The sequence below is a fragment of the Cryptomeria japonica genome, chromosome 7, assembly GCF_030272615.1.
Source record: "Cryptomeria japonica chromosome 7, Sugi_1.0, whole genome shotgun sequence".
Taxonomy (NCBI): Eukaryota; Viridiplantae; Streptophyta; class Pinopsida; order Cupressales; family Cupressaceae; genus Cryptomeria; species Cryptomeria japonica.
Genome location: NC_081411.1, coordinates 4,616,353 through 4,688,441, shown reverse-complemented (window position 1 = coordinate 4,688,441; position 72,089 = coordinate 4,616,353). Strand labels below are relative to the sequence as shown.

General features: G+C 33.6%; 2 protein-coding genes across 2 annotated transcripts; both read right to left on the bottom strand.

The window, feature by feature from the left end:
- Positions 1-56,879: 56,879 nt before the first annotated feature.
- LOC131856308 (uncharacterized) lies at positions 56,880-58,642 on the bottom strand. The gene is made up of 3 exons (XM_059207922.1): positions 58,300-58,642; positions 57,463-58,176; positions 56,880-57,335 (listed from the first exon to the last, which is right to left on the bottom strand). The coding sequence occupies exons 1-3, from the start codon at positions 58,579-58,581 to the stop codon at positions 56,880-56,882; spliced, it is 1,452 nt and encodes a 483-aa protein (XP_059063905.1). The 5' UTR covers positions 58,582-58,642.
- A 43-nt stretch (positions 58,643-58,685) lies between these two features.
- LOC131856307 (disease resistance protein Roq1-like) lies at positions 58,686-60,428 on the bottom strand. The gene is made up of 2 exons (XM_059207921.1): positions 59,902-60,428; positions 58,686-59,811 (listed from the first exon to the last, which is right to left on the bottom strand). Exons 1-2 carry the CDS (start codon positions 60,426-60,428, stop codon positions 58,686-58,688), a joined length of 1,653 nt encoding a protein of 550 aa, XP_059063904.1.
- Positions 60,429-72,089: the final 11,661 nt, after the last annotated feature.

Here is a 72,089-nt window from a genome sequence, read left to right as displayed (position 1 = left end):
TGAGGCTTGGATGGGCCGGAAGCGCGGATTAGGGTGCCAGGGTGACCCAGTGTATGGGACCAAGACCTATGAAGACTTGCCATGGTAACCATACCAGGTTGTGTGATGACACTTGTCCCTACGTTCGCTAGTGTGTTGTCGTTTTGTCCTGTTAAGAGTACCTTTGTGGGTCGTCCTTTTATCTCTGCCCTTGTAAGTATCGGTTTCATGTTAGACCTTGGGTGGTGATGGCTCAGTCTTGTGGATGCTCTTTTAGACCTTTGTATTAGCTTTGATTATGTTCAGCTGGATCCTGTTCTTTTCAGGGATCGTTTATGTATTTATTGACCGATGTGGTCGTTTGTATATTTTTTATGTATTGCCTTGATGGCTGGATTGTAATGGTGTAACCTCTTGTATTCTTAACTTTATTAATTATCAGAGGGGTCTTGCAGTTGAGCAGACCCGGAGATGTAGCCCTTTAGGGGTGAACTTCGAGATCATTATGGTGTTATGTGATGTATTCTCTCATGTTTCCTTTATTCAGCTTTATCATGTATGATTAGCTTATGTTAGAATGGTTAAGTGGATAATTGGAATTAACTATAAATGCTTATATTCAGTTCTTTCTTGAATGCCACGTTGATCGAATGCGTAAGTGGTTTAGATGAGATTTATCGTAGATATATGTATGCAATCGTCTCTTTAATGCAATAAGTTGGAATATGGAAGAATGTAACTTAGAGTAATGGATATACTCATTTGTTGTTAAGGAAATTAAGTATGCTTGAATAGATCTCTTATGTCTATGATGAAATCCTAGTGTGTTAAGATATTAGATGTATGACTTGTTAATTTAAATGAAAAGTTTGAATGAGGATTATGAATAGATCTTAATGGATGAATCTTTGCTTGTGGTTTATATTTCCATCTTTTGAAAGAAATTATCTCGTGATTAAATAATCAACTTATTGGATTAATTGTGTGAGTTAAGTGAATTGTGAAATTTAAGTAATCTCGTTGGGAAACTCTTTAGGTGTTAGTTGAAGTCTTCCGCTATGTAATCTGAATCCTTGTTATCTTGTTGTATCTTATGTGGTGTAACTTAAAAAAAATAAAATTGTTGCACTTTATTCTTGTGTTATGGCTTAATCCCTTCGGGGTTTCCTGGCGGGGCATTACAGGTTATAGTAGCATCTTGAGGTTACATCACTAAAATGTCATTACTTTGGAATTGGAGATGCCCTTAAAGCCTCAATGAAGCCTAGCCTTAATCACAAAACAAATGATGTCAGAAAGTCGGAAGATCAGACAAGTTCTCAACCATCAAACTCCTCCAAAGGCAACCACAAATCTGAATTCCTAATGTTACTGACTTCATGCAAACTTCCCTAAGCATGTCAGGTAATCACACAATTCTATAAGTTGGGAACTTCGCAATAGAAGTTAGGAAATTCATAAAGACAATGACAAGAGAGAATGGAAAAAAGTTGAGGGAAACAACATTTAAAGTTCAAAAAAATTTAGGTAACATATAGGCTCTGAATGGGGACTAGGACTAATAGAACATAGAGAACTCTAGAACTCAGACCAATGCATGGAAATAAATAAAAATTGAACAACAGAGTCGGAGTGTAATAGAAGGAAAGGGCGCTTCTTAGAAATAGGTGTAGGGCAACAGGGCAAAAACTCAAGATTAACAAGACAAAACTTGAAAGAAAAATAAATTACACCTATGGCAAGCCAAAATCGGAACCTAAATATATACACGACCATAAGGTCCGTATAGTAAAAGAGCACAATATTATTTAAGAGAAACCATTTACGAATCGAGAGATATATATACCTATGTGAAACAAAGGGCTTCAGACATATGACATGACATGAGATGAACCATGTCTAATGATGACTCTGGGACCAGGCTTCTGATTAGAGCTACACAAAAGTTTGTAGATGCATTCATATCCAAACAACCACTCTCGATGATACACTTCTAAGACTAGGCCCTTTACCTCTTCATGACCTGCTTGGGGTAAATGATAATGATCTTTCAAAAATGATTTAACTAGTGCCTTCGGTTGTAGGTCATGTACCTCCCAACTCCATTTCAAGTTATCAACATGGCTATCATGGTCCTTTATGTAGACTTCACATGGTGATGACTTAAGACTTTCAACAGTTGAGGATTTATCAGTGATTTCATTAATAGACAAATAATCATTGACAAGGGCCTTGGGATTTGGACTCGGGAACTGAACATCTTTGCTTCCCATCACTACATGATAGCATAAAGAAAGGAATTCATCACCATTAGAGCTATTCTCAAGGACACATCTCTCAAGCTCCTCGAAATTATGGAGGGATGATAGCAATTTTATCGGGTGAGGGTTTATCATTTCAAAAAGAGGGTTATCTCTAATCTTGACATCCTCATAGGATTATATAAGGTAATATAGGGGATTTAAAGGGTTACATTCAATCCCTATCCCCTAGGTAGGAGACTATTCTTTGAAAAAGGAGAGAAAATCTTCTTCAAGTACTACGTCCCGCACAAAGCCAACCGAGTCGATAAGACAGTCTTGAGAAAGAGAATCTTTTCCTAGCTTGCCCAAAGTCATTAATGGACTCATGCAAGTGGTACATGATGACATTTGACTGTCATATTCCAAAACCATGGGATCAAACCTCAAGAATACTTCATCTTCCCTCACATATAGGATCCCATAATGGAGAGTGACTTGAGGTGGTGTTTCCTTCTTCCTCAAAGGTACCTGATCTAGGTGGATCTAGCAGCATGCTGATGTGGCAGCCTATAGTCACGAGTTTTGTTTTGAGTTTGTTTGTTGGTTAAAAAAAAGTTTGTAGGGGTTGAACCCATTACCCCCCCTCTCCTATTTATCTGCTCCACCAACAAACCATGGAAACCATTTGCTAATAATATCCCGTGTGCTGTATTTAACCTTAAAAAAATGTTCAAGGCAAAATGCAAGTTGTGGGGGTTGAACTCCCGAACCCCCAATAACTCCCATGTTGCCTCACCACTATGTCACCCAGATATTTTGAGATATAAGTGGTAGATAAAAATATTGTTATTATTCTAATTTGGTGAATGTTTGTTTTAAACCTTATTTAAGTCAAGTTTCCCTCCATACATTAAAAACAAACTTAGTTATTTGTTAAACCTTTGAGCCCGAAATTGAATAAGGGTGAAGGGGTAGCTTAGTTTTTTTTAAGAGGGTTAATTTCATTAAATATGGTTGTTAACCCCATTATAGAAAAAAATATGTATAAAAGGGGGGTATAGGTTTTGAAAATTCATCCAAGTGATGTGAAGGAGAGAAATCTCTTGGTGAGGGTTTTTGAAAAACTCTTGTGTGTTCTGATTCTCTGTAAAAGCTCTTCGAGAGTTTATTTTCTATTAGAAAAGGGTTTGGAGTGAGAGTTATTGGATAGTTGGAGTTTCATTGCTTAGAATTGTAAGGTTAATTGAAGGATTGAGCAGGATGCTAGTAAGTTCTTGTCATTGCAGTGTAGAAGCAGGAAGAGTTTGAAGCACAAAATGTTCCTTGAAAACATATTGTAACTTGATGAAGGACCATGGTGATGTAAGAATATTTACTTCATAGGAATGGCATCGATCATGCATGTTTTCAAATTTGAAGACATAGCAAGAGTCTGGTGAACTCCATTGTCAAATGTCCTTTCTCTCTTTTCCTTATGCACATCCTTATCAACTTCTTTACTTTCTTGCATTTTATCTATTTATTTGCTCAATTTACAAGAAATGTCAATTTCGATCTTCAATTAAATCTACATCCTGGTGAATCTAACAATTACTAAGTGATTCATACTAAGGAGTTTTTTAGATCAATTTTTGTATTAGATATGGTTTGACAAGTTGTAGGTTGTGGGATACTTGGAGCAAATTCAAGGAAAGTGAGGTGAGATGTTTTCACATAAGGAAAATCAGTTTCCTCTTACCTTCGATGTAGAATTTTGTAAGGCCTTCATGGTAATGAAAGCCAAGGTTGATGAGATGTATGAGGAATAGAAATCTAAAAAGGAAGGCTTGTCGAAGAAAGCTAAAGATGCAGACTCAGTGAAAGCTCCTCATTCTTCTCATTCTCCTCCTTGTTCTCTTGGTGATTCTAAGAAACAATCTTAAATTGTTAGATTGAGGTTGCTAACTAAGATGGGCTATAAAGGAAAGGGCCTTGGAATTAACGGACAAGGTATGATTTGATGCAGGAGCATACCCGGTTCTTGGCAATCTTGCATCAACAAAAAAAAACCATTTCTTTCTCTTTTCTTTTCTGTTTGCAGTTTCAGCATTTTTTTCTGAATTTTCCCAGATTTGGCTCAACAGAACCTATGAAATTGGATTTTTCTTGCAGACTTGATCATATTCCTTATTCCCAAACTATGAAACATTTGGATCATTTTTCAACAAGTTATTGCTACCAGTTTTTGAGACAATTTTCTATTATCGATTGCCCAGACCTATTTGCATTGGTAATCTACCAAATCCTTTCTGTAGCTTGTGGATCCTTGAGCATTGATTCCATTGTTCCTTGGCGTGTATCTGAACTTCCCTTTAATCCTCACTTTGTCCTTTGGATTTTTCAGAGGAATCCTTTGGCAGAGGCCGACCTTGTTGGTTTTACATGTTAGGTCTTGTTCTTTGGGTTTTGATCCCTTTTTGGATCAACTGGATCCCCTTGGATTGTATAAATCATTGTAATCAAGCATTAGAATGTGATGGAAGGTGGTAGATGGAACATAGAAGCGAAATCTTAAGTTTGAGCACCTGATTGTTACCTATTTTGTATTTTGAGCATGTTATAGGAAACCTATGAGCCAGTTTCTATAACCTAGATGTTACTGGTTGGTTGTAATCAATTCTCATGATATAATTCAACCAGTTCCGCAGTTGCATTTAAAATAAAATGTTGTTTTGTGTTGCTAATATTTCTAATAATTGTTTGATGTTGGCTCACTTTGCATTGATGTTTTAAATGGTTCAGAGGTTGCCGATAGAGTATACTTTTTTAATAGGGAAGACAATGCCTAAAGCGATAAGCAATTTGAATATAAACTTATTTTTGCAAGTGATCGATGCCCAAACAGTCGCTGAGGTAAAGAGAGGAGAGCATGTGGTGGAGATGGGAAGCTCATCGAGTGCAATCACTATATATACTTTTCTTATAACTCCTTTAATGAATATGAAGCTCACCCATAAAAGTCACACCAGTGTGCATCTCTTTCAAAAGAGAGGAGAATGGATGATTGTAGGTTTACTGATGCTGGGTGATAGTATTGTTAGCCTCAGTGATGTCAAAATAAAGAAAGGATTAATGGTCACCATTAACAAAATTGAAGAAGGGAAAACCTTAATTTTATTGCAAAGAATTGTTGACAGATTATACAGAGAAAGTATGCGACCAAAGCTGGCAGCATATGAGGTGTTAAAGCGAAAGAGATAAAATTGAGGACTGATATAAACTAAATTTTTTGTTCACTTTGGTTGTTAAAAAAGTCTTCGAGATCTTTGTTTTATAATATTCTTGGATTTTTTATGTTTGATGTATGGAATTCAATATTAAGAAAGTAGTGTATGGTTTCTTATCAATATTATAGGTTTTTAAAAATTGATGTTAGTTTATAGGTTTTATGTATTTTAATTTAATTTTTATTGTGCTTGTATTTCTGATTAATAAAAAGTAGGATAGGTCCGAACCATTACATAGCTGCTAAAAAGCATCACTTAGGGTGCATGAGGAATCCACATCTAGCTATAGACAAAAAACACCAAAAATAGATAGGAAATACCCAAAAACCAAACCAAGACTAGAGACAAAACTAGAAAACAAAAAATTGAAAAACTAACTAGCCACTTGCCAAAGATGCAAAGGGATGGTCTCCTAGGTGGAGGCGTTACACTCTTGCCAATCTTTACACAAACCTATAACTTTATTAGATAAATTTGTTTTTGTTAGAGTCCTTAATAAGAATCAGAGTACCAGAATCTGGAGTTTCTTTGACCACAAAGATAGGAGGCTCCATTATAGTAGAGAAAGACAATGCATGACTCTTATGCTTCACTTTCTTGTGATCAATTTCCTTGCAAATAGCCTACAAGGAAGTTGAATCTTTCAAGGTTGTATGCCTCTTATACATCACTTTCTTGTGATCAATTTCCTCCTAAATAGCCTACAAGAAAGCCACATTCTTCAAGGCCATCTCCTAGCTCAGCATGGACATATCATCAACTTTTCACTTTAGGATCTCTTGGCTTTTCTTTAGCTCCATTATTGCCTTTCTCTTATTTCTCTGAGACACCTTTTCTTAAAGGTCATTCAACATCCCATCAAATTTGTCCCATTTCTCTAATTTTCCATCCATATTACTAGCAACTTCTTAGACCCATTCATCCTTTTCATCCATAGTCCATTTATCAACCCTAGCTCTCACCTCAGCCATACCCTCAAGTCTGTTAGTCTTTCTCATAGCCATATCAAACTATGTGAAGAGCCATTTAGTACTTTCTTCCAGCTTCAACACTTTTGTATCCAAAGTAGGAAGGCTAATTTTTTATTGAACTTGTAGTTTAAAAGTAATTGTCAATTTCATATATGCAAAGGAAGTAAAAATTTCTTTAGTTTTATCTACTTTATGTCATATGTTGCATAATTTATAAATGATCAAATAGCTGATCAAATGGTTTATGATAATGATAAAAGGAATTATTGATTTAACATATGAAACATTGGTAATAATAATGCAAAAAAAAACTCAAAAAATAAGAATATTATACAACTTAAAAAAATCCACATGTGAATCCAAAAAGACCTATGTTTTTCACTAGCTCTATTAGAAATGATTGCGACACTTGAAAAAATCAACCCTTTTACATTTGAAAGTGTTTCTTTTATACCTTTCAAGCCCATAACTAACTCCTAATTGCATAGTAATTACTTTTTAGACTTCATAAGTTATTTGAAAAAATATTACATAGCCTTTCTAATGAGCATGCACTTCCAACTAATTAAAAAAGATATTTTAAAATATTAATTAAATTAAATTTATGATAAAAATGTATTTATTATTAATTTGACTAGCATATGGCTTTCAAGACTTTCATCAAATGGTTTTCTTGTACTAGTTATAGGAGTGCGACTTTAATCATTTCTTTATAAATTTCCAAGCCACAAAGATAGATGTACAAATAGTTGGTGTAAATAGTTGAGATTATTATCAATGCCTACATCTATCCCATTAATTATATCTCCAATGGATGCTTCATTACTCAATCTAGACATTTTCATGGTTTTCTCCAATGCATTTTCATAATATACCCACTATTATATTTATCAATTAAAAGGTAGAAAAAATTTGATCTTCATTGTCTATTAAATGTTCATATACACTATAGCTATAGTAATTTGAAGGTAATCAATGTTCCATTCCCATCTAGGTCTGTAGCATCCATCAGTTATGTGGCACACGTAAGCTATAATGTATATAGAAGATCATTAGTTTATACTTCCAATCCTCTTGATTTAATTAATGTATGTATCTTCCTCCTTTGTCAAGTCTTATCCTTCAAAAATAATTGTCCCCATCCTTTTAATTGTATTACTAGTGACAATACCTTAATAGTTTGAAGGTATCAATCTGGCTAAGTTTGAATTCCTTGAAGTAGATTAAGCATTCCTCTATCAAAGTTAATTTAATCTACCACATAGAAAAGAAGCTAACAAAGGTTGATCTGAAATTTTATAAATATTTTTGACAAGTCTAATCTATATATATCTTTGAGGCATTTTATATATTTATGCACTAATCTCTCCTATATTTGGATTCCTACAATAGTTATTTATTGATTTTGTAGATAATATAGGGTTTGAATGGTATAGATTTTTCTGTTGTCATTCCAATAAACACTATTGTAAAGATGAAGTAATTACTTTTACAACCATCTAAACTCCATTAGAAATGCACTAATCACCCACATCAAATAAATACATGACAAATAACACAATGGCTTCAAAGATTATTTTGCATATATTTCCACAAGCGAATGCCACAAGTAGCATCTATGATAATATTGTACCGATAGCATGGGAGATAGGAATTCCTAGAAGAACCAAATAAAGCATTCTTATTGTAGACACCAAAAATTATCCATTAAAATTAAATACATATTTTAATCTATTTAATTAATTCACTAACCCTCTTCTATCTAATTTAAATAAATATTTATTATTTATTTAATCTCAACTCTTTCCTAAATTAAATAATTTTTTATTTATTTAATTTACATAGCCCTTTCCGCTATTAATTAGATAAATACTTTTATTTATCTAATTAATTCACTTACCTTTTTTCCTGTTTAATCCCAACCCTCCAACTTGTTTGCATGGATCATAATCTAAATTTGTAGGCATGTGAGAAGTGTCAATTGTCTCTTCATTCACTTTGTTTTTTCTCTAAAGTCAACCCATCTCATAGTCTAAACGCTCCATTTTAAGGATGATCTCTATAAAAGAGGATTTCTTCTCTCATTCTACATCACATCTATAAAAAATAAACCTATATTCTCCCAAAATAATTCTAGCCTACAACATGACAACCACATCCATGTTTCCTTGTACTCTTGTGCAAGTGCATACAAATCCGAGTATAAACACCATCAATACAAGATCATGGATGATAGGAGAACAATGGAGATAACCATCTCTTGCATGCGAAAGTATATTTTATTTATTTCACATTATTTGCATGAATTTTTAGTTTCTATATTTAGATTTTGTTGAATTAGTTTGTAGATCTAGGTTTAGTGGTTGTCTTAGTTAGCATTTACAAATAGGCTCAAGTTCAGCTAAACAATTATGATTCTAACAACAACTCCATTGATGAGTCTATGTGTTTTTTAAATTGTTAATTTAAATTCATTAATAGACTGCAAAAGTGATTTATTTTCTATTAATAATTTCATCACCCTATTCGTAAGACATGATTCAATGACCCTTCTCATATACGAGGTTCCTTCAGTTTGAAGAAAGACTCTATTCACTTATTTTTTCTTTGTTAAATTGAGTAGCACATATCACATATTTCTCAATCTAGTTTGTTCTTGCCTTAACAAATCTTTAAATATACCATTGGACTTATCAAGAACACTCTAAGTTTTGACATCTTAGGTGGAAAGTGTGGACCCATTCCTTTTGGTGTCTATTCTTCTTGAAAGGGTTGTCACCATTAACCTTCCTTCTCAAACTATCTCTCTCAATACAATATACTTGTAGTCACAATTTTAAGGATATCATTTCTCCTTCAAGAAAACAATCTCATATGTTCCACTATTAATGGATCTTGAACAATAAGAATAAAATTATGTATTCCATATACAATTTAATTTTTAAGGACCAATAATCGATTTTACTTTATAATAATAAGAAACAACAGTTTTCCTATAATCCTACATAGAAGCAGCCCCACCATAAAAGGTCATGGCTATGAACTAGTCAATGGTTGATCTAGAAGAGCTTGGAAGCTTTATAAAACCTATATAGTATAAGAGGTTGCAATGCTCTTTTTTGATAACATCACCCATTAGGCATGCTCAATCAATAGGCATGCGGTAGAGGACCCATTAAAGATGATATTTAATATTATCAACTAATAAAAGATTGCTCTTTTGACATGCTTTATAGAGGCTCATATAAGTACACAACATTCAAATTATTGGCGCATTAATTGAAGAAAAAATTCAGAAATATTCTTGTGCATTTCAAGAGTATAAAGTGTGGTAATTTGATGAAATCATTGTTAACATTTACATACTCGAGAAAACAAAAGTGGGGATCATCCAATTAGGCACTAGGGTCCTAAGGAATTTCATTTGGTTGGTTAGCAGTTTTGTGAACTATAGGATCAAGTGAATAGCAGAGTAATGATTCTAAGACAATTAATTTGTTTTTATAATGACTACAAATATGCAAACCATTAAATCAAAGCAAAATCAATAAAAGATAAAATTTCATCATAGGGACATAACATCTTCCAACATGAAACCCCACAAGAAAACAAAATAATATTAGTTGATACTTAATTAGTATTAGGGTCTCAATAAACATTTTTTGAAGGGACAAATATTTTTTTAAAATTGTTAGATTGTATGACAGATGACACAACTCTAACCAAATTTTAAATTCTTGTATAACATAAATGTCAAATTAAAATTTAATCCAAATTCATTAGTTTCAGATCATAAATAAAATTTGTGATTCTTTCTGATCAATTTTATGACTAAACGTATTATTTTAAAATTTAACTATACATTAACATATATTTTAATCTAAATTCATTGATTTGAAATATTAGTAATAATTTCTATATAAACCTAAACATTAACTTCAAATTTAATCTAAATTCATTATCGTGTGATGGATGTCCACCGCCCTGTGGCTCTAGTTATATGAGTACAACAACATGCCGGATAAATTCAAAAGGAGGGCATCAAACAAAGTTTGCACTGAGTTTCCCGTCATGTTTGTTTTTATGCTTAATTTCTACATCGAATAAAGCTCTACTCGCGGTAGAGTCAAGGAGGAATGAGCTGGCAATGTTGAAGAAGGCAGAACAAAATCTCATTACTTCAAGAGATTTGAAGAAAACAAGAGAAACAAACAGACACGGCCAGCCGGTCAAATCAGCATAACAGCCCTGCATTGCGAGTCATTTATATAATTAGGGGGCATCAATCACCAAGTTTGATAGGATTAGGATAATAGTGTCGGTTTGGAAAATACTTTTAGGTGATTGGAAGGAGCCTTGTTAATCATTTTTTTTAAAGGATCTAATGAGGGATTTTTTAATCATGCATAAAAAATGAAACAACACACAATTAATAATAGAGTTTCAATAAAATTATAAAATAAACTTTATTGACGTGCATATCAAAATATAGATAAAAATAATAGGCAATAATGCACAAAACAAGTTTCCTAGTCTATACCTAGCCACAACATCACTAGAGAAAAGAAATGAAAACAAACAATAAAAGGAACAATCTTATTATCAAATAGATGTTGACAAAGTCAGGCTCAAATAATTGATTGATTAATTATTGAATCTAGTAGCATAACATTACCTTGAATCCAAATATTTTTCTCTAAAATGGCTTTTGGAAGAGTGGATTTATAGATTTTACATGAGAGCGATGAATGGATGAGATGAGATTTTTGTAATTGAATAATGTTGTTTATCAATATGCAAGGGGCAATTAAAAGTTTACAAGTGACATTATGTTATTTGTTCACATGATTAGGTCAAAGATTGAGAACAACTAGATGATAATGATTAATAAGGGTCTTTTTGAGCCTTGTGCAAGATTGACATTATTTATTTTAAAGAAAGTGGTTAAAGAATGTGCAAATGATTAGCTAGTTCCTTCAAGCTAATTTATTTATATTAATATGGCCCCCCAACCCTTCTTCAAACTAATTTATTTAGTAAACAAAAAATGAGGGAAATTTTACGAAATTTAAATGAATATTATATATTTATTTAACATATGACTGAATGTTGGAGGAACAATTGATTTTATTAGACAATTACAATTTATTCAATTAAAAGATTAAAAATTTAAAAGGATTATATTGGTTAAACTAATTCAATAAATAAAAATAATTTATTTAATAAATGTTGGAGGAAAAGCTAGATTGATTATTTAAAAGAGATTAAAGTTAGAGAAATAATTAAACTACTAAATTAAAAAATAAATATTTATTTAAATAATCTTGAAAGTAGGGTATCCTTATGAGTAGAACCAAGTTGAGGAGAGGGAGAGGCTTTATTTTTAGAGGGAGAATGGTTGAGATTCATGGACGGTGAGATGCTATCAAGGGAGTTATCAATCATGACTTCATCCTCTTTGGCTAGGGTTCTCTCATGGCAATGGCTATGCAGCGGATAGAATGGCACGCCCCATACCATGCATCCCACCATCCTCGTACAGTGACTTGTGCAAAAAGGACGGATCTCCATGCCATTATTTCCTTCAATCTTACGGGAATTGTGCCCAAATTTCCTTCCCCACTCCCATGACATTTTTTCACTTTTTTACTAAGTCTATGGGGGTGGAGGAAAGTTTTTTTTTTTAAATGTATGATTATATTTTTAAATTGAAATAATTTATTTTAATATTTATTTATTATTTATTATTTTTTTTGGTTATATTTGTAAAATAATAAATTAATAATTAATAATGTATTTAAATTTTTTAATTTATTATATTGTTTTTATTTTTTAAGTTATATTTGTAAAATAATAAATATAATAAATTTATATTTAATAACTTATTATTTAAATATTTAAGTTATATTTGTTTTAATATTTTTTCTATTTTAATTTATTAATTTGTTTGAAATAATAAGTTATAATAAATTAATAATTAATAATGTATTTAAAGTTTTTAAATAAAATCTATTATTTTAATATTTAATCTATATTTATTTTAATTTTTTTTCTATTTTTAATTTATTAATTTGTTTGAAATAATGTTATAATAAATTAATAATTAATAATGTATTTAATTTTTCTAAATAAAATCAAACATAAAAGAAAATACATAAAAACTTAAATTCAAACTATACCATTTTTGTTCAAATTTGCTAAATAAATAATAAAATTAGAATAATAATAAATATAATAAGTTAATAGTTAATTATATATCTAATTTTTTAAAATAATAAACTATATGTTTTAATTTGTTTTAAATAATAAGTTATAATAAATTAATAATTAATAATGTATTTAGAGTTTTTATTTATTATATTTTATCTATTTTTTAAGCTATATTTGTAAAATAATAAATATAATAAATTAATAGTTAATTATATATCTAGTTTTTTTAAATTAAAATAATTTATTTTAATATTTTTTAAAATTTTTTATTTACTAATTTGTTTGAAATAATAAGTTATAATAAATTAATAATTAATAATGTATTTAAAGTTTTTAAATAAAATCAAACATAAAATAAAACACATAAAAACTTAAATTCAAACTATAACATAAATTCAAACTATAACATTTTTGTTCAAATTTGCTAAATAAGTAATAAAAGTAGAATGCATTAATAAGTAAATATATAATTAAATATAAATTTATTATATTTATTATTTTACAAATATAATAAATAAATAATTATAAATAAATATTAAAATAAATGATTTCAATTTAAAAACATAATCATACATTTAAAAAAAAAACTTTCCTCCACCCCCACAGACTTGGTCCAAAAAAGACTTAGTAAAAAAAGAGAGTCAAAAAAATGAAAAATGTCACGAGAGTGGGGAAGGGCACAGTTATCATAGGATTGAAGGAAATAATGCATGGGGATCCATCCTTTTCATAGAAGTCACCGTATGAGTGATGGTGGGATGCATGGCATGGGGCAGTCCATTTGGTCCGCTGCATAGCCATTGCCTTCTGTCATGGGGTAGAGAATAAGAAAAACCTTCTTCTAATGGTTCATCCCAAATAGTGAGGTCATTGAAAAAAGTAATAGAAATATATTGCACAAAGATGTCCTTATTGTTATTGCCAATTTTGGGAGAAGGGATAACATTGTTTATTATTTATTCATCCTAAGGAGGGAGAGAATCACTACATGTATTTAAACCATCCTCTTGCATCAAAATGTCTTCAATAGAATCTTTAGGGGAGAGAGAATTAAGGAAATTAATTATGATTCCATCTTCTTTTTCTAAGGCATCTTTATGGGTAAGACAAGCTTTAGGAGAAGAGTAAGAATTTCTCATTAATGCATCATCTCTAGTGGGAATTTTATTGGAATCAAAAGAGGAAATGCCATCACTAGGAAAATTAGGGAAAATACCATATTTTTGCACAAAATGATCCTTATGAGGGGATTAATCTATAGGAGGGATATGAACATATTTCTCCAAAGATTCATGCTTAGGAAGGAGACCTTTGAAAGAAGTACACATAACCTCTTGTTGCACTAACATGCCCCCATTGGTAAGACATAATTTAGGAGAAGATAAGTCAATGTCCATCAATACCTTTTCATTTAGAGAGGCATAATGTAAAGAAGGTAAAGTAACATTAAGAAAGGTGTTTATGATAGCATCATCTTCCTCTAAGATAGCTAGATGGCAAGGGCACATTTTAGGAGAATTGTTAAGATCCCTCTTCAAATCTTCATCCTTAGAGCATGGGAGAGTTTTGAAGGGGTTGGTAACTACTCTTTTAGGCACTAAAATGTTGTCATATATAGGAGGAGTTTCTTTAAGAGAGGGAAAATTTGAAAAAAGGGAAGCTAACCCATTATCACATCTATGAAATGAATGCATCATGACAATAATTTTCCTCTATTAAATGATAACATATGTAAAATAGAAGGAAATGTTCAATTTTAACCAATGCACGAACTCTAAATGTTGATTTAGAAAATGAAATTTATGAGTGAAATGTGTTCCTAAATCAGATATGAAATTAATGGTCCAAATTAAACTATCCACAAGTTCAATTTTGAATTGAATAATTGCGGTTTTAGCAAAATTGACCTCTAACTTTTTGAAATTTACAAGGAATTGAAACCTTGTAAATATAAATTTGAATTTGAAATAGAAAAAATACTCAGATCTGAGAAAATAAATTAGGATTAAAGAAGATTGGATTGATTTAGGGTTCACCAAAATATGTAGGGGGAAAAGAGCGAGATCAGGTGACTAGGAACTAATCCCACTTTTGCCAACACATTGGGAATACGAAAGAGCCTATGGAGATAGCTCACTTTGGCTACTTATTGTGAGAAAGAGAGAGACAAGGATTATCTCTTAGGGTTTCTATTCCTCTTATTTTCTATGATGAGAAAAATAGGGTTTGATTGATCAACTCAATTAGGAGATAAACAATGAAGCACATATGAACTGAAATTGCACAAATTTGCACATCTGAAACTGAGAAACTGAAAGCAGAGAAGGGGGGGGGGATTTGGATGTGTACATAATACTGGAAAATGAGCTAAACTGACCAGGACCAAGGTGCCACGCCCCTGTGCTTGAGAATCTGACAGGAAGCTGTAACTAAGAAACTGCAAATTGAAGGTCCTAAACTTGCACCCTATTAGAATTCATTGAATTTGAGGGGGACAAGGGTACAAAGCCCTTTTCTTGCATATGACCAGGGTGGCAGGCCCCTCTCCCTAATGTATTAGGTCATATCTAAGACCTTAGGACAATTCTTGCATCTTCTGCAGATCTGTAAGTCCTCTAGGGTATATGTACTTGTACTATAGTTGAAAAGAGTGGGTTTGGGTAGCTATATACGATTTTGCCTCAATCAAAACCCTATTTTGGTGATTTCCACCTCCACAAATAGTCAATAATGTGTGTGCTAGAACCTTGTGTGTATGCAAGATCCTAAATGAGAAAGATAAGAAACTAGAGCTACCCTATGCTTGAGAGTAAACCCTAGATACATGTAAGTGTAAATGTGAATGTAAATGAAAATGAAAATGATCAATACTTGATGAATTCTTGATTAATTTTGTTGAATATTTTTGAAGAATCCAAATAGGCTTCTCTTTCACTAAATAAAAGGCTCCTTCAAAATTGGTCCAACTTGATTGCTTACTTTTTTCTTTAGATCTTCTTACTTAGGCCTTCAAATGAAGAAAGGGAACTCTTATGTATGAAACCCTAGATCTTAATTTCATCTTTAGGTTGACTTAGAGATTGAATTTCCTACCAATTTCTTGGGGTTAAGCAATATAATATCATAGAATTGCGCTCCCAAAATTTGAGGAAAAATGTCGAGGACCATGTGCACATTGCACATGGTTGGACTAACTTTTCACCAAATTTTTCAGGGCCTAGATATGATGACATTAGAATGAATCCCAAAGTTACAGCTGATTTTGAGGTTTTTTGATATGCAAAATCATGCCTTATAGGTTGAAATAAGACATAATTAGGGTTTATGATTAAATGATTTATTGGAGGAATAAAATAAAAAGGGGCACACTTAGGGTAAAGCCCCAATTTTATGATGCATAGAGTGATGAAGTATGACTTTATATTTAATTAAATTAATTAATTAAATTTTTAAAGGGAAATTGCAATGCAAGATGCAAACACACTAAGGCAGGCGCTAAACTAGACATGGAATTGTACCACCCTAGCAAGGGTGTACAATTTATGACGCTACAATTTGATATGGATAAAAGGATCCTCTTATATAGAAGACACCTTAGAAAATGGAGGGGTACGATTAAGAGGTGAAAGGATAAATGATCGGCTAAGATTAAAGGATAGGTAGAGGATATGATAAAATATGAAGGGGGTGGTTAAAGGAAAATTAAGAGATGAATGCCAAGTGTCATGGAGGGAAAAAACTAATGAATTAATTAAATAAATACATATCTATATAATTAATAGAAGAAGTGCAACCAATTAAATAAATAAAATATCTATTTCATTTAGGAAAAGGATATTTTAAATGATTAAAAATATTTATTTAAATAGGTAAGGGCTAGAAGAGGATAAATGAATTAATTAAATAAATAAAAATCTATGTAATTAATAGAAGGCTTAGGGTAATATAATTAAATAAATAAAATATTTATTTAATTAGGCTAGGACAATTTTAGGTATCTACAGTGCACCTTGCATAATAAAGTTATATATTTCTTGTAATGTGATTTGCTCATAGATTTGTAACATGTACAGATTCCATTAGATGATTCTTGGTTTAGAGATTTATTTTCTAACATAGATAAGGTATGGAATGATAGTTTCATTGGTAGGACTATTCAAGAATGGATTAAAGAAGTAAAATCCAAATGGCTCTTATTTATTGACAATATTAGCAAAGTATATGACAACTTGATTGTGACATGTAATGGTGTCAATATTAAGATTGCCAATGGAAAGAAAGATGAGGCTACAGAGTCACAAATAAAGAAAGAGTTGAAATAAATTATTGATATGGGAATGGATAAAGCCATAGTTGAAGGTATTTATTCTAATGGCAACAACACCTAGTGCATAATATGGGAAGAAAGTATCAAATATAAAGACACTTTTATTAAACAAATATTATATAACAAGGTAAGCTACTCAAAGACTATGATCGAATGTTGTTAAAAATATCTTAGGAGTGTAGGGATGTTGGGTGTCAAACCATTATATATTTATAGAAGATTATATATAGACCTAGTTTGAAAAGCTGCAACCTGGTAAATCATAAAGACCAAATACACAACAAGCCAGATCGTATAGGCAATAATAATGGGCATATACATGATATACAAGATGTGACTCTATTATACACAAACACAAAAAATTAAACACAGACTCAGAAATAAAATGCAAAATGTTGTTAGATCTGGAAAATAGAAATGCAAAAAAAGGATACATAGACATGATAATATCAATCATGATGTGGAAATGAAATTGACAGATGCGATAAGATCACACATAGACATGAAAAGATGACACATAGATGCGATTCTAGTGAACCTACAAAACAAAAAATTCAAACAAAACATAGATGCAATATAATATTTCAAAGACGATATTTAAGCTTGTAATCATTGCCTAATCTGCAAATAGACAAGAAAGCTTAATAAAGGGTAGGTAGAGGGGCATGCCAAAATGTGTGCAATGAAAATAGAATTATAAACTTTTGTAAAACAAACAAAGATCCAACCACATAAAACCCTAGTTCTATATTAAGAATCCAACATACACCAATGAAGAACCTAAAACATGAAAGTCACAAAAAAATAGGAAGATTATACCATTCACATCCTTAGTAAGGTTTGATCTCCTTTTTTTCGTATCTCCATTGATCTTTTTTGATATGGTTGTTCTCATATTTTTTAGTGTGAACAAGAGCTCAACAAAGAACAAATTGTGGTTGTGTATATGCTTGATTGTATGAAAAGTCACATGAAGATTAATTCTCTTGTTAGGTAGGTTTGATAAGGATGAAATCATCCTCCAATAAGGAAGAAACCTTAGAAAATGGAGGGATTGGATTACAAGGTGAAAGGATAAATGATTGGCTAAGATTAAAGGCTAGGTAGAGGAAAGAATAAAATATTGAGTGGTTAAAGTAAAACTAAGAGACGAATGACAAGTGTCATGGAGGGGAAAAGATAATGAATTAATTAAATAAATAAAGATCTATTTAATTAATAGAAGAAGTGGAACCAATTAAATAAATAAAATATTTATTTAATTTAGGGAAAGGATATTTTAAATAAATAAAAATAGTTATTTAAATAGAGAAAGGCTAGAAGAGGATAAAAAAATTAAATAAATATATAAAATATTTATTTAATTAGGCTAGGACAATTTTAAGTGTCTACACTACACCTTGCTTAATAATGCTATATATTTTTTTAATGTGATTTGCACATAGATGTGTAACATGTAGAGACTCCATTAGAACATTCTCAGGTAACTTTGATATTGTATTGTAACATTGTAATATTAAATTATAACTATTTAATATTGGGGAAAGTAAATTAATAAAGTGTAAACTTAGTATCCAATACTAAATGTGTGGCCAATCGTTCAGTAACCCATGGTTTTAGCACATGGTTTTACTTTATCACTAGTACTACTTGTATCTATAAAAGCAAGCACATGTTTAGTAATTAAGGTTGGCTAGTGGTTTTGAGTTGCCATTATATTGAGTCCTTTGGAGGATTGCATTTGTGGAGCATGCCATGGGATGTGTTGATTCAAATTTGAACACATGGGAATTCTTTAGAGGGCTTGATGGTTCAAGTGTATTCATTTTAACTTTGTAAGTGCTTTGTATTGCTTTATGAATGATAAATACAATGGAGTATAGATGCTTTTGGAGGCTGGATTTTTCCCTCCTGCTGGTTTTCCCAAGGTAAATCTTGTCTTATCTTATGTATTGCCTATTTGACGCGTGTATAATGGTGATTTTATAGGCTTGTAGGCATGCATGTCTCCCATGGGTTATGTAAGCAATGGATTAAATGATTCATGGCTTAGAGCATTATTTCCTAATATAAATAAGGTGCAGAAAGGCAATTTGTTTACTAGAATTATTCAACAAAGGATTAAAGAAGTAAAATCTAAATGACCCTTATTTATTGACAACATGAGAAAAATGTATGACAACCTAATTGTGATGCATAATGATGTCAATATTGAGATTGCTAATGGAAAGAAAGATGATGTTGGATAGTCACTAATGAAGAAAGAGTTGAAAGAAATTATAGATATGGGAATGTATAAAGCTACAACTACAGGTATTTTTTTTATGGACCACACCAAGTGCATAATATGGGAAGAAAGTATCAAATATAAAGACACTTATATTAAATAAAATATTAGATAACATGTTAAGCTACTCAAAGACTATGATCGAATGTTGGCAGATATAACCTAGGAGTTTACAGATGTTGGTTGTCAAATCATCATATATTTATAGAATAATATATATATATATATATAGATATATATATATATATATAGATATATATATATATATATATATAGATATATATATATATATATATAGATATATATATATATATATAGACACACACACACACATGTTTCTATATAATAGAAAGATTTATATATATTATATTAATATGTTCATTAAGAATTCATTAATTTTATCTACTTTTTTTGTTATCTATCTCTATAAACCTAAATATTTATAGAGGATTATATTTATAAATGATTATATATAATAGATATTAATATGAGATATTATAATAATATACGTTTATTTTAATTACTTAAAATAATTTAAATTAGACTTTAAAAAATTATTCTATATAAATGTTCTATATAGAGAGACTTGTATATATAAATATTGAAATTATATATATTATATAAATGTTATTTTAAATCGCATCTCTTAATGTCATTGCTACATGATAGAAGAAACTTTTAAGAAAATTTGTGATACATAATTTAATACACAAAGGTGAATGAATGAACACTTGATTGAAACCAATGGGAAATAATAAGGTAAGGAAAGAAGGTTGCCACCAAGGAGAAGAGAAAAGAAAGAATGAATTAAATCTACAAATCATATGCTCTAAAAAAAAGAAACACACCACTTCAAGTTATCATTTCTAGTGGTGTTCTTAAACAAAAGAATCTTTTGAATTTGGCATTAGCGATAAACAATTTTCTCTAAGAAAAGTTGGTTATTTCACCATCCAATGATCCTTCATGACAATATTGGATAAGATATTTTCTTACAAATCAATTTTAGAAACCCAAACAATACAAATTGCACTGGCAACTAAATCAATAATATATTGGAAAAAACTAATGTTACCATCAATATCAATAATAATATTAACTTAAAGCCAATATCTTAATAATCATTAAATTTATACCGTACAACTCAAACTTATATAAGAATATTTAAGAAAATTTATATACACTCTCAACATAATTAACCTAAATCAAAAAAAAAAAAATTTACAAGTATTTTATTTGAAAAAAAATACCAATCAATTTCAAAGATTCCATACAAAAGTGTCTGAGAAAGCATAATTGAAAACGAAGGGGAATTCCTTACATGAAATATTATTAGAAATCAAAGACTTCAATAAAACAAAGAGGCAAGCTTTTCAACAGCAAGTACTCAAAGCAAGTTGATCACACTTATCAATGCTTTTGCTTTCGTTTTCGCTTACCACGTCATATGCCGCCAAGTTTGGTACCATTCTTTGTCTATATAATCGATCAACAATTGTTTGCAATACAGTTAAAGCTTTCCCTTCTTCCCCAACTTTCACTATGGCCTTAAACCCCTTCTTTATTACATGACCTGTCATACGCGACTTCAAAATCAAATGTTAGATTAGCATAATAACCGTCAGATACAAGCAAAGCATATATGGTGATTGCATCTGGTGAGCTTTTCATTTTCAGTGGATAACATCCTTCCGGAATCTCAGTGACTGTTTGGGCATCGACACTGATCATCTTAGAAAACAAATTTGCATTCAAGTTGGACGATGCTTTGCCCATTGGCTTATGTATCAAAATGATTTTCTCTGATCGAAGCTTCTGATACTATACTAGCTTAAAAATAGGATAATAAATAATTGATAAACTTAAGCAATATTGAAGGGTTTTCTTACTAGTTCTTTTCTTTCAGTATCTTTTGAACCAGACACTGTAAAAAACTTTTAAATTTAATATAGTTCAATGGTACTATCCAGTTTTATCAAAATAAATAAATAAATAATTGATAAAAATATTGAAAGTAAAACACACATTTTAAAACACGACTTAAAAAGAGTAACATTTGTTTTCCCTCTCCAACAAAAGGAAAAATCATTGTTCACAATAAGCTTGCTTTCCACTCAAAATCAATAGATTGCGTAGAGAAAAAGAATTATTACCTCCAGTACATAGATGCAATTCCGTATCCATGCATATCCATCGTCTGGCATTTCAATTACCAGAGTTTTCAATCGTGGCAATTTGTCCACCCCTTCTACTCTCTGCAGCAGAGGATATTTAATAATCGCGAGTCTCCCCAGGTCACTTAAATGCGCAAGGTTCAGCAACGATTTCAACCATGGAAACTCAACTACTCTGAACACTCGAAGCCCTGTTAGAGTAGATAACCCTGATATTTCATTTAGATTCTCCATCCGCTTCACTTCCAGTGATCGAAGTCTGGGACACACCTCTTTACTAATTAGCATCTTGGAGATATTTCGAAGATTGAAAAGTCGTATGGTTTCAAGGCTATTCATGCAGCTGCTTGTTGAAGAACCCAAATTACTTGAATCTCTACCTGTGCTCAGATCTAAATTCCCACTGAAGGAGTCGCCTTTCCCAGAGCATAATTCTAGTGATCTAAGATTACTAAGTTGTTTTAAGTGATTGCAGCAAGGATGTCATATCTATCTTCTCTGATGAAGTAAATATTACTAATTCTTTCAAGTGACTGAACATTTCTATTAAATCTAGATGCTGTTGTAAAACGGGAGAGTTCGTAATCCGCAGGTATCTCAACTCGAAACTGGCCTCCCATTAACAAATACTCTCCAAAAATGAATTAGTTCACAGTAGAAAACAATCTTCGCCAAACAAGTATTCTGAAAGGAGACTTAGTTTCCAGCAAAGAATAGTGAAATACCTTGGTATTGGTCTGCAACTGTTGATGAAATGTGCTCTACAATTCTTTCATGCCTTTAATGGATAAACAGTGCAATCTCTGTAGAGGAATCCACGAAGGAATTTCTATACAGTCGCCATCACATGAATCATTTACTATTTCAAGCCACAGCAGCTCAGACTCAGCTATAAAATAAGTAATCCTCTTTCGGATGGATCAATCCCAGAACGAACCGAAACACCTGCCCTCCGTTTCTGCTAGGATTTGTTTCAATTCTTTTAATTCCTACATAGAAGGATCAGGGTTTAGTGTGTGGTTGGCTGGGAAAAAAAAATAAGAACACATAATTGAAATGCTTTTTAAAAAGCTTTCTATAGTTTTAATCTCAAAAAAGTAAAGAAGAAGCACACCATAGATCTGGGTTCTGGTCGCCATAGACGAGGAGGCCTCAACTCATTTGCTATCTGTCTTCCCAGATCACGGAGCTGCTCGTGCATTTTAAAATGTGGGGAGTAGTCTTGAACCAGTTCAAGAAGGCACTTATCTTGCAGGGTTTCAAGTGCAAGCTCAGCATTCCAACTAGACGCATTCCATATTGTTATAACTTTACTTTTCAATTCTCTTATTTTTTCCTTATTGAAAAAACATGCAATATCTATAAATATCTCTTTCTCCTGACTGTCCAGACCATCAAAGCTAATTTTAAGCCTTTGCATTATATCCTTAGGCTGGATATTTTGAACCTTTCTAACTCCCAATAATCTTCATTCTGACCACTTAGATGTGCGCCCAAAACTTTCAGTGAGGGGTAAACCTGCACAAAAATCTACGAAGCTTTCAACCAATTTCACATATGCAAAGGGTGTATCCTATCCTCGGAAAGCATGACTACAGAAAAGATCCTTAGCATGTATCCTGTCCATCACCTTCATCTTATAACGGATATTTGCACCCTTTAACACACTTTGGTTACGGGTTGTAATAATTACCAGACTACCAGAGCCCAGCATACCTTCAGGTAATAGGGCATCTATCTGCTCCTCATGGTCGATATCATCTAGAATTATAAGAAAATGCAAATTCTTGTAGATTCCAAACGAACACCTGTTTCTAATACCCAGCTGATAGCAAACTAATAATCATAAAGAATAATGCAATAATAGCAATAACATAAAGAGATCAAATATTAAGTTACAGAATTTACCAGTCATACTCAGAATTTAGTAAAAGAGAGATGCTCTGTTTTCTATCATAGCATACATAGAATACAATTAGCCTCTCATTTTTTATATTTCACGTGCTTGGAGAAGGCCTCTAAATATAGAGTTCCTTTAACAGCTTAAAACAGAGCATTCACCGTTAAAAAATAAGGCATGCATTCTTTGCTTGAAATGCCAAAATATCTTAACTGAAAAAAACAAACAGTTGAAACATGCTAACAGTCCAATGATGTGGACAAAAAAACTTATACCGGTTTACATTCTTTATTCGCAAGAAACAAAAGATCTAGTTAACTAAACTATGAATGCAATGAGAGGAGATGCATGACAGTGGACACCAGTTTTCAGCTGAAGCTGAATACATGATTTATGGAAATATCAAACTGCATGATCTCTTAGCAGATTTCTCAAGTCCAGCATCAGTTATCTACATACTTCCTCTTGATGTTGGGAGGGCTCACAATTTGATCTCGAAGTGTCAGAAACTGAACTTTTGCAACCGTCTTGGTGAAGATATCCGCTAACTGATCTTTAGTGCTGATGTGTTTTAATTCCAGTTCCCTCTTCTGTACCAAATCACGAATGAAATGATACTTTAAATCAAAATGCTTAGTCTTGCTATGATGGACTAGATTCTTTGCTAATTTGATGGCACTTACATTGTCACAATAAATCACCGCAAGTTGAATTTGCTTCTCTCTGATTTCTTCAAGAATTTTTCTAAGCCAAAGGGCTTGTGTACCTGCTGAAGTAACTGCAACATACTCTGCTTCGGTGGATGAAAGGGAAACAATGCTCCGCTTCTTGGAACTCCAAGTAATGAAACCAGAACCAAAAGAGAAACAATTTCCAGATGTAGACTTACGGTCATCAAAACTACCTCCCCAATCTGAATCACTAAAGCCAACAAGATTGAATTGTTTAGAAGAGTAGTAATGAATACCAAAATTGATAGTGCCTTTCACATACCTCAAAATTCTTTTCACTGCCTTCATGTGTGTCTCTGATGGATTTGTCATGTACCTTGAAATAAGTGAAACTGAATAAGCAATATCAGGCCTTGTGTGGGTTAGAAACATCAAACTCCCAACAATAATTTTGTACTCTGTCTCATCAACTAATTCAGCACCATCATCTCTACACAACACAACTCCATGAGCACTTGGAGTTGAAGATGGGTTACATTTAACCATTTCAAGTTTTGCCATCATATCCATTGCATACTTTGATTGACAAATGAAAAATTTTATCCTTACTTTGATAAATCTGCATTCCTAGAAAATATTTCATGGGTCCTAGATCTTTCATCTCAAATTCATTCATCATAGAAACTTTGAACTCATCTTTCATCTTAGGACTACTACCCATATACAATAGATCATCAACATACAAACTTATCATAAAAATATCATTACCTTTTTGCTTGTAGTAAAGGGTAGCTTCACTCTTACTTCTTGTGAAGCCATTCTCTTGAAAGTATCCATCAATTCTAGCATACCATGCTCTCGGTGCTTGCTTTAGGCTATACAAGGCCACCTTCAATTTGTAGACCTGATGTTCATTTCCTTCCACCTCAAAACCTTGTGGCTATTCCACATATACCTCTTCTTCTAAGTACCCATTCAAGAAGGCACTTTTCACATCCATATGATGTATGCTCCACTTCTTCTGAGCTACTAATGAAATCAACATTCTAATGGTCTCCTATCTTGCTACTAGTGCAAATGTCTCTTTATAATCAATTCCATATTTTGTATGAAGCCTTTAGCAACTAATCTTGCCTTGTGTCTTTCAACACTTTCATCACTATTAAACTTGGTCTTGTAGACCCATTTGGTGCTAATCTTCTTCTTGTCATGTGGAAGCTTTGTCAACTCCCAAGTAACATTCTTGTGAATGGAATCCATCTCTTCTTTCATTGCTTGCTTCCAAATCTCATTAGTACATGCATCTTCAAAACATGATGGTTCAAAATCAGTCTTGGCTAATAAAGTAGAATTCACTATCTCACCTATTGGAGTCTCTACATGTGCTTGATTTGCACTCTTTTGATAGATATCACTCAATCTTCTTACCTTTCTTGTTGAACTTGGGCTTGAACTTGGGCTTGCAATTGAACTTGCTCTTGAAATTGAAGAATTAGATGATGGCCTGCTTGGTAGATTTGAAAAACTTGAAATAGAAATATTAGTGGGCTGCTCATGATCATTATCATCAATAATAACATCATTCAAAACATATTTTTCCTTTTCAATATGGTCTTTTTGACGATGACCATAAACTCCCCCTTCATCAAAAATCACATCTCTTGAGACAATAAGCTTATTAGTGAGAGGATTATAAAGCCTATAAGCCTTGCTTTCCTCACTATACCCAATAAAAATGCATGACTCACTTTTTGCATCCAACTTTTGTCTATTTTGATCAGGAACATGAACATAAGCCAGACAACCAAAAACTTTAAAATGATTAACATTAGGCTTTTTCTCATACCAAGCTTCATAAGGAGTCATATTGTCAAGTGCACTGGTGGGGCTACGATTGAGAATGTACACTACTGTAGCAACCACATCTCCCCAAAAAATATTGCTCAATTTTTTTGGTTTGTAACATGCTCCTTGCCATCTCTACCACTGTACGGTTCTTTCTTTCAGCTACTCCATTTTGTTGAGGTGTGTATGCAGTGGTGAGTTGCCTCCTTATGCCATTCATCTCAGAGTATTGTAGGAAGGCTCTTGAACAAAATTCACCTCCCTGATCAGTCCTTAAACATTTGATTCTACACTCCTTCTCATTTTCAACATGTGCTTTAAACCTCTTGAATGTAACAAGGGCTTCATCTTTGGCCTTCAGAAAATATACCCAACATTTTCATGAGTAATCATCAATAAAAGTAATAAAATATGATGACTTACCCAAACTCTTTGTTTGCATAGGACCACAAATATCAGAATGAATAAGTTGAAGTGGGTGATGAGCCCTCCATGCATTGCCCTTTGGAATTTTTTCCCTTGCATGCTTTCCTTTGGCACATCCTTCACAAACCTCTTTGTGCTCTTCAACCTTAGGTAAACCAGAAACTAATGCATGTGATGTTAGAATCTTCAAACTATGAAAATTTAAATGTCCATACCTAAGATGCCATAACCAACTGGTATCCTCATATGCCATATTGGCAAGGCTGATGTTATGTTCACCAAACTTCAAAGGGAACATTCTATTCTTTGTCATAGGCACAACAGTCACAATCCTATTGCCCTCATAAATTATACATTTCTTATTCTAAAAGACAATTTTATAGTTCTTCTCACATAGTTCTCCAACACTTAATAAATTATGCTTTAATTGGGGTGTATAATAAATATCATTAACACTTTTTGTACCTTCTTTTGTGTGGACTTCCATAGCTCCTTTTGTAGCAACCTCTAATGATTTGTCATCATCAAGCTGAATCTTGGACTTGAAACTCTCATCCTTTGTTGAAAACAAGTTCTCATTCCCTGACATATGGTTAGAGCATCCAGAATCTAAATACCAAATATCTTTACTACTAGTTTCACCTTTAGAGTAAGATAAAAATAAATGTTCTGGAGGATTTTCATCACTTTCTTTAGCATAATTAACGCTTTTACCTTCTTTTAATCCGCATTCCCTTTCAAAGTGGCCATACCTATTACAATGGTAACATTGAATATTTTTCTTATCAAAATTGCCTCTACCTCTTCCTCTTGAGCTACCTCTGCCTCTTGAGCCACCTTTGCCTCTATTTCCTTTTGCATGATTCTAATTTTTGCCTCTACCTTGACCATGATTGTTCTTGGTGCTGTTGTTGGCTTCCTCTTTCTTTGTGATTTGCAATTTGGATGAAAAGGTTTTCACATGACTTTCTCCAAATGAATCTTTCAATCTCTCTTCATGAGACATAAGAGATCCAACCAAATGATCAAATTGAAGGGTTTTCAAATCTTTGCTTTCTTCTATGATAATGGCAACATAATTCCACCTTGGGGTGAGAGTCCTCAACACCTTTTTAACCAGAACCTCACTGTTCACAATTTCACCAAGTGTGGCCATCTTATTAACCACATCTTTAACTCTGACACAATAGTCACTCACACATTCAGTCTCTTGCATCTTTAAATTCTCAACTTCTCACTTCAATGTTTGTAGCTTTACTACCTTGACTTGATCACTACCTTCGTAAGCTTCATTAAGAATCTTCCAGGCATCTTGAGCTGACTTTGCATCTGAAATTGTAGGAAATAAGCTCTTATCTAGAGCTATTTGAATGTGAAACAATGCTTGAGCATTCTTCTTCTTGGCTTCTTTCTTAGTTGTCAAATCATTGCCTGTTATAGAATTCCAGTCAACTGGCTCCTTGTAACCTGATTCAACAATGTCCCACATATCTTTTCCTACCAAGAAGGTCATCATTTTTTACACACCAATAATCATATTCATTTCCATTAAATTCAGGAACGGGAAAGTTGTTAGAATTTCACATGGTTCACTTTGGCAAAATTCTAACAGTAAACAAACTTTAACCCAATAGAAATACCTACTCTGACACCAATTTGTAGATTCCAAACGAACCCCTGTTTCTAATACCCAGCTGATAGCAAACTAATAATCATAAAGAATAATGCAATAACATAAAGGGATCAAATATTAAGTTACAGAATTTACTAGTCATACTCAAAATTTAGGAAAAGAGAGATGCTCTGTTTTTTATCATAGCATACATAGAATACAATTAGCCTCTCATTTTTTATATTTCACATGCTTGGAGAAGGCCTCTAAATATAGAGTTCCTTTAACATCTCAAAACAGAGCATTCACCGTTAAAAAATAAGGCATGCATTCTTTGCTTGAAATGCCAAAATATCTTAACTGAAAAAAACAAACAGTTGCAACATGCTAGCAGTCCAATGATGTGGACAAAAACACTTATACTGGTTTACATGCTTTATTCGCAAGAAACAAAAGATCTAGTTAACTAAACTATGAATGCAATGAGAGGAGATGCATGACAGTGGACACCAGCTTTCAGCTGAAGCTGAAATACATGATTTATGGAAATATCAAACTGCATGATCTCTTAGCAGATTTCTCAAGTCCAGCATCAGTTATCTAGAATTGTTTGCCCTTGTCACATATTTCTGCAACTCTTCGATTTTATCGTGCACATTCCTAATTTGTATCTCTGGCTCTCTGGGAAAAAGATCTTTTAAGAGTTGACTCTGTAATCGGTGCAATTCACCTTTGGTATATTATTCTCTCACGTCAGAGACAAAACATGATTCAGTGTAGCCTGAATGCTTCCTATTAAACAATTCTTTTACCAAGGTAGTCTTGCTAGAGCCCCCAAGTCCAAAGATCCCCACCATTCCTATTGTCCTCAAACAACACCTTTCAAAATCGCAGATGAGTTCATCAAGTCCAACTGGATATTTTGCAACATATAACGTTTTTTCATTTTTCTTTTCTTGCACTATTTGTACAACATGAGACACAATCTTTTCACACAAATTGCTGAAATAAAAAACCAAGAATCTCTTTAGAAAGGTATTCTACCAAGGTAAAAGATAATTCATGCACCGGAGAAAATCTTGAGGTAAAACATGATGAACCACAATCAATACAAAGCACATGGTAGTAATGTTACTCTTGATGCACCTTGTGGTCATAACTAGATATGCCTGCAGCAGATGCAAAGGCCTTTTTCCATTTATCAAGCTTATCAAAATTTCAGCCTTTCGTTTGATAATCAAAAAATGCGGAAACATACTGTGACTTGTCCTTCTCGATATGGCATAGCTCCGAGGGCTGGACATCATAGAAGACAGGAATAAAGACAACATTGGTCTATTATAGCATAAGAACCAGCTCATCCAAACACCATGAGGATTCTGCATATCCCATGGAAAAAATGGCAATTTGCACACGAGATGAACATATGGCATTGTGAATGGAAGACGCGATAGAATCTCTCGCTTCTATCTCTAGACGGTCTAGAAATGCCTCGCATTCTTTAGCCTTAAGAAGCTCATAGAGTTGTTTGGCAAGGGTTTCTTTGACGTCAGGGCCTCATTGACTGATGAATACATCATAGAGTTTAGCAGATACAATTGATCTTTCCTGAGGAAACGAGGAGGAGGAAGCCATGAATGCAGGACTAGAATTCCAAAATGTATGAAACTCTCCAAAACAGATTAGACTGGATGTGATAATATTTGTTGGAGACGATGAAGAAAAAATCAAGATAAAAGAGAAGATGTAGCAGCACCTGCCACCGACAAAATAATTTTGCACTAGACTTCACTACAGACGAATAGACAATCTGGGTGATATAAAGTGTGATTGTGTCTGCCACTAGTAGGTAGATAAGGGAGAAAACTTCCCCACGTTGGGAACCACCAATGACTCACACAGCTTGCTGGGTAGCCACTTTTATGAATGCTTGAAATTTTTGGTGCTTCTAAATTAACTTTTGTGCGATTATGTTTGAATTTCAATTGTTTATATTTTTGTAAAGGATAATATTTGGAAAAATCTTGTTCGTTAATTTCCTCTTTTCGTTTATTTTTGTTTTGTTTGTTTGTTTGTTTGTTTTTATTACTATTATTTAACTATCAATCAATAATCAATTAAAATTAATTTGCCTTAACCCTCTTCTCCTATTAATTAAATAAATTATTCAATTTATTTGATTTAATTCACTTAACCAAATTCAGACCATTAATTAAATAAATAAGTCATATTTGTTTAATTTAATCTTCTCTCACATTTAAATAAATTAATATTTGTTTAAATCCCCCAAAATCCCATCTCTCACATTTAAATAAATTAACATTTATTTAAATCACCTTTATCCTCCACCCACTTGCATTTTCCTACAAATGCAAATTGCACAACTATTTTAAATAAATAAATTATTCTCACCCACTTGAAACCTTTAATGGTTTCCCATAAAGTCTTCAAACTTAATGGCTTCCTTCTAGAGTCTTCTCAAGCCTTTAATGGTTTCCCTTAAAGTCTTCAAACTCAATGGCTTCCTTCTAGAGTCTTCTTAAGCCTTTAATGATTTCCCTTAAAGTCTTCAAACTTAATGGCTTCTTTCTAGAGTCTTCTTAAGCCTTTAATGGTTTCCCTCAAAGTCTTCAAGCATTTAATGCTTTATCTTTCTTTTTCTCATGTAAATAAATTAAGATTTATTTAAATAAAATCCTAAATTCACATTCACATTTAAATAAATTAATATTTATTTAAATATCTATCCAAATGCAAATTACACCATTTAATTGAAATAAATGATTTTATTTCAACTAAAAATCCCAAAATTCCTCCCACTTGCATTCTCCTAAAAAATCAACTTGCATGCCTAAATCCCTTCTAGATTCTTCTAACCCTTCTAATTAGCCTAATCCTATCCTAATCATTATCACATTCCTAAATAAAAGAAAGTCACTTCTCAAAAACCTCCAAAGTCTCCAATAACCATTAAAGGCTCTATGTCTTCAAATGGTTAACCTTTAAAGTCTTCCAAACCATTAAAGACTCTTGCATAACCATTTATGGTTAACTCACCTTTTATCTTTGGTTAGAGGCTTTCCTCTAACTTAACCATCCTTTTGACTCATGGGTCTCTTCAAAGCATTTATTTCTTTGACTAAGGTAACCATTTAACCCTTGCACATTCATTTATCCCTTGGATAAAAGGAATATCCATTAACCTAACCCTAACCCAATACCCTAGGGTAACCATCATGTCCCATCAAGCATTTAATGTTCCTTATCTCTCCTCTCAATCCTCCTCATGGTGACACTTGTCAACATGGGATTGGGTTGAAAGTCTCACATGGATTGAATATCTTTCAATCCTAACCCTTGTTAAGATTGCTCAATCTTAACCCTTCATTTCTCCATTTCTTCTATAAATTGAACCCTTCTCCTCAAGCAAAGGAGGAGGCATTAGAGTATTATTGTTATACTGGTATTAGCATAGAGATTTTTCATAGCATCACTATCTACACTTGCATAGCATTTGTTTATCATATTCAACCATCTTGAATCTCCATATGGCATCCACAGCTAGTGCTAAAAGCTGCTGAGAGCTACACTAATTTACAAGGCTCTTAAGTGAGTCACTGTAGAATGAACTTATGTCCAAAGACATAAAAAATTACTAAACACCTTTATGTAGTAGCCCACCCATTCTATTGATTGAGGATATTTGTGAGAAGTTCACTGCAAGAGCATAGAAGGTTTTGCATCCAAGATACTCACCATACATATTTCCTTGAGTAGAAACATAGATTTTTGAAAGGTTACTTGCAACCTGATAAAAGTGGTGACTCCCCCATCATAGGGATCATCTATTTGTTATGCTCATGCAAGACTTAATATATCACATCCTTACCTACCACGACGGGATTCATAAGGTATGTAGTACCAAAGTTGAAGAAATATCAAGATGTGGGCTGAAATTATTGCAACTAGTCATTTGACCTTAGGGATAAAGAGTGTTTGAAGTGTATTCATTTTTTGTCAAGACCAGTCATAAACTGAGCCATCTTTAGGCTTGTTGGAAAAACATACTCAAAAACATTTGGAAAGAAAGGGTCATAAAAAGTCCAAAGATTGGGTTGATTTGGACCCACACTTATTTGTGTCTTTTGAGGAAACATTCTTGTGTTTGTGTGCTTTCTTTTTTTTCTTGTCAAAGAAAAATCAAAAATCCAATTCCAAAAACAAGTATACATCCAACACAAACATTTTTAAAATACCAACAAAAGATCAAAAACAAAGAGCAATAACAAAAGTATCAAACTATATGACCATTCTTCACATCTTAAGAAAGAAGAATCTTCATCAACATATCAACTTGAAGAAAAGACCATTGAGCTCAAAGGCTTTTATCAAAAGGAGGAAATTCTTCAATCTTGGCAACCACATAGTGCTCGTGTGGGAACGGATTTCTGGCCAGAAATGTTTCGGCCAAAACACTTCCAGTCGGAACGTTTCTGTCCTTTTATTACGTTCCACTATAGAAACTCATAAATATTTTGAATATTTCTAGCCGGAACCCTTCTAGCCGGAACTATCTATGTGGAATGCCAAGTGGTAGCCACATCAATAAAAATGATGATTTTATGAAACTTGTCACTTTTGCAATAAAATTCAATAGGTAAATTAAACTTATTAAAAAAAATAAAAATACCTTTTTATAGAGATCGAAGTCAAAATTCTACTCATATAATTTTTATAATATTTTGATTACATTTAATATATAAAAAATTAACAATGCTATGACTAGGTATTCTTTTGTTCTATAATAGGCTGGTTTGAAAAACAAAAAGAAATATCCAACCACTTCAAAAAAATTTGAAAAAAATATGGTTCACAAGGAGAGAGAGTATTATCCAAAAGGGTATTTTTTGTTTTCTGATTATCATTGTCATTTACATTCGCATTTACATTTAGGGTTTACTCTCATACATATGGTAGCTCTAGTTTCTTTCATTTTAGGATCTTGCATACACACAAGGTTCTAGTACACACATTTTTTCAATACATTATCAGCGATTTGTGGAGGTGGAAATCACCAACATAGGGGTTTGACTGAGGCAAAACCCTATATAGCCACCAAACCTTCCCTTTTTAGTTGCAAGTGCAGAAATAGGCATCGAGAGGCAGTTTCGGATCAAAAAAAGGCATTAGAATCATTAGATTTGCCCTCATTTTCTTAGAACAGGGACGTGGTGCCATGGTCCCTCCCCTTTTGAGTGATTTTTAGTAGGTTTCAGGTTTAGGACCTCCCAATTCCATCTTTCCAGTTACAAGAGGAATAGAAACCCTAAGAGGTAATCCTTGGCTCTCTCTTTCTCACAACAAGTAGCTAAAGTGATCTATCTCCCTAGGCTCTTTCGTATTCCCAATGTGTTCACAAAAGTGGGATTAGGTCCTAGCCACCCAATCTCACTTTTCCTGCCTCCACATAAAGTAAAAATTATTGTCAAGCATATAATTAAGGTGATTTTAATCATTTATTTTAATGGGAAAGAGTGGTAAGAAAACTAAGAAAGAGAATGAGAAATTAATAAGTGTGAAAGATACTTTGGAAAATGAATTCGAGAAAATTAGGAAAGAAAATAAAGACTTAAAAGAGGAAAACATGTTACATTAGGAAGAAATATTTAAATAAAGAGAAGAAGATAATCTTTTCAATTAATTAGTACTTGAAGCATATGTAAAAGAAACTCGGAGTCTAAAATTGAAGCCTACATTATGTAATGTTTCATTCAATATAAATGATTTATTTTATTCAATGGATTAACCATGTGATATAGTTAAAGAACTCCTTGATAAAAAATGTATTGTTGAAGATAACAACAGAATTGAATCTACTATTTCTACTATTTGTGAGGATAGTTGTGTGGGTAAGGAAAAATGATGTTTCTTCACAAAAGTTGGGTTTAAGATAATAAAAAAGGGGCCATATGAAGATAAAGGTTTGGGAGAATTTGGGCAACGAATTGTACAACCCATTAAGGAAAACATGAGACAAAAAATTGAAGGGCTTGGATATGTTAATGGTGATAAAAAGAAAATTGATGATGCAAATATAACAAGTTGACATAAAGCAGCTAATGTAATGCAATATGTGCAATATTTTCATTGTCATAGACAAGGACACAAAATTGAAGCATTTTGGGATCTTCATCCTTGTACTATATATGGATTGAAGAATCATTTAGATAAATTATGTTGGACTAGAAAGTGGAAGGAACAACCGTTAAAAAATAGTATACAAATTGATTGCAGATGGATTGACGAATCTAATTGGCAAAAGATTACAATTATGCTCAAGATATTTTATAAGCATAACTATTCTTATGTTAGGAAAAAAAAATTATACAAAAATAAGTAATACTAATTGCACAAGGATCATTTTTGAAATGCTATAACATTGGTTGCAAAAATCATTGAAGTTGTTGTGTTGGTTGTGGAAATGATGTTGTGAACATTTTGATTACAAAGATCTTTTTGTTAGGGTTTCAAGTAGATCCAAAGCAAATAAGAAATAACAATTATATGCAGATTTAAATACAAAAGATAAAGGAATAAAATAGGACACAGATAACACAGAGATTTAACGTGGTTCACCTAGAATGGGTTACGTCCACCATACATAGCCATCCAATCTTTCTTATTATCCAGCAAAAATAGTACATCAACCTTCACCTACCTTAAGCATCCCAGCCGCTTATAACATGCATTTTTAGGGCAACAAACAAAGTCAGCCTTTTTAGGGTTTTATTATAATGTAGGTTTTTATCAACAAAAAAAATGGCAATTTTTTTTTTTCTCAGGGGCTAGTGCCCCTGAACCCCCATAGCGGGCTTCATCCGCTTTGGGGGCTGACGCCCCCAAACCCCCATAGTGGGCTTCACCTGCTTTGGGGGCTGCCACCCCCAAACCCCCGCCCGAGCCTCGGCCTAGCCCTGGACCCCGGCAAGGATACGTGCTGAGTGTACAGTTGTTTGTTGATCAGTCACCACATTTCAATACTTTTTTTGAATAGATTGTAGAGATCTTTTGGAAACACTTTATTTATTGATATTTGTGAAGGTTTATATCACAGATATCTTTGAAAATTCTTCACATTCTTTATTAATTTCTATGAAGGTTTTGATCACAAAGATCTTTAGAATGCTTTGCCTTCTTTCTAGAGATAATCAAGAAGGACATCTTATTTTTGAATACCTATGGACAAGAAAAGATAAAACTATATACATTTTTTAAGAAAATGATGTTAGGTACTCTTTATTGTACATGGGTTTCTAACAAACCTATTTGTTATTGGTTGCCCCATCATCTAGTTAAGTTATATGATAAAATATAGTTTCTGGGGGGATGCTAAAATGTATACTATATTTTAATATATTTGTCATGTAAAGATAAGTCTCTTGTAAGACACACAACTCTCAACTAATGTACCTATTTAAGGATCTTTCGATCCAAATATTTGATACATAGAAATATAGATTTTTTTTTTCAAGCTCTCTAAATTCTATCAAATACAACTCTAGAGTTGAAAAATTCAACAATTTTACATTTGCAAGCATTTCTTTTATACCTTCCAAGCCCATAACTAACTAATGACTCGTTGGTAAAAACTTTTTATACTTCATAAAGTAATAGAAAAGCTATTGCATGGCTTTTTTAATGAGCATGCACTTCCAACTAACTAAACTAAATATTTTAAAAACATTAATACAATTAATTCTGTAATAAAAATTTATTTATTATGATTTTGACTGGCATATGATTGTTAGGGCATTTTGTCAAATAGTATAGCTGTACTAGTTATAGGATTTCATTTTTAAGCATTTCTTTTTAACTTTCCAAGCCACAAAGGGAGACATATTATTTTTTGAAGTGTAAATGGTTGATATTATCATCATTTTTTGCATCTATACCATCAATTATATCTCTAGTGTATGCTTAATTACTCAACCTATACTTTTTCTTAGTTTGATCCAAATTTCTTATAATAATATATCCATTATTATCTTTATAAAAATATTAAAAGGTAGTGTAAATATGATCTTCCTTTTCTATTCTATTTGTATACACTATAGCTATTGTAATTTTAAGGTAATCAACGTTCCATTCCCATCAATTTTGTGACTTACATAAGCCAATAGAATATGTAGTGTATATATATATATATATATATATATATATATATATATATATAAATATCCTTTAGGGCTTAACCAGAACACTATAAGTTATGAATGCATAGGTAGCAGTTGTGGACCCACTCCTTTCACTGTTCCTTCCTATTTAAAAAATTGTCACCATTAGTTGTCCTCCTAAAAATAACTATCTCAATACAAGATCTTTTTAGTCACAATTTTGAAGTAGCTATTTTCCTTCTAGAAAAAAATCTCATATGTTCTACCGTTAAAGTATTTTGAAAAACAAGCCATTAAAGTATTTTGAAAAACAAGACTAAAGTTATTTATTCTATATATAATTTAATAATTAGGTGCCAATAATCAATTCACTTTGTAATTATAAGCAATAGCAATTTTCCTACAAATGCCCCACCATAAAAGGTGATGGCTATGAAATAGTAAATGGTGGATTCATAATAGATTGGATGATTTGACAAAATCTATAGAGTATAAGAGTTTGTAATGTTTACTTTCAATAACATGACCCACTAGGCTTGCTAAGTCAATAAGGCATAGGGTAGAGGACCCATTATAGCTGATATGTAGCATTATCAACTAATAGAAGATTGCTACTTTTATATGCTCTATAGAACCTCATATGAACATGCAACATTATATTATGCTTTCAGCAAATGATTGGTATATCAATTGAAAGAACAAAAAATAAAAATAAAAAAATTTGAGACTCAAGAGTATTGGATTGATAATTTGATGTAATCATTTCTAACTTAAGAAAACAAAAGTGGGGTTCATAAAATGATACATTAGAATCCTTAGAAATTTCATTACATTGAATAGGAATTGTATGAACCATAAGATCAAAATGAATACTAGAAAAATGATTAACTCTAGAACCACTAATGTGATTTGATAGTCACTACTAATATGAAAGCCATTAGATCAAAACAAAGTTCAATAAAGTATAAAATTTCATCATAGGATCTTCCAAAACAAGTTAAACCATATTTTGGTGTTTTGACTGATCACGAGTAATCGATGAAAGGTTTTAAAATGTCAGAAATTTTCTTCGTATGTGCCTGCTTAAAACAGAGAAACGATGTGTTCTGCGAAGAAGATTACGAGTAGAAACTTAACGCATTGGAAATAACCATCTCTTTGTCGATAACTAAGCTTTTATTGAATATCATTGAAAATATAGATATTCTATGTCTTCCAATGATAGAATACAATCGAAAAACTCACAATACAATCTCTATGGGGAACGGCTTAAATCTGAATAACATTCCATTCATGACGTTGTTGGAGACAACGTTGTGAATTATTGCACATGACAGGAAAGCCTTTCTGTTTTAAAATGCCAAGATGTTGTCGTAATGCACATGTGGCTTATCAATTGGAAGAAAAATTGATCGTTTGCAATTCTTCTTCTTCTTCAACCATGCTGGCAAGTGATATTACTGATTTTTCCTTTTGTTGAGAAGCATTTATTTACATTTCTGTATCCTTTTATAAAATTGAGGCCACTCTTTAGTGAGTTTCGTACAATGTAAAAGAAGATAAGGATTCTTACCTTTTTAACTGTTAAATGTTAAAAACTTATCTAGATGCAAAAATGCATGTTCAAGTTTAGGGGTTTGGTTCAAGTCTAAGAGTACAAGTTTGTTTTGCATGCATATAATTTATCTACTGATTGTCGAAAATGTACTTTTCAATTTTTGACTCACATATTAGCTTTTTTATTCTTTTTTATATTAAAATATTTGTGATATTTAATAAATATTAAATTAATTTTTATTATATTAGAATATGATATGTTGTCTCAGGTCAACCCTAGAAAATGAATGGGGGCTATAAAACTCAATACTCATTAGTCATAGAATGCTTCTAACAATGCTCATGATAATTTTACATACATTTTAATGCACAAATTGAAGTGTGAAAATCCAAGTGATATATAATTTGATTCCAAATAATGAGATTTTTTTTTAAATGATGAAAATAAATGCACCAGATGGATTTTAATATAAGGGCATAACAATAAATCACACACAATTACACTCACTTTTCCTTTAAGGGTAAATACTTGGTGACACTTAATTTAAATTCAAATGCTTGGTCTTTTTCTCTAGTTGTAAAATCCAAAAATTTAACTAAGTTAGATTTTCAAAGTTTCACTTACCCTGATGCCATTATGTCTTCTTTATCAACTTCGATATCAACCCTTTCCACCTAGTTCACCTTGTAAAATTTGCTAAGTTTTGATCCTATTAGGTTTCAAGTCATCAACACCCACATTTCTCACCTACTCCTCCCTATTGCTCATCTTTGTGTTCTCCTGAACCTTAAGCCCATGTACCGCAAAATTGACTGATTATATGATTTTGGGTATTTAATGTATTGATCATTTTCTTATTCTATTCATCTCTCAATTTTATCTCCAACCATTTCCTCAATTTTCAAAACCTTATTGTTAAAACCTTACTAATTTTTCCTTGCAAAAAGTGCCTAAATATTTTATTTAATTTGGTCATCGAACTTCACCTTTACCTTTATCCCATTTAGGCATGTGGTAGAAGTTTTTCCTAACTCTCATAACCTAAAATCTTCCCTTCATAATTTCTCTAAGTTCACTCATCATGTTTCAAAGATTAGGCTTCTCCATTTCCTTCCATCTCATTTGGTAAGTGACATGAGTTATTCTCCATCCTTGAGTCAACCAATCATGTCCTTTGATGATGCCATAATAACATCACTAGGCCTTTGGTAACATATTTCCCTCTTTATCTCCTTGTTGAAATTGTTAAAAATAATAAAGTAATTATCATGTCTACACACACATACAACAAGGACCCTCCAATGTCTCCTGCAAAGCATCTAATAATGATGCCATTGAACTCAACCTTATCCTCTACAGATCCACATTGAAACATTATCTCCAACTTTTAGTGTTATTAATGTTGGATCTAATCTTATGACCAACATTCATTATGTAGTGTTCTATATTTTGTATCAATGAGAGGATAAACTTAGAGCTTATATTTTAGGTTCTCCTCTAATCCATGTTTTATCTTGGTATTAGAGCCAAAGGTTTAATCCTGATGCAAGGACTTTCAAAAGAAGATGAATGGGCCTCTCATAGTGAGGTCAAGAGAAGATAATCACATAGATCTTTAATCAAAGAAGATCAAGGAAAGATGAGCTACATTGACGTCAAAGAGATTGTAAAAGAGGATCATGCAAAGAGTTCACAATCATCAAAGATTTGGAGCCATTAGAGTAGATCAGATGTAGATGTCACCACTATTGAAAAACAAAATAAGAAAGAAATGTTGATATCCACAAGTATTTATTAAAATTTGAAGAATTAAAGGGTTTTTAGTTTGAAGACATGTCCAGATTGCAACATTAGCTTGCTAATCACTGCCCTATGGTTTGTCGATATTTTGCCACTACTAAGGAGGATATAAGGTTACATTATGGTACTATTGTGACTAGAGGTCTCAACAACTATCTTGTTTATGATATTTTTTAATATAGATATGTTTTACATTAGTGTGAATGGAGGATTCCACTTGAAAAGTTAGGAGCAGATCACAGAAGAGAATATCTCTCACCTTGCAAAGAAAATGAAAAAAGACATCTCCTAGACAAGGAAGAATTGATGGTAGTGGAAGTTGTTGGCAATTTGAAGAAAACTTAAGGGTTACAAAGATGAAGGAAATATCCATGGAGAATTAATGTCATTGCTTAAGGAAGAGGCCATGTGTAACCAACATAGATGTAGAGGCAAGTCATTAGGTTTTGGGAAAATGGTATCTCAACCATGTATTTACATGAGGTTACTATTTAAAGTAATTTTTTGTTTGAGTATTAAATGGTACAAAATTGTCCGCAAAGCTCTGGATTGGATAGATAAGCATGCTGATAAATTTTCATTGCAAGATCATAGCTATTTTTGAATATATTAAAGTTTTCTTTTTTGAGGTGTACGATGAAAGGTTTTAATTTAATTTTGATGACTTTAGAGGCTCCGAAACACCGTGAAAAGTGGGCATACTTAGCATAGTAGATTACAAGGTGATAAAACACTTCACGAGCTTTTGGTGTTTCAAAATGTTCATCAATCAGACACACAGTTCATAAGTTATGACCTTCGGAAGTTTGGCCTCCTAAAATAGGAAATATAAAATGCATCGGACACATAAATGAGCAATAAAAAGGAGGGACACATGTTAATGTGAGTTTTGACATGTCATAGGGGATCTAGATTGGAAATAAGGTTAGCTTTGTACTTTGTTGGGTGGTTTTAGCCCATGATTTTGTAATATTGTTTGACAGTTTCTTGTATTGTATCTCCTATATATGAGGTGTGTGAGATAGAGATTGTGTGTAAGAGTCTTATGGATATTGAGTTACCTCTGAATCTCTGATTAGTGGTACTCTTGTGAATATTTTTCTCTGTAAGTATATTGTAATCTATTATTAATTGTTGAAAAATATATTTAGATACTTCTAGCGTATGGGGTTTTTCTCTTGAAAGGGTTTTCCCCATGTAAATCATTGTGTTGTGGTATGCATGTTACTATGTCTATCTATGTTAAGTTTCTATAACTATTGTAATGATCTAAAAAAAATTTTGCATTACCCTCCTCTCAAGGTTAGTGTAGGAAGTTGTTCCACTACTTAACTTCCTTACAAGTGGTATCAAAGCCTGATCACCTTTGGTTTCAGTTATGGGTCGTTGGGTTTTTTGAACTAATCCATATTTGAGTGGGAGCTTGTATAGAAAATACTTTTTGATCTTGTTGCAGGAATTTCAGATGGCAAAATCATCAGGGAAAATAGATGTGGAGAAATTTAATGGAATTAATTTGAGATGTGGAAGTTGAATATGGAAGATATGATAATAGATTGAGATCTGTGGGATGTTGTTGATGTGAATGTATCAAGACCCTTAGATCGTATGGTGGCTACTCAATATGATGTTATGGACTATAAATCAAAGTGTCTAATCAATCTATGCTTGGCAGACTCTATTGTGATCAATGTCCACAAAGAGAACTCTACAAAGAATCTATGGACTAAGCTTGGTGAAATGTATCAAGAAAAATCTTTATTGAATCAAATTTTCTTGAGAAATAAATTGTAATATTTGAGAATGGAAGAGGGTGGATGAGTTATAGACAACCTAGAAGCATTTAATATGTTGGTTTCTCAATTGGCATTTTTTGGTGTTAAGATTTATGAAGAGGAGAAATGATAGATCTTTCTTTGTTCTTTGTATGATTTGTGGGATTCACTTGTTATGGCTATCGATAGTACTTCTATTGTTTTCAAGTATGAATATGTGGTGGGTGCTCTACTTAGTGAGGAGATTTAGAGAAATGTATCCATCAGTTTGAAGGAATCCCTAACTATTTATGGAAGACCTAAGGAAAATGACAAGAAGAATGAGAAGTACAATACATCCAAATCTAGAGTGAGATCAAAATCTCTTAGAAAGTCCAAAGTCATATGCTAGAATTTTAGTACACTAGGGTGCATCCATAAGGAATGAAAATAAGAAAAGAAGAAGTTTGATTCTAATTCTAAGTCTGAGAAGGAATATGGTGATCGATTCATTGCAGCTTTGGCTACTTCCAATAGAGATTGGTTTTTTGAATATGAAGAATTTAATGGAAGTAAGGTGTACGTGGGTCATGATTCACATTTATACATTGTTGGTCAAGATAAAGTTAGAATCAAGTTTCCTAATGGTAGAATAAAAATGATTAGTGGTGTGTTGCATATCCTTGGATTAAAATCAAATTTATTATCTATGAGAAAACTGATAGATGTGGGTGTGTAGGTAGTCTTTTCTAATGCAGGATGTAAAATGATTAAGAGTGCAATGGTGATTGCTAGAGGTGTCAAATTCACCACTTTGTATAAGCTAGAGGCATACACTATTGCGTGTAATAGAACTTCAATAAAAAGTAAATATGTTGATACTTCATCGAAAGATTTGAGGGTTTCACCTTCAGCAGATGGACATGTCTTCTAGGTACCTAAGGGTGATCTTTATTCTGAAGAAAAGTTACCTATAGAAAACACTATGTTATTGTAATAGAGACTTGGCCACATTGGAGAAAAGGGTCTAAGGACCTTGAAAAATAAAAAACTTTTTGAAAGTTTGAATGATTGTAATCTTGACTTTGATTTAGATTTGAGAATTTCATTTATGGAAAACAAAACCACGTTCATTTTTACTCAAGTTGTCATAAGTATTATAGTGTTTTGGATCTTATTCATTTTGATGTGTTTGATCATGTAGATGTTTCTTCCCTTGGAAAATCCACATATTATGTTTCATTTATTGATGATTTTAGTAGAAGGACATGTGTATAATTTTTAAAGAGTAAATCTGAAGTTTTCAATTGATTTAAAGAATTTAAAGAAATGGTTGAGTTTAGACTAAAAAGAAAATTAAATATTTGAGGACTGATAATGGCAGTGAATATTTCTCTAATGATTTTGATAGATTCTGTAAAGACTATGGCATTAATAGACAAAAGAAAACTGTATATTCTCCACAAAGAAATGGAGTTGCAAAAAGAATGAACAAGACATTGATGGAGAAGGCTAGCAGTATGTTGAGTGGTAATGGTCTAGAACAAAGGTTTTGGGCTGAAGTTATTGCCATTGCTTCCTACTTGATTAATAGATCTCCTACATCAGCTCTTGTTAAAATGCCTATGGAAGCATGGTTGGGTCAAAAGCCTTCATTGAGACATCTTAGATTTTTTGGTTGTGAGGCATATGCACATGTGGCAAAGGATAATTGAACAAAGTTGGAGAATGGGGATGTGAAATTTATCTTCATCAGTTATAGTTATGGTGTGAATAGATACAAGCTTTGGGCCCATGTTGCACAAAACATAATCCATAGTAGAAGTGTTATTTTTAGAGAAATTAAGTCTACTTCTATTACATTCCAACCAAAATAGACTAAACAAGAAGAACAAATTTAATTCCCTTCTACGCCTAAAAGAGTTGAATCAAGATGACATGATAGGCAAGAAGTTGAGGAGAGCTCATCTAGCTCTAAATCTTTAGAAGAGGAAGAACCTCCAACTCAGATTGTTTGAAGGTATACAAGACATAGACATCCACTTGAAAGGTATTCACCTGATGATTGGAGAATCATGTTGGTTGTAAATGGGTGTTCAAGAAAAATAATGGTTCAAATGGAGACATTGAGAAGTATAAAACAAGGTTGGTTGTAAAAGTCTACTCTAAGGTTGAGGGTGTTGATTGTGGTGATATATTTTCTCCCATTGCAAAAGTAGCATCCATTATATTTTCACTTTCTATTATTGTTGCTTATGATGTAGAGGTCGAGCAAATGGATGTGAAAATTTCTTTCCTTCATGGTGATTTGGAGGAGGATATTTATATGACATAGCTACAGCACTATGTGGTGGAAGGTAAAAGTAATCTGGTCTGTAAATTAAAGAAATCTCTATATGGCCTCAAATAAATTCTTAGGATGTGGTACCAGAAATTTGATACATATGTGTTGAGTTTGGGATTTGAATGTTCTATATCAAATCACCATGTTTATTATAACTCCAATGGTGATAATTTCTAGTACATTGCATTATATGTTAATGATCATATGTTATTCACTGCTAAAGGGAAATGTATGGTTTTAGAACTAAATTCTTAGCTTGCTGCTAAATTTGAAATGAAAGATCTTGGTGCAATGAAACACATTCTTGGGATATAAATTAAAAGAGATAGAGTGAATAGAAAGCTATGGCTAGGCTAGAGTAAGTATGTGAATTCAATTTTACGGAGGTTCAACATGCAGGATTGTAGACCATTGAATGAATTTTTTTGTTTCAGATTGTCCTACATCCCTATCAAAGATGGAAGACATGAGCAGAGTGCCTTACCAGAGTGTAGTTGGAATTTTGATGTATGCTATGTTCTATACTAGACCAGACATTACCCAACCAGTGATAGTTCTTTCTAGATATATGTGTAATCCTAGTAGAGTTCATTAGGATGCTATCAAAAGAGCCTTCAGATACTTGAAGGGCACCTTAGAGTATTCTTTGTATTATCATGGTAATTTTGTTGGAGACATGAATTCCATTGATATTAATGGTTATGTGGATTTAGAATGAATAGGTGATATTGATAGAAGAAGATCCACCAATGCTTATGTGTTTACTTTATTTGGTGGTGCAATTATTTGGATGAGTAAGTGCTAGGTTGTGGCTACTTTATCCAATATAGAAGCAAAGTATATGGAAGCTACTCATGTTTGTAAAGAAGCCATTTGGCTTAAAAGACTATGTTCAAATATTGGAATAAACAAGGTATAGTGATAGTTTATTGTGACATTTAAAGTGTGATTTGCCTAGCTAACAAACTAATGCTTCATGCCTAGACCAAACACATTGACGTTCAGTATCATTTTGTCAGAGATGTGGTCAAAGATGATAGGGTGAAGCTAGTAAAGGTAGAAACTTTGATGAATATTGTAGATTCTTTAACTAATGTTGTGAGCATAGAGAAGTTTCGATGGTGTATAGAGTCTATGGGCCTCATGGCCCCTAGAAATCAATTTATTGTGTTGATACTACCTTTTCTTTTGCAAGGTGTTCAACAAGTGGGATAATCTTGGGAATATGGTGTCTCAACCTTGCATTTACATGATGTTACTATTTATAGTAATTTTTCATTTGAGCATGAAATGATGCAAAGTTCTCTTCAAAACTCTGAATTGGTTAGATAAGCATGCTAGTAAGTTTTCATCACAAGATTATAGCTGGTTTTGAAGATATTAAAGTTTCTATTTTTTAGAGGTGCAATGAAAGGTTTAAATTTAATTTTGAGGACTTTAGAGGCTCCAAAATGCCCTAAAAAGTGGGCATAACTAGGGTAGTTGGATAGGAGGTGATAGGGAACTTCGCGAGTTATTGGGTGCTTTAGACGGTTCATCAACCAGACATAGGGCTCACAAGTTATGACCTCTAGAAGTTTGGATTCCTAAAATAGGAAATATAAAATGCATTGGACACATAAATGAGTTGTAAAAGGGAGGGACATGTTTTGATGTGTGTTTTTACATGTCATAGGGCATCTAGATTGGATATAACGTCATCTCTACTTTATGGGGTGGTTTTAACCCATGGTTTTGTAATACCGTTTGACATTTGCTTGTAGTGTATCTCCTATGTATGAGATAGATGAGATAGAGGTTGTGTAAGAGTCTTATGGCTATTGAGTTACCTCTAAATCTCTTATTAGTGGTACTCTTGTGCGGAGCTTTCTCTACAAGTATATCATAATCTATTATTGATTGTTGAATAATATATTGAGTTTATTTTTGGAGTGTGGTTAGTTAAAATCACTTATATGTGAGGTTAATGGTTAGCCAAAACCACTTGAGTGCAAAGTTTGTAGTTAGCTAGAAACCATTTGTATGAGGTGTTTGGGGCCAGCTAGAAATTATTTGAGATGTCTATTAGTTAGGGGTAAGCCATAGAAAATTAAAGGTGATTATGATGAGGGAAAGTCAGAAAAATGAAGCAGCACAATAAAGCCCAATTGTATGAAAGACAAAATTTCATAAGTGATTGTAAATGGGTACCTAATAAGCCATTGAGACAGGACCCATCTTTTCTAGATTATGCAGGGTTTTTAAAATTGATAAGCATAATTAATTTATGGGGGGAGGTTAGAAATAGTAAATTAATTATCCTATCTACATGTAGAGACAACATGAACCCTCCATTGTCTCATGCAAAGAATCTAATAATCATGTTATTGAACTCAACCTTACCTTATCCTCTACAGATCCATGTTGAAACCTTATCTTCAACTTTGTGTCATTAATACTAGATTTAACCTTATGATCAATATTCATTATGTATTTTTCTATATATTGTACCAATGAGAAGATAAACTTAGAGCTCATATTTGAACTTCTCTTTTGGTCCATTTTTTATCAAACATCACACCTCCACATGTGTTCCTCGATTACATGATGTTGATGTGATTGTTAGAGGTTTGACCTACAAATTTATTGGCCCTCTTCATCCTCATGAAAAGCATCATAATGAATTTATTTGAGTATACAAAAATCAATTTATGGTCTCCAATTTTTAACAATTTTGAATTTGTAGTTTTTGTCTATTTCATGACATATGCTCCACAATCTATAGATGATACAGTAGATGATCAAATGCTTTTTCATAATGATAGAAGGCAATTTAGACATAAGAAAAAATGATAACAATAATGAAAAAAAACCTGAAAACACAAGTATATAATACTTTCATTATTATGTTTTCAATATTACACAACTTCAAAAAATAAAAACCCATTTTACAAAGTGTGAATCCAGAAAGCTCTATGTTTCTCACCAGCTCTACTTATACAACCCTAGAGTAGAAAAACTCAACATTTTTTTATTTGAAATCTTTTTTTTAATAGCTTCCAAGCTTATAACTAACCAATGATTGATTTGGAACAACTTTTTAGACTTCATAAAGTAATTGAAAAGTTATTGCATGGATTTTTTTAATGTGCATGCACTTCCAAATAACTAAAAGAAATATTTTTAAAATATTAATATAATTAAATTTATATTAAAAGTTTCTTTATTATGAATTTTGTTGGCTTATGGTTGTTAGGGCATTTTATCAAATAATTTGCTTGTACTAGTTCTAGGACTTCATTTTCAAGCATTTCTTTTGAACTTTTCAAGCCACAAAGAGAGGTATAATTTTTTGAAATGTAAATGGTTGATATTATCCATCTATCCCATCAATTATATTTCTAGTGCATGGTTCATTACCTAATCTATAATTTTTGCATGGTTTGCTCCAAAATCATTTTTATAATGTATCCACTATTATCTTTATGAAAATATTAAAAGTTAGAGTAAATATAATATTCCTTTTCTATTTTTTTCATATACATTATAGTAGTTGTAATTTTAAGGCAATCAATTTCGATTCCCATCTAGATTCATAACATCCATTAATTTTGTGACTTAGGTAAATAGTGGAATATCATTCATTTATATTTTTGCATTTCTTGATTTGATTCACTATATGTATTATTCTCCTTTGTGAAGTCTTATCCTTCAAAAATAATTATTTCTCATCCTTTTAATTGTATTCCTAGTGACAATTCCTTAATATTTAGAAAGTATCAGTTTGCCCAAGGTTGAATTCCTTGTAGTAGATTAAGCATTGCTCTATCAAATTTACTTTTACCTAGAATGGAAAGAAGTTAGAAAAGACTGATTTAAAATTATAACTATACATATGCATATACATATACATACACACATGCACGTGTGTGTGTTATTTTATATAACTTGTCCACTCTTCTCTCTTATTTTTGGACTCCTTTAATAGTTAAGTATTGATTTTGTAGATAATATAAAGTTGGGATAATATACCTTTTTTTTTATCATACCAAAAAACTATTTATTCTTGCATAACTATCTAAACTTCAATAGAAACACATTGATCACCCTCATGAAATGGATGCATGATAAACAAAAAAAATAACTTAAAATATTATTTTAAATGTATTTCCAAAAATGAATGCCACAAGTAGCATATGAGATAACATAATAGTGTTGGTCCACTTGTGGTCCACCCAATTGAAAATTTTTAACTCGAACCAATCTAGTTGTGTATCATGTCTCCATAGACTTTTTCCCTTTAAAGTTCTATGTTAAATTCTAGTTAAGTGAAAAAGAACATCATTAAAATTCTCTGAACCATTGAACCCCCTTGAACTAGTTCAATCAGGTTCATTCAGTTCAATTAGGTTCATTCAGTTCATTTGGGTTCATTCAGTTCAATCAGGTTCATAAGTTCAATTGAGTTCATTTAGTTCAGTCAGGTTCATAAGTTCAGTCGGGTTCAAAATGGTTCAAAGTAGTTCAATAGGTTCCAAAAGTTCAAACAGTTTAGGGATGTTCAACATGTTCAATGAAGTTCAAAGGTTCAATGCACAACCAAAATGGAGAGGCAAAGCAATCAGTGGACAAATTTGGTCAACCAACAAAAGTTTGGAAGATGAATATTGATTCACCATTTACTCAGGCAGCAATTGATTATTTTTCTTAGAGGACTGTGAAAGAGTTAGCACGAAGAATGTTTATAAATTTCAATGCAGCCTTTAAATACAAATTTTTCAAGATAGAAAAATCAGTCTCTGTGCAGGGGGTATATCTCTCACTTCAATTGTTGGATCAACCTGGATTTCAGATATGTTTTATGAAACCTATTTTTACAATTTCTCATTAAAGGAATTATGGAAATTCAATCTGGTAGGCAAGATACACTTAACAAAATACAAGTCTAGAACAAAGAACATTTTCTGATTTTTTTGACAGAAAAACCATCATGTTGCGAGGGGGCTTATCTTTTCATTCCACTATTGGAGTTTTCCCATTTTTTGATATGTCATGCACAGATAAGTTGCACACGTTTCCACTAGAGTGATTAACCGAATTATGTCTCCTTCAAAAGATATGGTTGACTGAGTGCGGGTATGTCCAAAGTGACCAACAACAACCAAGTTTCTTGTTTTCAAATATTAAAAAGGCATGACTTATATTTGTAACGATGAAGCCCATAATTAATTCATAAAATCTTATGTATTTTAATTTATAATGTTTTCAGATGAAAACATTACGACTAAAGACTACATTGAAGCCAAGAAAGTGTTGAAAGAATGAAGACAGTTATTTATATCCAGTTGTCAGCATATGATAGGTCAGGATTCAGTTTTTGGAACTGAAAATGTCTCACTGAGAGGAAAAGAAGGATAAATATGCAAAAGAGAGGGGAAAATAGGGTTCTTTTTCCAGTAGTCTGTGTGCTACATGAAAGGGCAATAATTTCTAAGTTTTTAATTATAGCAGGGGGCATGTTTTCTTTGCCTACAATTATAATGTACAAAACTTGAGTCTTGGAACTCATTTTGATTTTGAAGGAATGGAGAAGGCATTCAGGAGTCTTTGAATTCTTTATTGTTGTCTTCAGATTTTATTAAGCTTTGTCTCATTAATATTATTTTTTCAGTACCATTCTTGTCATGACAAGCTGTAGATGTGATTAATTCTGGAATTTTGTTTTCAGATTGAGTTACCTCTTGGGAAGGATATGTGCTCCTACATCTTTAGTTATTTTCTATCGGTGTTGGGAATATGAACTATGTTTTCTTTTTCCTAAATTCAATTTATTTAGTATTCAATCCTCTTCACATTTACTTCATGGTTATGGGTAGGTGTGAGTGCCTTTATTTGCTTTCTAGTTAAAAGCAAATGTGTGGTTTAAAACCAGTTAATTTATTGAACATCTGACTAGGGAGCTGTACCCTATAAAATTCAGAGGAATATTATCAATCCCATGATAATTGATCTAACTGTTAGTGCTTTTTGTTCTTCGTTCTGGGCATCAGGAGTTAATTTGAATATTCAATTTTTAAGGACAAATCTGTTCACTAACAAATAGCAATAGCATGGGAGTTGAGAATTCCTTGAAGAACCAAGAAAAACATGGTTATGTTTCTAACAACTCCATCATTAATTCTATTTAGTTGTTAAATTATCAATTTGGACTTGTTAAGAGACTTGGAAAGTGACTTCCTTTCTATGAATACTTTCAACATCTAGTTTTTGAGAGATGATTTAGTGACCCTTCTCACATTCAGGGTTCCTTTAGGTAGAGGAAAGATTCTACTCACCTCTTTTTTGTTTGTCAAATTTAGTAGTATATCTTTCTAAATGTAATATGTTCTAGGTTTAGAAAATGTTTAAATAACCTCTTCGGCTTATCCAAAATAGTATGTTTTGATTGTTTAGGTGGCAATTGTGGACCCATTCCTTCCATTGTTCCTTCGTATTTAAACAATTGTCACCATTTGATTGCCCTCCTAAAAATAGCTATCTCAATACAACATCTTTTTAGACACAATTTTAAGGATATCAATTTTCCTTCTAGAAACAATCTCATATGTTCCACCATTAAAGGATTTTGAACAACAAGAATAAAGTTATGTATTCCATATACAATTTAATTATTATGGACCAATAATAAATTTTACTTTGTAAATATAAGAAATAGCACTTTTCCAACAATCCTACATTGAAGTGGCCCCACCATAAAAGGTCATGGCAATGAACTAGTCAATGGTGGATTTATAATAACTTGGATGATTCGACAAAATCTATTGAGTATAAGAGTTTGAAATGTTTACTTTCAATAACATGATCTACTAGGCATGCTAAGTCTATAAAGCATAGGGTAGAGATCCATTGTAGCTGATATGTAATATTATCAATTAGTAGAAGATTTCTATATATACATATTCTATAGAATTTCATATGAACACACAACAATATATCATGTTTTCAACAAATAATTGGTGTACCAATTGAAAGAAAAATTCAAAAATTATGTTGTGGGTCTCACGAGTATTCAATATGATAATTTGATGTAATCATTTCTAACATCTACATACATGAATAAACAAAAATGAGTTTCATAAAATGATACATTAGAATCTTAAGAAATTTCATTACATTGATTAGAAATATGAACCATAAGAAAAATGATTACCTCTGGAGCCACTAATGTGATTTGATAGTGACTACTAATATGAAAGCCATGAGATCAAAACAAAATTCAATGAAACGTAAAATTTCATTATAGGGGCATAGGATCTTCCAAAACAAATTAAACAATATTTTGGTGTTTTGACTAATCACGAGTAAGTGATGAAAGGTTTCAAAATGTCAAAACTTTTCTTCTTATGCGTCTGATAAAAGCAGACAAACAATGTATTTTACAAAGAGGATTACGGGTGGAAACGTAACGCATTGGAAGTAGCCATCTCTTTGTCTGTAAGCGTTGAACACCTTCTATAATAGCTTTTATGAAGAAATGTCCGTTGGAAATCACACACGCATACGACAGAATAAGAGCAGAATGCCATTTTCATTCGCAAATTCTTCCTCTAAGACTCCTGACTCTGGTTATATGAGTACAACAATATGCCACATAAATTCAAAAGGAGGACATCAAACAAATTTTCCACTGAGTTTCCCATAATGTTTGTTTTTTATGTTTATTTTCTACATCAAACAATGTTTGAGGAGGCAGAACAAAATCCCATGACTGTAAATTATTCGACGGAAACAAGGAGAAACAAACAGACATGACCGGCCAGTCAAATCGGTATAATAGCTTGCATTGCCAGCTATGTGTCTAATTAGGGGGCCTCAATCACCAAGTTTTATAGGATTAAGATAATGGTGTCGATTTTATTTCCTTCTTGGTATTGTAATGTCTGATAGATTTGCTATTTTCCACTTTTAGTTTGATGTTACTTTTATTTGTTAAATAATTTTTTTAATAAGTTTGATTAGTTACAAGTTATTATTAATAATTTGGCTGTTTAGTCTATGTGGCAACACTCGGTGGTCATAGTCAATTATTTTTATATCACAATTTCTTATTTGTAAGTTATAATCATGATATATTTCAATTTTGAAAACATTTTTAGTTGAGTAGAATTCACCTTCTTAATCATGTTTTGAGGGTCTAATGAAGGATTATCTAATCATGCATTAAAGTCAAACAACACACAATCAATAAATTCAAAAGTAGTACATCAAATAAATTTTCAACTGAGTTTCTCATCTTGTTTGTTTTAATAATATATCCTGATTTTGATTTCACGATGTCACGAGGGTAATTCATTGAAAAGATCGGATACTAAAAAAGCATAATTTCTAGGGAATGGTTTCTAGTGCTGAAGAAAGGAAAATTGTAGCTACCTAAAGGTGTACACAAATCTCATTTCAAAGGTAAAATTGCATATATCATCATACTATTGCATAGCTTGAAGGCTAAAATAAATGCCCATGAGTTCAAAGAGTGTATTTTTTTCTTCATACATTTTTTTTTATAAAAGAGAACAATATTTATATTAGGCTAATTTAGTCAATGATAGACTTCAATATATAAATTCAAACATCTCTTTTAATAAATTCTTTTATATTTCTTACTATATTTTCAATGCCTTCGCATGCACAAGACCATGTATAGACTTAGGCCTGATGAATTTTTTGATGAACAAATTCAAATTTATAATTACTATCCTAATTTATAGTTAGAGAAAAGTTATCACAAGTTTAGGAGGGTGAATGATGTATTCACCTTGATATTTGGTCTAAATGCTTTCTCCTAAGACTATTTAATTGATAAACCAATATGGAAGTTATTTAATACAATTAAAAATATTTACCTACATCAACATAGGAGGCTATGATGTGGGCTACCTCAAAAGTTGACCAAGTATACACAAGATAAATTCATCTTGACTAAGATAGGTAGATAGGTTTTAGAAGTCAATAAGAGATGTGTAGGAAGGATGAAAGGATGAATCCAATTCCCTTTTGGACTTGGATACTATTCATGTAAATATTAGTCAGATGCCCTTGATGTTGAGAGGAGCATTTTTAAATATTCTAGCTCACCATTGATATGAGATTTACTTTTGACAACAAAGATCTTGTAAAGGAAAATTTTTAGCTTGGCTTGTCATTGTATTATTATCCACATATGAAATATTATTTGATAGATTTCTCACATGACTTTGATGTGAGGAAGAGAAAATTGATTGGAATGACCCTACATAAAATTATAAAATTCAAATTAGGGTGGGATGTTGATGGAGTTAAAGATGATGAATATAATTTGATTAATCCCATCTATATTTATCACATTCAAATTTGCAAGTACTATTTCCAATGGACTAGATTTTTATGGAACATAAAAACCTTAATTCAAGAATTGATGGTATATTGAAGAGAAATCAATTTCAGTTGATTATGAAGAAAATAGAAGTTTCCAAGGTGTACCAACACTAGAGGACAAAATATTGTAGGTCAAACCAATCCTATTAGAGTGGGGTCTTCTTCATCTACCACATTATTGATCCCTAGCTAGCAAACTAATGCACTAGGAAGGAGTGGAGATGGAGAAGAGCCACCCAAGAAATGGAAACTTTTGAGAAGACTTGTGGGGACAACCCACTGAAAAACATTGGAGTAGAGGATGAACAAGAAAATGATAAAGACAAAGGGAAAGACCAAGAGAATAAACATGAATGAGAAATAAAAGTGATGGTGTTGACACCTCTATCCCATGGCAAGACTTCCCAAATCATTTTTGGATATAGCCACTCATAAATGTAAGATCCCTCCTTATGTTCCTTTTAATCTACAAAATGTGACAAACACTCCTTCATTAAAAGGAGGAGTCTTTATTAATAAATTTCCCTAAATATTTGGAATGAAAATATTTTTTTTTTACTTAATGTAGGTCCTCCATAACATAATCCTACAGATCCATGTAAATTCATAAGGAAAACCATCACACCTAAGAGATATAGTATTATCCATGATGTGCACAACCTCCTTGAGATTAGTAATGGAGAGAAATTGGTAATTAAATGCTAATTGTGAGGAAGAAAATCAGCAAGGAACAAGCTAAAGGAATTCTTAAATATCATTGTCTCACTTAGGAGAATTTTTAAGGTACTAAAAAATTTCTCACAATTCTTAATAAAATCTTGAAGAATATCTAGTAATTTTAAAAGCATTTTTTAACCATCAATGATCTCATTGAAGTTGTGCAATGTGTCGATAGATATGGGGGTTGAAAACGCTAATTGGAGGCCCTATCATACAATTTGAGCTATTAAAATCTTTTCTTCATTTAAGCACAATTAGTAGAATGGTTATTTATAATTTTCTTCTACTATCCAAGCTTCATTATCCTCACCTACAAAGTAGGATAAAAGGGGTAGGCTTTAAGTATTTCTATGGCCTTATAGAGATCTAAGGTGGTTTCTTGATATTATCAACTCTAAAAGATAACTAAATGATATCCATAGATGTAAGGAAAACAATAGATACATTAGATGGATCTATTTAAACAAGAAATCCAACTAGTTAGATGAGTGGGATTGCTTTCAAGATCTTAGATCTCCATGACATGAGCTAGTGAACATTGAGGAATTTATAAAGCAACATATTTAAACTCTAACTCTAGGTCTTATCATTTTTATGTGGCCCCACTTGCCTTTTAATATTTAACCTTGTGATAAATTGATATGAAAATGTGGCATCTAGTAAATGCTTCACAAAAGGAGAAAAACAACTAGAAAAGAAGAAAAGTATCATTTACAAAGGAGAAAGTGATTGAGACATTTAAAATAAATTATAACCAAACTACAAGTTACATCATATATGCCAAAATAGTTGGGTGTGGTCATTTGCCAAATTGGGATTGAAAATGCCCAATTTATTGCTCATGTAATACTACACCTCTCTCTCTCACTAATTGCCTAGTAAAAATGGTAATATTTCATCTTTATCATGTGCCATATTAAATATATTAATCTCTCTGCACACATGAGTGCCCAACTTATATTTGGCAATAATTTAACAATCAATCATAAAAGAAGAGAGCTCTCAATATCTTCATTGTAAGCATAAATATCTACGATGTTAAAAGAATAATTATCAACATTCAAGAGGATCTAGATTACATGATTAATGGCACAAAATAATTATGATCAAGAACATGGAAAAACCATCAAAGAAAGAAATGTGGCTAGCCCTCCATGACTAATGTCTTGATTGGTATAGAACATAGTATGGATAAGACACATAACATAACATTTAGCACAAAGCATGAAACTAGAACACTTCACTTCTAACAAATATAACACATCTAAACTAGACTATATCTAATGAGTATCTTGCATAGAATACTTCCATAGAAGTTCAAGAGACCTTAGACATTCCAAGAGAATAAATTTATAGATGAGCATTGAACATATCATTGTTATTTTACTCCATGAGCATGGGAAAGGAATTCTACAAAAAAAAGTAGGGAGAAAGAACCCAACTAAATATTGAAAGGTGAACTACTTTATTTCTAATAAACATATTCACCCTCCTAAAAAATGCTTAGTAGGATTGTGAGATCATCACAAATTTAATGGCAATAAGGGAGAGTGAGTAGGCATATTTGGTTACAAAGAGAGAGCCAATGTTGGTTGTGATACCTAAAACAACCTTTTTCTTGAGGTTACTTGACTCAAGGCTGAGATAACCTATTTTCCCATCTTAAAAGAATTTGAAATAGTTGTTCTACATACCTTATCAATAGAAGAATGTGCAAATGGGTAATATTTAACTTGGGTTCCATCAGATAGCATAGTTTCCCTTTTGATATAAAACCATACTCTACTTTTTCTTCAAATTTTGAGGTACTATCCTTTATAGGCCATGAAGCTTTGGTGACCTAGGAGAATAATTGACTAACATAAAAATTAGAGGATAATTCTTAAATTTTAATGCTTGAAAGAATGACACCTAAACAAAGTGTTAGGCGGATAACGATAAAAGAATTTGTTGGGAGTGATGAAGATTGTCAATTTGGATATCTGTGTCATTCTAGACATGTACATAGAGTTTCATTCTTTCAAGCATTAAAATTTAAGAATTATCCTTTCAAGCTCTACATGTACCCAAAACTCAAGCTATACATGTACATAGAGTTTTATATCTTCTAAGATTGTGAGGGTTTAATCAATATAAAGCTAGACCCCCTGTGAAACCCAATGTTTGCTGACTAATTCCTAAAGAGTACTGTTGGAAGGAGTTCTCCCTCCCCCCACCCCCTCCAAAAAAAAGAAAAAAACCTATAAGAGTGAAATGTGCTAGCTAGTTACATACAGTATCTAATTTTCAAATGTGGTAAAACCACATCCACTAGAGTTTTAGAATGCATATGTCATGTAATACATTTTAGATAAATTTTCAAGGATTTTTTTTTAGGGAACCATGTTGCAAAGTTGCCAAACCATCAATACTAGCATGAACTACATGATTGAAGCTATTTGAAGCCATATAAATTTTTTTTGAAAAGAGCTACAATTAATACAAAAGAATAAGAAATTTTCTACACCAAGGACATAGACTAACAAAAGATAGATGAAGGTAATAAAAAAGAAAAAAGAAGAAAGAAACTCTAGTAGAACACTCATTTCCATCTTTGTCAACTCTCTGAAATAACTACAAAAAACTATGAAGAGCCAGTTCATTACATACTAAGATAGCATCACAAGCCTTTTGTTATCAAAAAGAGGAAAAGAAGTTAAGATTCATCTCACTATAGTTAGAGTATAATTATGTCAATAACTAGATCAAGTCTAGTTGTAAATTTGACTCTAACCCATAAAATTAACCTTACATAGTCAAAAGAAAATATGAATTATAAGAAAAATGGTTGTTTGATATAATTTGTTTCAAATCTTAAGATATATTAGATTCTACATCTAAACCAGTTTTTAAGTATTCAATAACTATAAAACTAAGCACCTTTATCTTTCTATCCACTTCTCTAAAATAACAAATTTCAATTTTCAATTCTCTTTAATTAATCAATCTAAATTAATATATTCTTTAAGAAAAAAAAATGGTTTTCTTTACATCTTGCAGATTCAATGAATTGAATAAAAAACACAAAAAGTGTAAACTACCCTCAATTGAAAAAATTTAAATCAGCATTATTAGGCTTCATTGTTAATATTGACTTCCATACATCAAAGAATTTGATAAGACAAGGACTAGTGAAGCTTTTCAGCACACAAAGTTAACAACCAAAATAATTAAAATCCCTCAATAATTTCACTTTCGCTTACGCTTTACCACATCATAAGCGGCCAACTTTGGTACCATACTATCTCTGAATAATCTGTCAAAAATTATTTGCAATGCATTTATGGCTTTCCCTCCTTCAATTTTATTGAAGGTGACCATAAACCCCTTCTTTATATTGGCATCATTTAGGGTGACAATACTATCATGCGCCGTGAGTAAACCAGTAACCATGCAATCTCCAATATTTAGAAAAAAATGAGTGGTACTTTTATGCTTGAGTCTAGTAAAGTTCGATGACGTTATAAGCAAAACATATATAGTGATTGCACTCGTTGAGCTTGTCATTTCCACCACATACTCTCCTCTCTTTACCTCAGCAACTGTTTGGGCGTCGATTACTTCAGAAAACAAGCTTACATTCAAATTCCATTTCGCTTTAGCTACTGCCTTCCCTATTAAAAAGGCGTACTCTGATGGGAGGCTCTGAAACATGTGCAGTATCAGTATAAAGTGACTCCTAGTAATATTAAAAACGCAAAACAATTAGATTTTTAAAATACAACTTAAAACATAGTGAATCGATTTTTTCCCACACCCCCCAAAAAAATACCACAGAATTCACTTTCACAATATTGCATTGGGAGAAAGTAAGTCCTACCCTCAGTCGGCCAGAGAGATTCCACACACTTGGATCTCCATATTGAGGCACTTGAATGAACAAACTTTTCAATCCTCTGACTTCTTCGAGACCTTCTATTCTCTCCAGCTGATGACATTGACCAATATCGATATGCTCCAGACAGTCTTGACGTTGGAGGCTTTTCAACGATTTCGTCCGTTTACAGCTGCCTTGAAGCCCTGATACTACTTCCAATTCGGGACATTGCCACAAATGAAGAGTATTAAGCCTCTCTAGCTGCCTTAAGTTCATTTCTTTGAGATTTTTCATCCAAGTTACTTTCAATGATCGAAGTCTGGGACACATATCTCCACTAATTACCAACTTGGATACATTACAAAGATTGCTAAGTTCTATGGTTTCAAGGCTACTAATGCAGCTGTTTGTAGAAGCCTCAAAATTATTTGAATCACTATCATTGCTCAAATTCAAAACCACACTTGAACAGATGTCACACCCATACAGCTCTAATAATCTAAGATTACTGAGTTGTTGAAGTGACTGTAGGAGGGAAGTTATATCAGTCTTCTCCAAGGAATCTACTATATGTAATTCTTCCAAATGATTGAACTTTTCTATTAAATCTGGAATATTTTGCAACCAGGGAGATCCTGAAATTACCAGTATTCTCAACTCGAAACTAGCCTGGCATAGTTCTACAAAATCAATTAGTTGTAAGTAGTGAACAATCTTCACCAAAGTAGTATTCTTAAATGTATTCTCTACCGTGAAGGGAGACTTAGTTTCCAGCAAAGAATAATGAAATACCTGCTTATTGGTCTGCATCTGTTGCTGAAAAGTGCTCCACAATTCTTCCACGTTCGAAACAGCTAAATAGCGCAACTTTTGGAGAGGAATCCAAGAAGGAATGCTATTTAAGATGCCCTCTTCGTCACCAAATTCAAGCCAGAGAAGTTCAGTCTCCGCAGAGTCATTTGTACTACCTATAAAATAGGTAATATCAGTTTCAAGGGAGGAATCCAGGAACGAATGGAAACACCTGCACTTTCTTTCTTCTATGATCTGTTTAAATCCCACTGCTTCCTGCATATAAAAGGATCTGCGTTAAATGTGAGGTTAGCTGGGAAAAATATAAAGCTACATAAACTCAAATCCTTTTCTTAAAGATTTTTTTTGTTTAAGTTTAAGAATGTTTAGAAGAAGCACACCATAGATCTAAGAAGCACTGGTTTCCACATCCGAGGAGGAATCAAGTCGTCTGCCAATTGTCTTCCCAGATCACGGAGCTGATCATGCATTTGAAACTCATCGTTGATATCAAATTCCACTAGGCACTTATCTTGCAGGGTTTGAACTGCAAGTTCAGCGCTCCAACCGGATGCTTCCCAGATTGACATAGCCACATTTTTGACAAGATATATTGACTGTTTATTGAAGTAACAAGCAATATCTATAAATATCTGTTTCTCCTGACTGTCCAGACCATAAAAGCTGATTTTAAGACTTTTCATTATATCCCTGGGCTGGATATTCTTGACCTTTTGAAATTCTAACTCCCAATAATCCTCATTTCTACCATAAAGATGGGCACCCAGAACTTTCAGTGAGAGAGGTAAACCTCCACAAAATCCCACGAAGCTTTCAACCAATTTCTCAAATGCGGTGGGTGGATCCCGTCCACAAAATGCATGGTTACAGAAAAGAGTTTTAGCATTATCCCAATTCATTTCTTTCACCCTATAATGGATATCTGCACCCGCTAACACGCTTTGGTCACGGGTTGTCATAATTACAAGGCTACCAGGGCCTAGCATAGCTTCAGGTAAAAGGAAATCTAGCTGTTCCCGATGATTGATATCATCGAGGACAATAAGAAAATGCCAATGCTTTGCCCTTCCCAGATGATGCTCCAGTTGTCCTATTCCCTCAGCAGCATGGCCAAACTTTCGATCTTCATGAAACAGATTTTTGAATAACTTACTTTGCAAGGTATGCAAATCACGTCTGGCATGTGATTCTCTCACATCGGAGAGAAAACATGATGCATTGTAGCCAGAACACTTAATGTTAAGCAATTCTTTTGCTAGGGTGGTCTTGCCAGCCCCACCTAGACCAAAGATCCCTACTATCGTGACCTTGCCCCTCGCTGTCATTGAACAAGACCTTTCGAAATCTTGGACGAGTTCAGGAAGTCCAACTGGATATTTCCCAACATGTAACGGGGTCCTCTTTTTCATTTCTTGCAGGACACGGGATACAATCTCTTCACCCAAATTGCTGAAAACCAGATCGGAGAATCTCTTATAAATTAAAGGCATCCTACTAAGGTAAATTGAATTTCATTTAATACAGAAAAAGAGAAAACGCGATGAGTCGCAATCAATACAAAGCATATAGCGGCAGGCTTACTCTTCATGTTCGCTTTTTTCATAACTAGGTTTCTTTGAAGCAGATTCAAGGGAAGTTTTCCATTGCTCAAGCTTATGAAGATTCCTCCCTTTCCTTTGATAATCAGAAAAAGCCGCAGAGTACTGTGACTGCTCGTTCTCGATGTCGCCTAGCTCCCAGGGCTGCACATCGTAGAAGACAGGAATAAAGAGGGCATCAGTTTGTTCTAACATAAGAACCAGCTCGTCCAAACACCACGATGATTCTGCATATCTTCTTGAAAAGATGGCTATTTGAACCACAGATGAGCATATTGCATTGTGAATGGCAGCAGGAATAGAATCTCCCCCTTCTATCTCTTCACGGTATAGAAATGCCCGGCACTTTCTGGCCTTAAGAAGGTCATATAATTGTTTAGCAAGGGTGTGTTTGACGTCAGGGCCTCGGTGGCTGATGAATGCATCATATAGTTTAGGATCTGCAATCGATCTTTGCTTTTGTTGTTCATATTCTACAATTTGTTGGCGAGACGAGGAGGAGGAAGCCATGAATGCAGGGCTAGAATTACAAAATGTATGTAAATAGGGTACAACGATAGCTACTATTTATCGAGAAATGATAGTAAATGCTTATCAACAACAGATAAAAAGAGTTAATATCCTTTGCCCGCATAGTTGAAAAACAAGAATATCGTTTGTACCGGATCGAGATTTCTTCCAACGGATCAGCGACACGTGCATAATGGCAGCACCTTGGCATTTACAACATGAAAGACTTGCCTCTCGTCTACAATAATTCACATTGGTGTGATTGTTTTCAACAGCTCAGTAGAGATTGTGAGAATATATTTTATGAGTTTTTATGATATTCAATATAAGCTCACTATCGACGGGCTTTTACTATAATTTTATTGAGTTATGGGGCGTTATATCGACGATGAACTTTATCTTTAATAATTGGAAGTATTTGAGAAACACTTATTAGACTCTAGCATAAGTAGACGTTTAATTAAACTATTAACATTATTATTAATCTATTGTGCATGGTATTATATACCTTAAACAAATAAGGTTTCGTTGTGGCATATACATTCTTAATAAGTTATTCAATAATAAGTGTAGTCAAACTAAATTTTGATAATACTTATTGTAGACACCTATAATTGTCCAGTCTAATTAAATAAATATTTTATTTATTTAATTATCTAAGCCTAATTATTCTATTAATTAAATAAATCCTTATTTATTTAATTAATTCATTTATCCTCTTCTAGCCTTATTTCTCATTTAAATAAATACATTTATTTATTTAAATTATCCCTTTCTTAAATTAAATAAATATTTTATTTATTTAATTATCCTACTTCTTCTATTAATTAAATAAATCTTTATTTATTTAATTAATTCATTAGCTTTTTTCTACACATGACACATGTCATTCATCTCTTAATTCCTACACTACCTACCTCTTTCATTATTTTGGTATTTCTTCTACCTACCCTCTAATCTTAGCCGACCTCTCTTTTTACACCTCTCAATCTTATCCCTCCATTTCATATTGTGTCTTCTATTTAAGGAGATGCCTCCTTCATTGTCAAACCCTAATGATGCATTCTAACAACTTGATCAATTGACTACACTACGATCCTACTTGCAACCACATTCCGTTCTTTGTTGAGCTCTTGTGCACATAAAAATCTGAGAGCAAATATATCAAGCAAGATCAATGGAGATAGGAAGAATGGAGATCAAAACCCTATTGGACATGTGATGGTATAATCTTTGTGATTTCATGTGATTTGCATTGTCTTAGGTAATCTTCATATGTTATGGTGGATCTTTGTTGATTGTTAGGCTAGGGTTTTGTGGTTGGATTCATTTAGCCTTTCAATATTGTTATTATTGTTATCCATTTTCACCATATACATTTTGGCATGCCCGGTGGGACTCTTGTCCCTTTGCATTTAATATTTTTGTTGCAGATTTTGCATTTTTGAAGTTGCAGATCGAACATTTTTCGACGACATTTTAGGTTTTTCCACGTCTGCGAACTTTCGGATCGCGTCTCTGAGTTTCAGGAGCGTCTGTGGATACTAGAGTCGCGTCTGTGTTTTTGACAAGTTTTATTTTGCAGGTCTCAGACAGGAGCGTCTGTGTTTCATAAGCACGTCTGTGTTGTTTCTGCTCGCGTCTGTGTCCGAGAAGGGTGTCTGTGATTTTTGGCCGCGTCTGTGCATCACAGAACCGCGTCTGTGTCATACAAACGCGTCTGTGTCTGGGGTAATAGCGTCTGTGTTTTGAATGTTTTAGAATTTTCAAATTTTCTTTGATTCAATTTTTGGGTTTCGCACTTAGGGTTTTAGATCTGGTTTATTTTTGGACTAACCCTTTTAGATCTAGCTAAATAAGTTTGTGCAGCTTATCTTGGAAGCAAAAACGTTTTGGTTGAAGGCCCCTTTTTCACAAAGTCTTTTGGGTTTCTAAAATTTACCTAACTTGTGTGCTTGCAGGAAGGGGTGATCATTTGAAACAACCCAAACTACTAATAAATTTTTTTGCAAGTCCTTGGCTAGGGTTTTGAAATTTTGTTGTGTGCCTTGTTTTCATAGATTAGCAAACACTTCCATTGGTGCACTAAAATTGAATCATTGTCTTTTGTGTCTTGAGCAATAGGTTCTTTTTGTTTAATCTTTATAGGGCCTATCTTCCCGTGTGGTCATTAGGACTACTAGTGAGAAGAGAATGACCCAAGTGGTAGCAAAAGAAAAGCCATCTTCTTCCAAACCACTATAAATAAATGTATTCATGGTGAAAACTGTGAATAACATGTGCTTATTAGTTCATACCGACACTATGTCTCCCCATAAACCTGTTTGATCAAATTTATTTGATCATTTTTAGGGCGTAACCCCTACCGGCTGGGAGCCTTTTGTATTTACAGAGCTGAAAGTGCCGCATGTATGGCCACACGAGAGGATGCCCTTACTAGCACCTTTTTATTTTAGAAGCCCAAATCCTTCTAGTTGTTGGGGCAGGAGGTCGGACCTCTAGTAGTGGCCCACACACATACGGTTCTTAGTAGAGATACAAAGTTCACCATGGGGAGTTTTCATGGGGACTGATGCTTGGCTGACCCGAGAAGTGAGTGTCGGGGGTGGAGCCAGTGAGGTCAAGCATCTAAGTATCCGCTCTGAATAGTGTAGCCTCGAGGGTAAAACCCTATGTGGGATCAACAACTGTTGTCTTGGCTAGCCATAAGAATTGTGCTTGTCTTATGTTAAACATTCAAACATTCAAGACCAAACAACAAAACAATGTGTCTTTTGTGTCTTCAAGTGTATGCAAAACAATTTTACATCAAACAACACACTTTTGGAGTCTAAACACTTGCAAACATTGAGTCCTCATCAACATTGTGTCCTCTTGTCATGAAAAACAGTCAAACAGTCGGATTTGGTCACAACAAAACAACTTCACAGATTGGAAAAATTGCACGAAGTTTACAGAAATGCGTCTGTGTCTGTTTTAACCGCGTCTGGGTAATATAAGCGCGTCTGTGAAGGGCATAATAGCATCTGTGTGTCTAGCAGTGTCTGTGTCGAACAGAGACATGCCTGTGTCTGGAAATCGCGTCTGTGAAGTATACAGAAGCATCTGTGTCCAGAATTGAAAATTTTTACAGTCCAGCAAACAAAGGAAATCAGTTTCAGAATACTTGAGCTTCCTAGGTTGTTTCTTCAAATTTCATCTAGCATTCAACCTTTCTTTGGGTCTCATATAGTCCATCATTGCTTTACATCTCTCATTACATTCACAATTGTCTAAACTTGGGTCAAAAGGTCACTTGCTTGTCCTCATCATACTTTGTCAACATACTACATACAACTACACTTTGCTAAGTGGTCCCTCATCAAGGTTTCTTACCTTTGGGTCTCATTTGGTCTTACTTAGAGTCAAGGTCAGCTTACCTCATCAAGAGAAACTATCATCTCTTTGGAAGTTACACCTACTCTACTACATACATACTTGGTCTTACACTTTGGACATTGCAAGTACACCTCAAGATTCATTTACACTCCATACAACTCTTGGTCTTCCATACTCTTTTCATTTTTCATCTAGTCTCTCACATCTTGGTCAAATACCTAGTTCATGGTTGAAACCCGTCTTCAAAAATCTAGGAGAAAAGCTAAAGAAGCTCAAGAATCCGCAAACATGAGTTCTTATGAGTATGACAATGATTTATTTTTCAATCCTGAGCACACTACATTGCCTGACATGGATGTTTATAGAAACAATCTCAATGTGGAAAATGCAGACACTACAAACAAAAATGCTACACACAATGACAACGTGGACAACTTTTCAATACAATCAGTAGATGTAGAAGAATCCATTATGAATCCTCATTTCAATAGATTGGTTGAAGAGATAATGAGAAGGGATAGACAGTACTTTCTACACATGATGGCACAAAGTGGAGCTAAAATACCTCATGACTTTGACATGTCTCAACTTATGGAAAACCGACCCTTGCAACAAACTCACTCCAACATGGATCAAAGGAGACCTAATAGTGGAGGAAATAGGGGACTACATATGGTACCTGAATCACCATCAGCTTTGCTTCAAAAACCAGAAATCCCACATACACAGGGTCAAACATATGATACTTACCTTCGAAGACCATTATGGAAGCCTTATGCAGATAGATATGCTCAATCACATGCTCAAGCTATGGATCAATCAAAACAATTGGACATCCAAAGGCATGCTCAAAATTTGGACACAAGGAAACCTCATGTCAAATTTGGGGGCAACACAATAGAACACGACATGCCTATAGAATATGGTATACATGCGCAAAATAGATATGGGGTTCCTCAACATGAAGCTATACCAAGTGCTCCCTATATGCCGCATCAATATAGACCTCCTCCATATGAACATGTCTATGATCAATATCATCCATACATGCAACAAGCTCCTCCTCAAATTGGTGTCTCAAACATGGGGTATGCTACAAGAAATCGATCGCCACCTAAGAGCAATTTGGAGCAACAAATCAGAGATCTACAAAAGAAAATGGAGGACATGAGTACACCAAAACCAACATACACTATGAGAGACATATGTCCTTATCCATTTGATAAGAGCATTCCAATGCCTCCATTTCCTGCACACTTTGTGACGCCAAAATTTGACAAGTATAGAGGAAAAGGGGACCCCAAGGCACACATAAGACAATTTTTCACAGCCTGCATTGAGGTAGTGGCAGAAGAAACATATTTGATGAGGTTGTTCCCGCAAAGCTTAGGCGATCAAGCTATGGAATGGTTCTCTCAATTACCACCTGGTATTAAGTCATGGGGTGACTTAGCGGAGGCATTTATTCAGCATTTCTCCTACAATATAGAAATAGATATCTCAGTCACTACTTTGTGCAATACTAAGCAAAAGGAGGGAGAATCTTTTGCATCATTTTTACAAAGATGGAGAAATCTAGCTAGCAGATGCTCTTGTGAAATCCCACAGAAACAAATGGTAGAAATGTTCACTCAAAATGTTAACAAGGATATTGGCTATGATCTAAGGAAAGCTGGTTTGTCCACTTTCAAGGATGTTATTGAAAAGGGCTTAGTAATAGAAAAGGTCTTAATTGAACAAGGAGTCATTAAGATATTCAAAGAAAACAAAGATGACTTTAAAGGAAAAGACAAGCCAAGATTTTGGAATAAAAACAAAAACACAGTCAATGATGGTGTTGTTGATGCCAATACAGTGAGACCCAAGTTCATCCTTTCAGGGTCAAGTTCTACAAACAATCAAGTGAATACTCAAGCAACTTCTAGATCATGAAGGAAGTACACCCCATTGGGAGAACCACTTGAATCAGTCTTCAAAAATCTTGTGGCAAACAAAGTGATCACAGTTCCCGATTTTCCTCCATATGAACCAAAGGTCAAACCAAATTGGTGGAACGATGATGAGTATTGTGAATTTCATAAAAGCAAGGGTCATAAGACAGGAAATTGCCATCGACTGAAGAATATTGTGTAAGATCTCATTGATAGAGGTGATATTGAGATTGAGGGACATTCATCTAATCAAGAACATGAGATGTTTAAGGAACCATTCCCAAAGCATGACAAAGGAAAAGCCAAAGTCACAGATGATCAAGCCAACTATACTAGAGCACCTTACAACTATGACTCAACTATCAATCACATCTCGATGGACAATCATATCTCTACTATTACCATCAAGAACAAAAACCCTGAGAATCCTCCTCAGAGACCCAAGATTGTCCTAAGAGGTGTTGGATCTTCTTCCGAGTCTACCTCTGAATGTCATGTTACAACTCGTCGAGGTAAAATTACGTTGCCAAGTGCTTCAACTAAAAATACCGCTTCTTCATCAACCAAGCTTGAGTATGACATTGTAGAATAGTTAGGGAAGACACCCGCACTCATCTCCATCCTTGAGCTATTATGCATATCCCCTGCTCATAAAGCTATTCTTGAAAAAATCTTGAGAGACACTGCCGTTCCTACTAATCTGAATGCAGACCAGTTTCAAGCCATGGTGGGATACCTTTCCATTCCACACTCCCTTACATTCACAGAAGCCGATGATGCCTCCGTAAGTCAGCCACATAATGCACCTTTACACGTTGAAGCTTTCATACACAAACATCGAATAAAGCGAGTCCTGATAGATGGAGGAGCTGGTCTAAACATTTGTACATTGAGCACCATTAAACAATTGGGATATTCTGATAAAGTTGTGAATTCTACAAATCAAATCACCATCAAGGCATATGATGATGAAGAGCGTTCATCCAAGGGCACAGTTACCTTACCTCTAAGAATTGGGCCAGTCACAAAGGATGTGGTTTGTCAAGTCCTAGATTTGGATCTCACATACAACATATTGCTAGGACGCCCTTGGACTCATGAAATGAGGGCAGTCCCATCGACATATCATCAATGCATTAAGTTTCCTCATAATGGAGTCGAGGTAACAGTTAACGGTGATCCGAATCCGTTCATATATTGCAATAACCTGAGATCACATACTGAGACCATCATTCCCAGTAATCGTGAGGCTGCTCCTTCTTCGGCATACATTGACCCTGAGTCACTGAAACCTTCGACATCAAAACAAGGTGAACTTAAAGGCAAATTTCAAGACAAAGGCATGGGAGAATACACTTTGAATCAGACCATGTATTTACGACAAGTCATGAGCTCTCCAAAAGAATATGGAAGGCCACATCCTAACAAGCAAATATCCATCATGATACTCAAATGGGATCCTACTACCTTTCAAAGATGGGGCGAAATAGAAGAGGAAGATTTATACAAAATGCTCTATAAAGACATTGAAGATGACACACAAGATCAGATCAATATACCTTGTGAGAAATATGGCAAAGGCTTCAAGATTCTACAAAAATTCGGGTATGATGGAAAAAGCCCTCTTGGGTTACGCAAAGAAGGCGTCATGGAGCCCCTACAACCTGAATTAATTGTAAAAAGGGAACGCTCAAAGGGACTTGGTTTTCTGACTTCCAAGATCCACACTAAAAGGACAGAAGAGGCATCACAAATCAAAGTTGTCAAAGTTCAACAAGAGGATTACTATTCCACAGATTCCAACGAATGGGAATGGGGTTCAGACAAATCCTCTAGTGACTATGAGCTCACTAAGACATTCAGAGAGCTAGATGAACCCACAGAAGAAGAGGAATTTTATAAAAAGTTTAGAGTTGGTCAAGAAACAACCCATAAGGATTCCACACAGTCTTCGTCTCAAGGTCTTAGGTCGAAATCACATAGGATGAGGACACCTGTCCCGGAAGGCACTACTAGTGATGACAATTTGGATTCGCTTGCGATCGAAACTGATGAGGAGAGTGCCATCGATGACCTCGACGATTGCGTCGATATACCCGAATATAACCACATCTTCACTCTTAGCCCTGCAAACTCCGAAAACATTAAACGCCTTCCCCTTGTTCACCACCAACTCATTGACTGGGATTATGAAGGACCAGCGCAATTTGACACATTTCAAAATGACGAAGCTATCATTGACTATCTTGGCATATGGGATGATCTTCCCCCTGGGGACCACAAAGCAGGATACACCATAGAACTCAACAACATGGCATATTTCGGTGAGGGTGTCGGACCTTCCAGTCGCAAAAATGTGAAAATAAGAACAAATCAAGGGTCTTATGGCGAAAACCACACTGCGGCGCTATCTGATTCCAAAAAAGTAAAAAGAAAGGACGTATCTGAGGGCGAAAACCTCTCTGAGGCACCCGAAGATGGAAGGCTCGACATTCTCCCAGCATCATATGAGGAAAAATCATCCATGTTGGTAGAGGATACTATCAAAACAAACATTGGTACAGAAGAGGTTCCACACAATATATTCCTGGCTCAATCATTAACAGAGTCCGAAAGGTCAAAATTCATAAGCTTCTTCAAAGAATGACAAATCAACTTTGCATGGTCATACGCTGATATGCTTGGACTAGATCCGGATTTGGTAATGCATCATTTGATAGTCAAACCGGGGGCAAAGCCAGAGAAACTGAAATTAAGGAAAATGCATCCACAAGTGGCATTACTAGTCAAAGCAGAGCTAGAGAAATTATTGGATGTCGGATTCATACGCCCAATTGATTACCCCGAATGGATCTCTAATTTAGTACCTGTCAGTAAACCAGATCACAGCATCAGAATATGTACAGATTTCAGAGACATCAACAAAGCTTGTCCGAAAGATGACTTCCCATTACCAAATATTGACTTGATCATTGATCTCACAGCAGGTCACGAAATGTTATCTTTAATGGATGGGTTTTCTGGTTATAATCAAATCAGGATTGCACCCGAGGATCAACACAAAACATCATTCACTTGTCCGTGGGGAACTTTCTATTGGAATGTCATGCCCTTTGGGCTAAAAAATGCAGGTGCTACATATCAAAGAGCAATGACCACTATCTTTCATGATCTCATGCACATAACCGTGGAAGATTATGTTGATGATCTCTTGGGTAAATCAATAGACAGAGATACACATTTGGACATACTTTCAGTCATCTTTGATCGGTTGGAAAAATACAAAGTAAGATTAAACCCCAAGAAATGTGTCTTTGGAGTAACCTCCGGGAAGCTCCTAGGATTCATTGTGTCCAAAAGAGGAATCGAAGCCTATCCAGCAAAAGTCAAGGCTATCTTGGACATGCCGCCACCTAGAAATATCAGTCAACTCCGATCCTTACAAGGGAGACTCCAGTCTATACGAAGATTCATAGCACAACTTGCAGATAAGTGTAATCCTTTTCAGCACCTGCTACATAAAAATATCAAGTTCAAATGGGATGATAACTGTCAACAAGCTTTTCAGATGCTCAAAGATTATCTTTTGAATCCGCCAGTCTTGATGCCACCAATTCCAGATCAGCCTTTGTTACTATACATATCAACTACTCCAACAGCACTGGGGGCACTCCTAGCACAACAAATTGTTGACGGCAAGGAAAAAGCAGTATACTATATCAGTCGCACATTGGTGGGATATGAGCTAAACTACACACCAATCGAGCATGCATGTCTCGCTGTGGTCTTTGCTTCACAAAAATTACGACATTATATGCTCACTCATAAGACTAAGTTGATTACAAGAATTGATCCATTAAAATATCTTCTCAACAAAGCTACACTTACTGGGCGACTGGTCAAGTGGGTAATGATCCTTAGTGAATTCGACATCGAGTATGTGGACAGAAAAGCAATAAAAGGAAAAGCAATCGCAGATCAATTAGCAGATGCTCCCATGATAGATGATGTTCCTCTAAATTCAGAATTTCCAAATGAATCCATTTTAACAATATCACATGCAAGGCCATGGCAACTATACTTTGACGGCTCATACACACAACATGGGGCAGGCACTGGTATTCTCTTTATAACTCCTCAAGGAGATTCTATACAAAAATCATACCGCTTATCATTTCCTTGCACTAACAATATAGCGGAATATGAGGCATTAACAACTGGATTACGAATTGCAGTTCAGTGGAAGATCCAAGAACTTCATGTTTTTGGGGATTCTCAACTTGTCATCCATCAAGCAACTGATGATTATCAAACAAAAGATGAAAAATTAATGCCTTACAAACAAATGGTAGATGATTTGAAATAGCACTTCACGAAGATAGATTTTGAGTAGATACCAAGAGAGCAGAATCATGTTGCAGATGCCATGGCTACAATTGCTTCACTAATTGATCTGCCTCAAAATGAAACCTGCTATGAGTTCCTGGTAGACAACCTATTGGTTCCTTCATATGAGATCACTCCTACTGAAATGGTATGCGTTGTTGGTCCTAAATCCTAGTTATATGGTTCCATATTCACATATCTTCACGATAATATCTTACCTCCTGATCTATCGAATAACCAATGTCGCACTTTCATTTGCCAATCCTCTCGATATGTCATTCTAGCTGATATCCTATATCGATGAGGTCTAGATGGCACTCTTCTTAGATGTTTAGAAAGCGACAAAGCTTAGATTGCGTTACGTGAAGTGCATGAAGGGATATGTGGTCTGCATGCTAGTGGTCCTACCTTGGCCAAGAAACTCATCAGGACTGGATATTACTGGCCCAATATGAAAAAAGACTCATATCAGTTTGTCAAGAAATGTAAGCAATTTCAAATTCATGGAGACCTCATACATGCACCAGCACAAGAACTACAACCACTTGCGTCTCCTTGGCCCTTTTGTCAGTGGGGGCTTGATCTCATAGGCAAGATTCACCCTCCTTCTTCCAATGGTCATAAATTCATTATCACAGCCATAGAGTATTTCACAAAGTGGATTGAAGCCGTGCCTCTCACACAAGTTACTGGGAAACAAATTGCTACTTTCATCCTTAACTATATCATTTGCCGATATGGTATTCCTAATTCCATTATTACTGATAACGAGCGTCCCTTCAAAAATCAGGATGTTCGTGAACTCTGTGACCGCTTCCATATTTCCCATCATTTCTCCACACCATATTACCCCCAACGTAATGGCCAAGCTGAGGCGTCTAATAAAACAATTCTTAAAATCCTCAAAAAGACAGTCGACGACGCTGGCCGTAACTGGCATATCCAACTCAATCCTGCACTTTGGGCCTACCGCACAAGTGTCTGTACACCTACAGGAGCTACACCATATTCACTTGTCTACGATGCTGAAGCCATCTTGCCTATTGAGGTCGAGTTACCTTCTTTACGGGTCTCTTTGCAAAACATCATCAGCGATGAAGATTACAGGGTCTCTCGCTTACAAGAACTAGAACTGTTGGATGAACGGAGACAAATTGCTTTTAATGATCTCAAGGCTTACCAACAACGAATGAGTCGCAGCTACAATCACAAAGTCAAGCCTCGCAAATTTGAAGTAGGTGACTTGGTCCTCAGAGAAAATCCCAAGAATCAGCAAGACAGAGAGAAGAAGGGCAAGTTTGAACCAAACTAGCTTGGTCCTTACATCATTACAGCAGCCTATGGATCTGGGGCATATCAGCTCTCAACTACAGAAGGTGAACCTTTGGAGGATCCTATCAACAGCATGCACCTTCGCAGGTTCTACACATAGCTCTTCGGAGTATGCTAATTCAAAAATACAAAAAAAATAAAAAAAAATTCAAAAATACAAAAAAATTATAAAACAAAAAAATCGTTACTTGGTGAAAACCTGGCAAACAGGCACCTTGTGACACAAAAAAATTGAAAAATCCAAAAAAAGTAAAGAGAAATAATTTCGTCCAACGGTGAAAACCACTTTGGTGGCGCCCTGGACAAGTACCATGGTGAAAACTGGGTCACCAGCGCCATGCGTAGAGACATTGCTCCTCCCTCCTTCAGGATTCTCTTTTCCTTTGACTTTGCACACACTCACAACCTATTCGTTAATAATAAACTTACCCATTCCCATCATGGCTTGTTATTGATCTACGCAAGATTAGTTCGCCATTCATAATAAACCTCCCTTTCCATCCATAATAAATCAGATCCTATCTGTGGCTAAGGCAATTCCTATGTCTAGTGATGGGTGTGGAACTGAGAACATCACATGTTTCGAGGAGTACAGTTTTTTCTAGCTTTCTTTAGTCTATTCGCGCACAATCCG

What these genes read in the sequence shown, in the direction of transcription:
- LOC131856308 (XM_059207922.1), bottom strand. Translation starts at nt 58,581, where the DNA reads ATGCAGGAAGCAGTGGGATTTAAACAGATCATAGAAGAAAGAAAGTGC. An exon ending in AGATGCAGACCAATAAGCAG is followed by an intron (nt 58,177 to 58,299) that starts GTATTTCATTAT and finishes GAACTATGCCAG; the next exon opens with GCTAGTTTCGAGTTGAGAAT. An exon ending in TTGTGAAAGTGAATTCTGTG is followed by an intron (nt 57,336 to 57,462) that starts GTATTTTTTTGG and finishes CACATGTTTCAG; the next exon opens with AGCCTCCCATCAGAGTACGC.
- LOC131856307 (XM_059207921.1), bottom strand. Translation starts at nt 60,428, where the DNA reads ATGGCTTCCTCCTCCTCGTCTCGCCAACAAATTGTAGAATATGAACAA. An exon ending in GAAAAAAGCGAACATGAAGA is followed by an intron (nt 59,812 to 59,901) that starts GTAAGCCTGCCG and finishes TTACCTTAGTAG; the next exon opens with GATGCCTTTAATTTATAAGA.